At 39.6% G+C, this 72089-nt stretch overlaps 1 pseudogene; it reads right to left on the reverse strand.

Moving 5' to 3' along the window:
* Nucleotides 1-20043: 20043 nt before the first annotated feature.
* LOC104215450 (glucose-6-phosphate/phosphate translocator 2, chloroplastic-like) lies at nucleotides 20044-26570 on the reverse strand (annotated as a pseudogene).
* Nucleotides 26571-72089: the final 45519 nt, after the last annotated feature.

A 72089-nucleotide genomic window follows, 5' to 3' on the forward strand; every position in this document is an offset into this window, starting at 1 on the left:
TTGAGCGATTCAAGTTCACGACGAGGCCCCTCGTTGAACGTTGTCATGGTTCCGGTGAATCCCGAGTTTTCTGATTGAGTATCGACGATCGTTTCTGTTGATCTTTGGTCGAAGCCTGTTCAAGGTTGTCACGTCGAGTTTCCGGTCACTGGTTCATTTGCTCGTAAAGGCTTGTAGGGTGCTCTTTTCTTAATCCTTCTTTCAAAAAGTGTGCTGCAGTAGAGGTGCATTCCTCAAAACCTTAATGTTGTTTCATCTCATTATTTTAGTTTGGTGAAGGATATCGATTAATTTGGTATAGTATGTTATGTTGGTTTGTTTTCATTTGCTGTTTTAGTCTCATTATTTGGTTAAGTGCTTTAACGTGACAGTGAATAATTGTTATTTCAACGCAACCTTGAATCATATCATTAAAAGTTTCGTAGATTATCCGCTAAAAAGGAAAAAGTTTAACCTGGGAGAAGCGGATCTTGAAATTGAAAAACGAGAGGTCAAATTCTTTCTTATGTCTATTATAGTTCGCGTTGGTTTCGCTAATTTCGGACTACTCTCATTTTAATTGATCAGTCGACTCCTTCACAAGTCCAATGGCCCATTAATGGTTCTCAAATCAATTTTGGTTAGGCGTTTGTCCTTTTTTGACTACTATGTTGTAAATTAGTTTTTTTTCATATATGCCTTTGGTATTTGTTTATCCTGTTTGGTATGTCTTTTCTTACCTCAAGTGCCCAGATGGTTAATCGGAGTATTTGTTTTGTCAAACTTTTCCATATTCGCGTGAATGATTGTTAAGTCGGGGAGTGGGGAAAATCAAAGCCTGTTAGTGTTTAAACTTGTTCACATCCTTTAGGAATTGGGCTTGGTCAAATACATGAAACTAGGAGCTTAAGAGGGAATGGGCCTGAAACTTAGTAAAGGTACTCCATAATCTCGAGCCCTTTGCTCACAACCATCGAATTAGGAACTACACATCTAATGAACCTCGTAGTTACTTTAGGCGCAACCTAATCTATTATTATGATTGTGTACATATTCGCGTGACATAATTACGATTCTTTTAAAAATAAATCGAGGTATGCGTTCGCGCAACTTCGACCAAATTTTCTTAAATAAATAAACAAAGCGTTATTAATTATGGACACGTTCGCGTGACATGATTTTTGACGCGCCAAAGGAAAAGAGTATATGTACGCGTAACTCAATTCTTTAATTACGAATAATCAAGTGATTTAAAAGCGGTTAATAGATAAATGCACATAGGTCCTAAAAATGAATATTTAAATAATTTAAGCCAAGTATAAATTGCTAACCGACCGTGCTAGAACCACGGAACTCGGGAGTGCCTAACACCTTCTTCTGGGTTAACAGAATTCCTTATCCGAATTTCTGGTTTGCAGGCTGTAGAACAGAGTCAACTTCCTCGATTCGGGATTTTAAACCGGTGACTTGGGACACCCTAAATTATCCCAAGTGGCGACTCTGAATCTTTTGATAAATAAATCCCGTTTCGATTGTCCTTTAATTAGAAAAACTCCCTTATACCCTTCCGGGGGTGTGTAAAAGGAGGTGTGACAACACATGTAAACCTCAACCCCACACAACATACCGCATATACGATACCATCCTATGATAAATATGAGAACTTCATAATCCACTCAGAGCTACAAGCAACTACGTACTCAACCAGCCAAGAACTTTTCCGTTTGATCCCATCTAGAAGAAAATCACTATACATCCCATGCTCCTCATGCCAGTAGAAAATGTACACCTCCAATCGTGGTAGAAATCATTAAGAACTCTCCAAATCCCCTTTGCACAAAACCAAACCATTAGGACTGACTCCTAACTCAACCAAGCTATGCAAGCCATCGAAACCTAAGAGCATTGCCACGAAACAGTTGTAGAAACCCACTGCATCATAAGCACCTAAGAACCGATCCTATCTATTACCATGCCAATCCAACCTACTATCAAGCTGTCCTAATTCTTTGAGTTCCATATCGAATTACCTTCAAATTTATATGTTTCCTTGCTAGTACACCACTATCCTTAACTAAAACTTTCCCCACAAACTTTAGCATAAAACCACACCACCCTAAGGCTCATAAGTAGTTGAAATCTTCTGAGGTACCCCCAAAAGTAGCACAATCGAGATACCCACTCTGAAGAGACCTTCTGCGAATCTAAAGCGATTACATTCGCCTTCCTGATACTGGTATGTTGAATCCATAATGATATAGAAATGCCACAAGTCCTGACATCCTCCCATATAAATCTCAGTTTCTAGCCAACACACATCCTGAAGATCCCCGAATGTTACATATAAACCTTAAATCCATTAGAACTATTCTCGGAAGTCATCTACTCTGCTCAAATCTCAATTAGGCTTACCAATCGGACTGAACGACCTCTGCCCCATTAGCACTTCAACAACCAAGGAAGTAACCCCACCTTAATGTAACCAGATAAATTCCTTATCCACGCACATTACGTCTTTCACCAACAACGACTGAAATTATTATATATTTCTCATATACCCATAAAGCATAACACAACCCTTATCTGAAATTTCCTTTAATCAAGTCATCATCGATCTCAACCTCTGTAAGCCATAACTTATTCACTAGTATACCTCAAATTGGAGCCAACACAACATATAACCGTGTAATTAACTGATCAATAGCCAACTCCCCCACTTGGCTCAAAGCCATGGATCAAAACACACAAAAACTCACAATTCCCATACTCTATTACTGCCATAATACCATAGTGATATTCAACTAGATCCTCTTGTAAGCTCAAGCAACACAAACCACCTAGTGTTTCAAATCATCTTCAAATCTCGCATTCACCCTCGTAACGGTCAAGCCCATTTTCATAAGAAATCTAAACTCAAATTGGAACACGTATATTTCACTGGTAAAAGAGCACTCCCAACCAAAAAAAAGGATCATACAAATCTTAGAATACCCCGCAGGAGATAATCCACTTGCTTAGCCTCAAACTAGTATCTCTTTATACTCTTCCATAACCATAACTATGACACAGTCACTTAACCCCTGAGTCTGAACTCATAACACCACATGAAGATCTACTCCACTCCACAGGGGTCCTTCAACACACCCATAGCTCGATGCCATAAGCCAACTCAAGAAAGAAGTCAAGCACCCGATAGCCCTTGCTACATCTCCAGCAAACTCTTCTTACCACATCCGAACAATCTGAACATATCTCGCAATCAAATCATACTTACCCCATAGTCATCCAGTCACAAATCCCACCAACAGGGATAGAAACGGACATATAAGTCCCAAACGCACATGCTCACACAATCGAAATCTCAGTACTCAAGCCATAGACAAAACTCGGCCTCAAGTCCTCCAAACTGGCCCATTATCAATATGCCGAGATAACATCTCGTACCTCATCCAGATAATCACAAGCCATCGATGCTCAGCTGATACCGAGTGCTCATGTGCACATACGAATGCGTGGAAGGAATTCAAAGAGTTACACTTAAAGCTGAATCAATGTCACACGATAAGAATTCAAGAATGTGAAGTTTCCTAAGGGTTCTGCAACCTCTCGAAGATAAGTACAGACATCTCCGTACCGATCAGCAAGACTCTACTAAACCCGCTCATGACTCGTGAGACCTATGTAACCTAGGCTCTGATACCAACTTGTCACGACCCAAAACCCAGCCTGGTCCTGATGGCGCCTATCATGGAACTAGGCCAGCCGACACGTTCCCAAACTAATACGGCATTTCATTATGATTTAGATAATAGCCTTTTTCATACTAAAATTTTCAACAAAGGAGTAAGTTCAAAACCAAAATGTGGAAATAAAAGCCCGACCTCGAGTGTTACTAAGTCATGAGCAAACTACAACTGTTCCCAAGTACGACAAAAACTGAAAGTAGTCTGGAAATAAACTACTAATATCTAAGGGGAGATAGGAGGGAGGAGGACAAGGCTGTGATCGCCATGCAGCTATCTTGCCAACTCCGAGATATCCGCGGCGGATGAAGATCAACGCTCGCTAGCACATCCAACAATCCCTAAATTTGCATACAAGGTGCAGGGACTAATGTGAGTACGCCAACTCAGTAAGTAATAAAAGTAAATAAAGATTGAGCAGTAGGAAACACATAAAATCCATATCATGAAAACTCAGTAAGTACAACATGCCTTTAAATCAGTATATGAGTCAAATCATCTTGTTTCAAATCCGGTTTCAGTAAAACCTTTTAAAACATCTTTCAATAGTGTTCGAACAAGTGGTAAAACAGTGAGTAAAATGATGAAAATATAATAGCCCCTCAGGCAAAACATCACTCGTGAATCGCCCCTCGGGCAAACATGAATCATAAACCTTCCCTCGGGTAAACCTCACAGTCACTCATAATCAGCCCCTCGAGCATAACATAAATCAAGAACAGCCCCTTGGGAAAAACATGGATCAAGAACAGACCCTCGGCAACACATCATATCATAAATAGCCCCTCGGGCTAACATCATATCACTCACTCAGGCTACCCGTGCTCATTGGGGGTGTACAGACTCCGGAGGGGTACCTACAGCCCAAGCTCTATAACAAGCCACCTCGTGGGATAATCAAACAGGCCCTCAGCCTCATAACAAGCCACCTCATGACATAATAAATCAAGCCCTCGGCATCATAATCATGAATCAATAACATCATGTTATGGCGTGCAACCTGATCCCATAATATCCTCACAAATCAGGCCCTCAGACTCACTCAGTCATCAACCTCTTAAGCCACTCGGACTATCAGTAAAAACAGGGTGCTCAGCCCAAAACAACATTTTCATATATGTTTCAAAACAGTATAGTAAAAACTAAGTTATGAAATTAATGAGTATAACATCACTAAGTATAGAGTTTCAATTGAAAACAGTAAGAGGATAGTAAGAAAAGGCCCCTCAGGGTGGAAACAACTTTGGCACAAGGCCCAAACATGGCATTCAGCTCAATTTATAAAAAAAAATTTCTAAAACACATAAGTATCATATAGTTTCAACCAAATACGCAACTTATAGTTGCTACGGGATGGACCGAGTCACAATCCCCAACGGTACATGCCCACACGCTCATCATTCAGCATGCGCGTCACCTCAAAATAGTGAAACAATATGAAATATGGGGTTTCATACCCTCAGGACAAGATTTACAATCATTACTTACCTCAACCCGGTTAATCCTCTACTCCACAATGCCCTTTTTTCTTGAACCGGCCTCCAAAAGCCTCGAATCTAGCCACAAACAATTCGATACAATCAACACGAGAAAAATGGACCAATCCCATAAGAAAATACTAAGCTTAAGGCCAAAATTCAAAAAGTCAACTCAAAAGTCGGGCCCCGGGCCCACGTCTTGAAATCCAACCAAAGTCACAAAATCTGACATCCCACTTGATTACGAGACTAACCATACTAGTTTCACTCAATTCTGACTTCGAATCGACTTTCAAATTCCAAAAGTGCATTTTATGAAGTTCCACAATTTCCCCAAATTTTCAACCCAAATCACTATTCAAATGATAAAATCCATGATAGATTCATGTATTTTAGCCAAATCCGAGGTAGAATCACTTACCCCGATGAATTTCTTGAAATACCTTCGAAAAATTTCCAAGATCCGAGCTCTCTAGGTCAAAATATGATATAAAACCCTAAATCTCATATTTATAGTGCACCTCTCGGATTTCCATTTCCCCTGACAGCCAAAAATCACCGCCCCAGCGAACTTCCACCGTTGACCGCGGAATTCCTCCGCTGACCGCGCTTCTGATACAGGCCTTCATATTTTGGCTATATCTTTCACTACAGATGTCTAAAGGATAATTTCTTTACCTTTCTGGAAACTAGACACGAAGAGCTACAATTTTTGTTTTTGAATCATCTCAAAATTTCTTGTATATCAAAAGTTATAGGCTTCCGAAGTCGGACCAACGAACATGCGGATTCTTCCCTGGAGCGCCTTAGTGCCCCAAATTCCGCCCTCAGCGGAATTATTCCGCCCTCAGCAGAAATTCCTTCGCCCTCAGCGAAAATTAAGAACTAGAACCATGCCTGAGTTCCGGTAATGCCCGGACTCGCTCAAAACTCACCCAAAATACACCCGAGGCCTCCGGAACCTCAACCAAATGTGTCATCAATCTAAAATACCATACCAACTCAATCGAGCTCTCGAATCACCTCAAATAATTGCAAAAACATAAATCACACACCAATTCAAGCTTAATGGGCTTGAAACCTCAAACTTTCACAACCGATGCCGAAACCTATCAAACCTCGTCCGAATGACCTTAAATTTTGCACAAATGTCGCAAATGAAATTACCAGCCTAATCCAACTCTCGGGATTATATTACGACTCCGATATCAAATTTTCCACTGCCGACCGGAAATCGCTAAATTCCCAGTTTTGCCAATTCAAGCCTAATTCCACTACTGACCTTCAAATCACAAACTGGACGCGCTCTTAAGTCCAAAATCACCTAACGGAGCTAACATAGTCATTAAAATAAAAATCCGAGGTCAAATACTAAAAAGTCAAAACTTGGTCAAACCTTTCAAATTTAAAGCTTCAAGGTGAGAATCTTTCTTCCATATCTATTCAGATTAACCTGGAAACCAAAATCGACGATTTACATAAGTCATAATACATCATACGAGGCTAGTCATGCCCGAGAACTGGACCAAAATCGACGATTTACATAAGTCATAATACATCATACGAGACTAGTCATGCCCGAGAACTGGCGATCGAAGTGCAAGTACTTAAAACGACCGGTCGGGTCGTTACACTTGGAGAAAAAGAATCTTAATTTATTTGGGTTTTTAATTTTTGTATGTACTTGACTAGTTTTGATAAGTATATAATTATTGGTTAGAGGTTGATAAATTAAAACTTATTTAAGATATTTTCGTAAAATTCTCTTTATTAATTGTATACAAAGTAAGGGAATTGTGCTCCAATGTTCCCATTTTAGGTTTCAATCTTTCCACTTTCTTATGCCTCCAAAGAATTTTAGAGATATAATCTTTCTATCCAGTTAGAATTAGATGCTACAGTTTTATGTTTATGTATATAATTAGAAATTTTTGCTTTACATCATCAATAACTAAGGCTTCAAGCTATTAAATTAAAGAATTATGCTTTAGACACTGTAGAGAAGATCTCAATCATTTTATCCAAAATAATAAATCTAATTAAAATCCATTAAAAGCTTTTAGCCATTAAAATGCTTTAAAGTTTTAAATTAAAAAATCAAATTTTACAAAATTATTATTTGTTTGGATTGAGTATTATTGCAAAGATTAGAAATATTTTTTGGAGTTTATATAACGATTTTGAGGGAATTTGATAAAGATTATAGATAGTTTTGGTTGGAATTTCATACTAAAAGTCGAAGAGGAAGACAAAATACGTACAAAATAATTGTGTGCAAATTGTAGTAAGTTGCATATTTTGTAAAAAATAAAAATTTTATATGCAACATGTAAGTTGTATGTTGTGACAGAATTTTATATATTAAAAAGTTGTGTTGTATATAAGTTGTATGTTTTAGTCGAATTTTCACATATCTCGTAGAAAAAAACTCTAACTACTTTTTAAAATTCAAAATCAAGCTAAAGCGGGTAAATATTATCCTACTTTTGTACCTTTAGGAAAAATCCCTTTTTAACGTCACTTCTGTTCAACCTTATCATAAAGAGGACACTCTGCTAGTTGTTACTCTATTGTTTCACAATCCCCAACCACACACACAAAATATCCTATTTGATTGGACATGAAATTCAAAAAAAAAAATTATTTAAAAAGAATTTACGGCCTTAAACATATCACAATAAATTGAGTTCTTCAACATATCATAGTATTTGTATGACTATAAAAGATTATCATTATGGTAAAATAAAATGTTTAAGCAAAATTATTTTCAAATATAAAGATAATTTATTACCTTCACTTATTAAAAAGCAAACTTGTTTAAATAGGTGAGCGCAAAGTATCATTGCCTTTTTTCTCTAACAATAAACATATAATTATGGAGTAGATTCGAATAAAAAGTATTAGCTACCCCGTAACTAAAGTATCTGCCCCTATCGATCACAAATTAGGGTGATTACATGTGTGTTTGGACTTTGGTATGGAAATATATGTGATTTTTTCACATATTGTTCGGTGCTTATATGAAGAACTTGAAGTCACAGGTGGAGAGAAGAAGATGTACAGGCTAGCTAAGGCAAGAAAAAAGAAGGTCCGCAACATAAATTAAGTGAAGTGCATTAAAGACGAAGATGACAAAGTATTGGTGGAAGATGCAGTTATTAGACATATATGGCACACATACTTCCGGACTCTTGAATAAAGAGAAGGATATAAATATTGTGCTCGATGATTTGGAGCACTCAGAGAGTCGTCGTGATTGTGGGTATTGTAGGTGGGTAAGGGTGGAGGACGTTGCGGGGGCTATGCGCAAGATGAGCAGGGGAAGAACTACCGGGCCGAACGAGACCCCAGTGAAATTTTAGAAGAGTACTGGAAGAGCAAGTTTGGAGTAGCTTACGAGATTGTTTAATTTCATTTTTAGGAAGGCAAGAATGCCCGAGGAGTGATATTCAAAATTGCAACAACTATAGGGGTATCAAGCTGTTAAGCCATACTATGAAAATCTAGGAGAGGGTGGTCGAGATGGGGATAAGGAGGGGTGTGTCTATTTCTGAGAATCGGTTCAGATTCATATCGGGGCACTCAACTACATAAGCCATCCATCTTGTTAGGAGATCGGTGGAACAGTATAGGGAGAGGAAGAAAGAATTACATACAATGTTCATCGGTCTGGAAAAGGCATACAAAATCCCTAGGGAGGTTCTATAGAGATGCTTAGAGGCTAGAGGTATACCTATTGCATTCACTAAGGAAGGATATGTACGATGGAGCAAGACCCGAGTTAGAATGGTAGGAGAGGACTCGGGACACTTTCCCGTAGAGGTGGAGTTGCATCAGGGATCAACACTTACCCCGTTCCTAATTGCCTTGGTGATGGATGAGTTGACACGACATATTCAAGGGGAGGTACCTTGGTGCATGTTATTTGCAGATGACATAGTTCTGATTGATGAGACACGAGGCGGTGTTAATCCTAGGCTGGAGGTCTGGAGGCAGACCCTGGAGTCTAAAGATTTCAAGTTGATCATGACTAAAATATAAAACTTGGAGTGTAAGTTTAGTTATGTGACTCGGGAGGATGACATTGAAGTGAGGTTGGACACACAAGTCACACTCAAGGGAGATAGTTTTAAGTATCTTGGATCTATAATCCAAGGAAATGGAGAGATTGATGAGGATGTCAGACGTCGTATTGGAGCGGGGTGGATGAAATAGAGGCTCGCATCCTAGATCTTGTACGACAAGAATGTGCCACCAAGACTCAAATGTAAATTTTACAGAGTAGTGGTTAGACCGACTATGTTGTATGTAGCGGAGTGCTGGCCAGTCAAGACCTCTTATATTTAGAAGTTAAACGTTGCAAAAATAAGGATGCTGAGATGGATGTGTGGTCATACTAGGAGGGATAGGATTAGCAATGAAGATATCCGAGATAAGGTGTGTGTAGCCTATGTGGTGGACAAGATGCGAAAAGCGGGGCTGAAATGGTTCGGGCATGTGAAGAGGAGAGACACATATGCCCTAGTGGGGAGGTGTGAAAGGTTGGATATGGCGGGTCCTAATAAAGGTAGAGATAGGCCAAAAAAAATATTAGGGAGAGGTGATAAGACATGGCATGGCACATCTTCAGCTTACCGATAACATGACCTTTGATAGGGGATGTGGAGGTCGAGAACTAGCGTTGTAGATTAGTAAGTAGATGAGCCTCTTTCCTTTCCATACTTGTACTTCCGTCCATATCAGTAGTACTAGTGTTATCCTTGTGTTTACTTTTTTAGATTAACATTATTACCTATTGCTTTCTTTGCTTTCTTCTTTATTTTTTCTTGTTGCTACTACTATCTCGCTTTCCATAGTTCTCTATTATAACTGCTTTGAGGTTTTCAAGTGTCAGGTTAAACCTTGTATTATGTTCTATATATACGAGTAGGCATGTGAGAAGAGATAGAATTTTTTTAGTGCAACAAATTTTAAAACTGTGGAGTTGACTATACGACGACCGATGAAACTGATTCACACCTGGTCCCTATATGGTTCCTTGAGAACGTTTGGCAAATCATCAAAATACAAAATAGCATAACTTATCACCCTATGAATACTACAAGTACAGGGGGCCGCTTTTCTATTTATGCTTGAACCTTTCTACTGTGAAAAGTACTAATATTCTTTTTCTATGTGAATTCCTTTAACTTCTTGTCAATATGAATTACATAGGTCAAAAAGGTATGGAGAATTAGTTTCTAAGACAAGATTTTAAACTCCTCTAGTTACATTCATGTATAGGGTAATAATGGGTTTACATTAAATGATTGAATGACATCGTGACATGTGGAACCGAAGACAGGTAGAAAATAAATTATGTAGTAACCAGTACCAGTAACAACAATTGTGATTGACATCGAACTGACCCCGAATGGAATTTGATCAATGTGATCGGAACCAAATTCTTTTTATCTGATAGCATTCAAAGAAGAATATTCCCTAGCATTAAATGGGCAGTCACTGGAGAGAATATTTGCATTCATAGTCTGTCGTTACATATTCATCAATATCTCTATTTACTTTCATTTAAGAGGGGTTTGATACTAGGATCTTGTTTCCCTAGGTATAGCTATAAATAGTAGTCTCAACAACCATTGTAAGGCATGAAAAACTTTGGCAAAACTTAAACAATATTCTATTCTCAAGCTAAATAAAATACTTTACTTTCTGCTTACATTGCTCATATTTCTATCCTCGGAGGCATTGCTTCCGGTGCCAGGCTTGTCATTTCTTTCTATTCTAATCGCTAAGTCTTTCTTTTAATCTAATTTATTTTTTATTTTGGATTAAATCAGTTTGCTTGTCTATAAATCACGTAATAAATTCAACTGTACCGTTTTACGGGCAAAGAGTTTGACGCCCACCATGGGGCTTAGACTATTGTGTATTAGGTTGATGCTTGCGTTTATTACTAGCTTGTTTGATTCTTTGTTTCTTAGCAAAAATAAAAAATGACAGCTAACGATGTCAACGTCGCTCACAACGTTGAGGGACATGAGGACCCACCTCAACACCAGGATTTAATTAGTGACACCCTCAACGAGGGGGACGATGCAACCCTGGTTCGAAGATGATAGTACCCATGACATGTGCGTAAGACAACTCCCGATGACGCAGAAGACGAACTCGTTGCAGAAATAGTAAGGATCTTGAAAGAGCAATAGAAGGTCATCATGGGCCATCTCTCAAGGCAGGACCAGGTCATGACAGAATTGAAGCAAGCATTATCAGGTGCTTCCAACAATGCAAATGGAAGAGGTCCGTCTCCGCCTGGCGTTCCTGCAAATCAGACGGCTCAAAGAGTTGATAAAAATACCCCTAGGGGTGAGGTCGGCTTTGACGGTGCCGGGGGACCGGTAGCGGATCCGGTAATGATAATGACAATGATCCCTTCAAAACCGAACTCTTGAGATTTATGAGGGAGATGAATGAGTGGATGGACTAGAACACGAATGATTTTCACGCTCGATGGACCAGATTCTAAGCGCACCACCAGTTTTGAAGGGTCCGAATTCAAAAAAATATACTTAATTACCATTCAAACCGAGCGCAACACCAGAGTTAATTCTGAAAAGGTTCAGGATGCTGTACATCCCAAAATACGATAGGACCTCAGATCCTCGGGAGCACATCACAACTTATACAACGGCTGTGAGGGGAACGATTTGGCTCGACATGAGATCGAATTGGTTCATACTGAAAAAGTTTGGAGAAACCCTCACGAAGGGGGACTTGACATGGTATTCACTTTTACCCGAGCATTCAATTGACACTTTTGAAATACTTGTAGATTCATTCATTAAGGCCCATGCCGGGGCAAGAAAGGTTCAAGCCAAGACGACGAACATATTCAAAATCACACAGGTGAGTTCAAATTATTGCGGAAGTTCGTTATTAGATTTCAGAAAGAGTGGATGTTGCTAAAGGTCGTACTAGAGGAATGGGCAGTAGATGCATTTACTAAGGGATTAAAACCAAGGAGCTCTAATGCCTCCCAAAAATTGAAGGAAAGCCTGCTCGAATTCCAAGACATGACATGGGCGGATGTCCATAACCGCTATAAATCGGAGATAAGTATAGAAGATGATCATCTCGATTTCCCGACATCAACTAAGAGGAGGACAGAGATAAGAACTGAGATAAGATTAAGGATGATATTGATGCACATCGACGATTTCTAAAGGTTGCTTTTTGCCTTACGAGAGAGCTAAGGGACGGGGCAGTAAAGGGTTCCGGTTCTCAAATAGATTCGCCCCCGAAAGAAGAACTTACTGCGTCTGAAACAACAAGTCATTATAAGAAAAAGAGGTATCAGGGATCTAGGATTCCACTTACCCCAGGTTGTCGGATTATAATTGCAAAATCGGCGTAGTGGAGTTGGTATCAGCGATGAGGAATATCAAAGAAGAATGATTCCTGAAGCCAATCAGATTTGATCCCAGCCATAGGGATCCCAACCTATGGTGCGAATATTATGGTACTTAAGGCCACAAAACTAGGGATTGTTTGCATCTACGCGAGGAGGTGGCAACGCTGTTAACGTCCATTTCAGGAAGTTCTTGAGCCAAGAAAAAATACGATCGCAGCTGGGAAAATGCAAAACCCTTGAAGATAGGGGAAGACCCTTTTCGATTGGCTATCAATATGATTTTCGGAGGGAAGGAAATCAATAGCATAACCTTTTTGGCAGCAAAGAAAACAAAGGTATCAGTGACAGATAACAAGAGACTCCACGAAGACGACATCACTTTCACGGAGGAGGACCCCGATGGACTTCTAGATTTCAAGATTAAACGTGTTTTGGTTGAACTAGGGAGATCATCCAACATAATTAAATGGAGAGTGCTGGAACAATCCAAATTAACGGGAAGTATCATTCTGGCAACAAAGCTCCTCACCGGGTTCAACTTGGTAATTATGACAACCCGAGGAGAGATATTGCTGCCCACGAATGTCGAAGGGACCACGAAGACCACCTTATTTGAAGTGGTGGACAGTGACATAGGCTACAACATAATTCTCGATAGACCATGGTTACATGAGATGACCTCAAAGAGGATCAACCAGATACGAGGAGATCAACCGGCAGCAAGAGAACTGAATGCAATGTTGACTCCCGATAGTAAAGGGAAGGATCCCAGCAAATAACAATTATAAGAACCGACGCCTTCCCCCGTGTCAAGTGAAGATGATAAGGGCGAGGAGTCATCGGAATCCCACCATGTACCAAGATACTTTCAGGTACCGAAAGTGACCGACACGACTAAATCCACAACAGAAGAACTCGAACAAGTGGCCTTGTTTGAGGAATTCGTAGAGAGAAAGTTTCACTTGGGAACATGACTCAATCCCAAACTCAGGTTAGGATTTATTAATTTCCTTAAAGCTAATGTTGATTTTCTTGCATGGTCACACTCGGATATGATAGGTATCCCACTAGATGTGGCCGTGCACGAGCTAAGCCTGTACCAGAGCATCCCTCTGGTGAGGTAAAAGAAATGCCCAATAGCCGAGGTCAGAAACAAGTTCGTTAAGGAAGAGGTAACTCGACTACTTGACATCGGTGCAATCTAGGAGGTAAAGTATCCCTAATGGTTAGTTAATATAGTTGTGGTTCCGAAAAAGAATAACAAGTTTCGAATGTGCGTAGATTATGAAGACTTGAATAAGGTGTCCCCTAAAGACTCATTCCTGTTGCCAAACATTTATCAAATGATTGATACAACAGCTGGGCACAAGTTAACGAGTTTCCTCAATACCTATTACGGGTACAATCATATCAAGAGGAACCCGGGGGATCAGGAAAACTTCATTCATAATGAACTTTGGCACACATTGTTGCAATATGATGCCCTTTAGACTTAAAAATGCTGAAGCCACTTATCAGAGGCTCGTGAACAAGATGTTCTAGATGCAAATAGGTAAAATGATAGAAGTGTATATATATGACATGTTGGTCAAGTCTTTGAATACAGGTGATAATTTAAAACAACTCCAAGAAACCATTGATATCTTGAGGAAACACAACATGAAGCTCAACCCAAAAAAATGCGCGTTCATGGTTGGCTCCGGTAAGTTCTTGGGTTTCTTGGTTTCACAAAGGGGGATCGAGGTAAATCCCGATAAGACCAAAGACATCGAAGACATCCTGGACCAGCTGACATGCATAAAAGAAGTCCAAAGGCTAACCGGAAGATTGGCCGCTGTAAACAGGTTCATCTTTCGATCCTCGAAAAATATCATCAATTCCTCTCTCTTCTAAAGAAAAAGAACAATTTTGAATGGGCTTTGGAATGTCAGCAGGCATTGAAAGACCTGAAATATTATCTATCAAGCCCCCTGCTATTATCGAAACTAGGGGAAGGTGAACAACTGCTAATATACTTAGCTATCTCTGAGGTAGAAGTAAGTGCCGTTTTAGTCTAGGAGGATGAAGGTACGCAATTTCCTTTCTATTATGTTAGAAAAATATTTCAGGAGCGGAGACTCGTTATCCGCACCACAAAAAAATGGCCTTAGCTCCCATAGTCGCCTCTCAAAATCTTAGGCCTTATTTTCAGTGCCACCTGATAGTTGTTGTGACGACCTTCCACTTACGAAATGTTCTTCACAAGCTTGAGTTGTCAGTCTGATTGGCCAAAAGGGTAGTCGAAATTAGTGAGTTCGATATTGAATACAAGCCTAGGACTGCAATCAAATCACAAGTTTTGGCCGACTTTGTGGCCGATTTTAGTCCTGGGTTATTGCCCTTGGCTGCTAAAGAAGCGGTGCTGGCATCAGAAACGACATCAGGAGTTTGGAATTTTTTCACGGATGGAACTTCCAATATGAAAAGGGTCCGGAATCGGGGTCGTCCTAATAATGCCTTCAGGGGAAACCTTGAGGCAGACCATAAAAATTGTTTCGTTAACTAACAATGAAGTCGAGTATAAAGCTTTGGTTGCAGGTGAACTGGCCCAAGGACTTGGCTCCGAGGTCATAGAAATCAAATGTGATTCCTGCAACTGGTAGTAGACAAAGTGTACATGATTTTCTACATGAAGGAGGAACGCATGCAACAGTACGTGATTAAAGTTCAAACTTTGCTTGCATGATTCAAGGAGTGGTCGATCACGCACATCTCGAGAGAAAGAAAACGTAGAAGCAGATGCATTGGGTAATTTTGGGTCGTCCACGAAAATGAAAGGATATGACTCCGGTGTCGTTCAACTTATGAATTCGATACTTGATGTGGACTACTATTGTGAAGTAAATACAACCAACCTGGTTTGGGACTGGAGGAATAAGTTCATCAATTATCTTCGGCATGGAAAGCTGCCCGAAGGCCTCCCGAGCACTACACACCAAAGCGAGTCAGTACAGCCGCCTAGGTGGAAAATTATATATGAGATCATTCCAAGGTCCGTTGGCCCGATGTTTAGGAGCCTTGGAGGCGGACTACGTTGATGAGAGAGGTCCATGAAGGAATTTTTCGGAACTGTTCTGGTGCAGATTTGTTCGTGCTAAAGCTAGTTAGGGAAGGATACAACTGGCCCCGGATGGAACAAGATGCAAAGTCGTTCATTCAGAAATGCGACAAATGTCACTGCCATGCATAATTGGTACACTAACCACCAGAACTCTTGCATTCGGTACTATCACCATAGCTATTTATGAAATGGGGGATGGATATAATTGGGTCGCTGCCACCGAGTCCCGGAAAGGTAAGATTCCTTTTAATTTTAACCGATTACTTCATTAAATGGGTTGAAGTAGGTCCTTGCCAAAAGATCAGTGAGCGCGAAGTGATCAACTTCTTTTGGGAATACATAATTTGCCAATTCAGAATACTAATGGAGATTGCCTGTGATAACATAAGAGGGCCCTCTATTATGAAATCCTTATAGTAAAGGGTTGGTTCTGGAAGAATTTATGCTCGGAACAAAAAGCTATCGGAAGAAAATACACCCGAAGCCTTATCTAATTTGAAACTTTACGCAATACTTAAGATAAAGTTTTCTTTATTTATCAAAATTCCAAACGACTTAAGTACAAAAGTATAAAGGAAAATAACAAAAGAAAAGAGGAAAAATCTAAACATCATCGCCAAAAAAACTCGGGGGGAGAGAGGCATCTACGCTCCCGAGAAAAGTGGGTAGATCTGCCTCCGGTGTGGGACCTAGACCTTCATCATTATTCTCTTCAAGTTCCTACTTAGGTCTCGAATACTTGGAACTTGTACTTGAAGAGTCAATTGCGTCAGGCTTAGTTGGGAGATGCTCTCCCGCAGTTAACTCCAATGCTTGGGCTATGGAGATTTCGTCATCAATACCAACGATGCTCACTTTGGAATCCTCCAAGGTTTTTCTCCTTATATGATACATAGTGTACGTCATTTCAAATACGAGGGAATATTCTTGGAACTGGATTATTGACTTAAGCTTATCAACCTCGGCCTGGAGACCATCCCGCTCGGATATGTGAACCCTGTTTTGATCCATGATCTTCTTAAACCTATCTTCCATCTGGGCCTGCTTCTCCTCGGCGGTAGCAGCCTCTTCGCTTTTAGAGCTCAAGGCTGCCTCCAAGTTATTTATTTGCTCAACATAGGCAGACTCGCACTCGGCAGCAGCAAGAGCAGCATCTTGAAGCTCAGCCCATCTAGCCTAAGTTTCTTGAAGTCGTGCATGTACCTGAGTGGCTTCTTGGCTGTGGGCCATCACTTTCTGCTCACTGTGCTGCAACCAGGCCTTAAGCTTGGCCGCTTCAGTAGCCTTTGCCTCTAGCACTGGGAGGCACATGTCAAGTTAATTCCTTTTGACCAACAACTAATCCCGGTCGGACATAAGTCCCTCCTTATAAAGGATCAATCTCTGAAGGCCCTCGAAGGCAAATAAGTTGGCCTACAAAACATATATCCAAGTCAGAAAACCCATAATAATAGATAAACAAAGATCAAGCAACAAGAGAACAAGTACGGTACCGCTGCTGCATTGTGCATGACATTGTTCAACATGAACTTCCCATAAAGGAGTGTATTTTATTCTTATCTTTCTCTGAAGCCAACAGCTTCAGGTAGTTGGCAAGCTCCACCAGCCTGGACAACAGGTTTGAAACTGAGAGAGTGACACTCCTCTTTTCTCGGGGATTAGGAGAAGGGGTGAGTAATTGTACCCCAAATTACCGTGGTCAGGGGACTGGGTAGAGAAGCACCCTTCTCTCGGGCATCTGTGGCCGACAGAGAGGATGCAATGGATGCTGGTAGCGTAGGAGCAACTGGTGTAGAGGGGCGTCATGTTGTTTGTATTGTAGGCTGAGAAATAGGTGCAACAGGAGCAATGCTAATTATCGATTGCTCATTAACCAAATTGAAAAAAGGCCCGGGCCCCAAACTCCTTGGACTAGGAACAACAACGGAATAGGACAACGGAAGTTGGCATTATCTACCAGATCCATCTCGCCCCACAGTGCTTGGGCCTCTTCATCGGTCAGTTCTAAAAGCTCTCCTGGTTGAGCATTCGGTTGAGCATTCAGTTGAGCTGATGAAGATCGTTGTCTCCATTGAAGGGAAGCCTCTTCATCACTAGCTTCCCTGTAATCTTTAATGACGATTGCGGCCGGCTAAGGTGTGCCCTCCTTTACTTTCTTATTTTTATCCCCAACCGAGAAAGAGAGTCGCCTTATTGGTCGCTTGTTCTCTGGCTGGGGACTTTGAGAGGAAGTGCCCCCACCGGAAGCAATCCCGTGGGCACTGCTCCGAGTGAGAGCATCTTGCAGCAATCTCGCAGCCTCCTCAGAATTAGCTAAAACCTCGACTTTAGGGCAGATAATAGAGCCTTGCGAGAATCCTGAATCAAACAAAAATATATGGTTAGCAAATTTACTTATGTACATACAAAGGAGGAAAGTAGAAAGAATCTGTTTATCGTAGTTCTTGGCCTTCCATCCATATTTTGGGGCCATCTCTGTCCACGGTAGGTTTCTAGGTTTGTAATGTCCAGAATCTTCTGAATCCATTGGTCTGGGCCTTCAACCCTTGGTGGTGTTCACTTAGTAGCTCAAATAACGAAGACAAAAGGGTCAAGAATGATGAGGAGCAGACTTTTTACAAAGGAAAAAGATTAAGAAATTATAAACTTACGTGAACGACTCCATGATTCAGGAAAGGATGGAGTTGTGGTCAGAATGATATCCTTATTAGCAATGATGAAAAACCTCTCCATCGACCCACGATCATTGTCATCATCCACGTTGGTAAGTAGGGCGTGGTGACCACATTTGCTTAAATTTGTTACTCTCCTACTAAACATTTTGGGGGATTAGAGGTTCATCATATGTGCTAGGATTAGGGTTTTCCACATCTCTGTGCACAGCCGGCGTCGACAGGCTACCGTTCGCCACACAGAAGGGCCTACTTATGCCAAGTAGACCTGTTACCGATGGTACCACTCCAAGATCATGGGGTCAAGTCCCCCGCTCAAAGAAAATGTTCCCAAAGTAAAGGGGTACGTATAGACACACGTAAAATCCTTCTTAGTGAAGGTAACCTGCTCTACCAGGTCAGGAGCAATGATATTAAGGTCTGGGTAGTTATAGTCCTCCTTCACACTAGGAATACTGGAAGGATGAATAGAATAACGATACCTCTAACAACCCAAGTCCGTGGATGCACAGAGGGAAACTTATCTTGGAAGTCATTAATAGTGCTCAAGTGTTTTGGTATGATGGTGCTTACCATAGCAGGATCAACATCGACATCAACCTCTTTATCTTTGCTTCTCTTCGGGCCTCCACCGAAGAAAAGACCAGAGTTCTTAAATGATTCAGTGAAAGAAGCCATAATAGCAAGAACACGGCGAAGTTTTTGAAGAAAATCGGAAAGAGATGAAAGAAAAAGAAGGTTAAGTGCAAAAAAGGTAAGAAACTTATGAAAATTTTAGAAGTGAAATAGGTAAGATGATGAGTATAAGTATAGATATATATGGAAAAAATCATGCTCATGATTACCTCGAGAACCGGCAAAAATATTGTTAAATCATGGGGCAAAACGTGTTTAGGGTATTAAATGCCAGAAGACGTGCGTCCTTTAAAGCGTCAGAGACTGTTCAGAAGGTTTTCAGAAGATTTCTAGCCAAGAAAGGGATCTTCACCAACTTCCTGGTGACTATGCCACCGGAAAGTAGGGGGACTATCTGTATAGGGTAAAATTAGTTTACATTCAATGAACAATTGGCAACATGACACGTGGAACCGAAGACATGTAGAAAGTAAATTGTGTATTAACCAGTACTGGGAACAACAGTTGTGATTGACATCGGACTAACCCCGAAGGGAATATGATCAACGTGGTTGGGATCAAATGCTTGCCATCGGATAGCATTCAATGAAGAATATTCCCTGGTATTAAATGGACAGCCGTTGCAGAGAATATCATTCATGGCCTGCTGTTACATATTCATTAATATTCGCCTTTATTGTCATTTAAAAGGGGCTTAATCGTAGGACCTTGTTTCCTTAGGTATAACTATAAATAGTAGACTCAATAACCATGGTAAGACACGAAATCTTTAGCAAAACTTATGATGCATTATATATATTCTCAAGCTAAATAAAATAACTTTATTTTTTGTTTTACATTGCTCTTATTTATGTCCTCGGATGGCATTGCTCTCTGAGTCAGGCTTGCCATTTCTTTCGATTCTAATCGCTAAGTCTTACTTTTAATCTAATTTATTTATCATTTCGGATCAAATCAGTTCGCTTGTCTATAAAGCACGTAACAAATTCAACCGTACTGTTTTACAGGTAAATAATTCCAAATATGAAATAGAGCTAACTGAATATTTAGAATTTATAATCATTGAACACTTCATACAATATATTCTCATATTATCTACAGTAGAAATGTTGATAGAAATTTTTGGATGAGAGTTGCAGCTTGGATGAGGCAGCATTTTGGTTTTCTTGACGTTTCCAGTCATTTGCTAGGAAGAAAAAATAATAGTCACTAAGATATATGATCTTATCTCATCTACAACAACTGTTAGTCTAGTGCTGTCTTTTTTTTACTTCCACCTTTCTTTTCATTTACCTCGCCAAACTTCACTTACTGCTTAGCCTGCAATAATAAAACAAGAAAAACAAATTTAGCTCTAATTTTTATAAGTGAATCAAAGGTTTCTCTTGAGTGGTCACAATCCTTCTAGTTGTCTAAGCATGGTGTGCAGTGATAACTCTAGGATGAAGTAACAAGTTGTCCATATGCTAGATTGATCAGTTGATGGATCTTTATTGGTCCCCAAGTAAATATGAAAAGAAACTGACACTGACAATATCAAATAATATAACTACTTTTGAAATCTATTTACCTGTGAGTAGAGGAAAGTTCCACAGATTGCAATGGCAGCACCAAGGGCATTAAATGGTTGTATTGGAATTTGGAAGATGATGATGGATGAGACTATGACAGAAATTCTCTTCATAGTGTTACCAATGCTAAATGTGAGTGGAGAGATCTCATTTAGGGACATGTAAGAGACTTGATTGTACAAAGTGATAGAACACACTTTGGGCCACTACCCACCTAACAAAAAAAAATAGCAATCAAACAGACATCAGTTTACAGAATCTTTCAAATATTCGGTTTACAGTATTTTTTAAGCTCTTGTGAGTTTTTTGGACCACTTTTACTATGCAAACAAAAGGGGATTCTTGGCGTAATTGGTAAAGTTGTTGCCATGTAACTAGAAGGTTACAGGTTCAAGCTGTGGAAATAACCTCTTGCAGAATTACAGGGTAAGACTGCGTACAATAGACTCTTGCGATCCGATCCTTTTCCGGACCCTATGCATAGTGAAAGCTTAGTGGATCAGACTGCCTTTTTTTTATTATGCAAACCAGAACCACACATATGAGCCTGATTCCAAAGGGAAACATGTGAGATGACATACACTGCTTCAAACCAACTGAAAGTGATTTGGGATCTTTCATTCAATTAAGTACCTTTACATGACATTTGTATTATTTTTTTAACGTCAATTGTGGAGATTTACAAATATAACCAAAGTGATGTTTTCTCTAAAAACTATGTACATACCATATGAAATTTGGGCCAATTTGGGAGACTGCTTTCTGCCATCCAAGTGCCCATACTTGTGGACCCTCAACAACAATAGCAAAAGGAGTCAGAATCAAAAGAGACATCATTGAAAGACATGCATAGTAATTCATCCCTCCAACTGACTTCCCCTTCATCCCTTTCTTTGAGAATATGTTTCTGAATACAAATGCCAAGTTTGATATCAGTGCCCCCATAAAACCTGCATGTTATCAAGATTAAAAATTACAGAATTCTAAAATTAATGGCAGATATAATGCAGCCTAAAATCTAGATTGTAATTAAGGGGGTGGTCAAAAAGGTGAAACATGCATTTTCTTGTTCACCTGTTAGATTGAAGTTGAGCTCAGTAATGGCAGCAAGTGCACAACCACCAATAATAGGCATAAGTTAAAGGTACACTGGCAATGGGAAAGTTTCACCCAAAAGTAAACTTGAAACAAAAACACTGAAAGCAGGCTCTCCACTCTTAATTATGTGAGTAAAGGAAACTGCAACTTTTGACATGCTCACTGTTGTAGCCACATGCCCAATTGTGTGTGCCACAGCAACCTAAAAACAATACAAGAAACATTTAGAACCTGAGTTTCAATGTCCAAATATGAACTTTTGAAGATTCATAATTTACTTATAGGAAACAAGGCTTTCAAAAAATCAAAGTCAGTCTTTGGAGTTTCAGCAATTCTAGTAGCCCAAGAAACCAACATCATTAGAGAGCCAGCAGCCAGAGAAAGAGTGGAAGTAAGCCATGGAAATGGGAATGCATTCAACACCTTCTTGTTGTAAATGTTGAATACTACATTCAAAGCCCACCAAGTTGCAAAATAGAGTCCAATCTTGAGCTTCTGAGCAGCAGCAGCCTGAGCTTCTTGCCCAAACTCAATGCTGATTGGTATCGACTGCGGCCGACTAGCTTCATATGCATTTCATTGGACTAAAGGGTCTCTAGATTTGGACTCCTTTGATTCATCAATATGCCCAAATCCACTTACTGCTGAAATATAGAGAGGCTTTCTTGACAAGATGTTGGACTTGTCACATTTTCTAAAGGTGATGTTGTTGAACGAACATGATGAAACATGAGGTTTAGAACCCCAGGAATTTTGTTGCAAGGGATCAAAAGTTGTGGAAACTGCATAAGATTGCCCACCAGAGAAGGCCATTGCTGTTAATAATTGAATTATAGTACTAAAGCAACTGACTTACTACTACAATGGAAAGAACACTAGTAAGGCTAGTAGTAGTAGTAGTTGCAACAATATATCTTTAGTTATAAACTTATAGTGCAATATTCTGTGTAGAGAGATTCAAATTGAGGACTTGAATTTATAGTATTTCTTAAAGGTGATGGCAGGGGTCTGTTTGGTTGTTTTTTTTTTGTCGTTGGTGGGGGGGGGGGGGGGGGGGGTTGCTTCAAGGTGTGGACCTCTCGAGGTTGTGAAAGGCTATTTGTAAATGTGCTGCCCATATACATATTGCGAAAGACAGGTAAATATCAAGAGTCACAAATGGTGAGTTTCTTGGATCTAATGTCACCTGAACTCGTACACAAATTGATTTTGGTACCTTGGCTGTTTCTTGTTGCAAAGGAGAGTGGAGTGGTGGTAAAAATCTAATGGAGGTACAATGCAATGTTTCTTGGAATATTCACATGTCACTTGAATTGTACACAAATTGAATTTCGAATTTTTACTTTATTATTTGCTTTTTTTTTTGCATCTAATTTAAGCGTTTTTTATGTTTGTGCTTCTCTTTTTCTTTCCCGGCTTAACACTACTAGAAATCCAGTAAATAACGACCAGAAAAACCAACCAACGTCGGTCGGTTATGGCTAATTACCGACCAAAACCCGTCCAAATACGCTTGGTCGCTATTTTGATGGTCGTTTTAATATACCAACTAAAGTTGGTCGATAATTACCGACCAAGGTTGGTCGGTATGTTAAAACAACCATCTGAAGAATTTAAAACAATTACCAACCAACTTTGGTCAGAAACATATTTTAATAATTTAATTTTACTGACCAAAATTGGTCGGTGTATTTAAATTATATTTTTTTATTAATTATTAAATTTAAAAAATTACCGATCAAAGTTACTCGGTAAATAAATATATATATTTTTTTAAAAAAATTAAAATTTAACAATACCGACCAAAGTTGGTCGGTAATGTTGAATTCTGGGAATTCCTTATTCATTAACCGACCAACTTTTGTCGGTAGTTGGTCGGTAATTTGCAGAAAAATATATTTTTTATTAAAAATCGACCAACTTTGGTCGGTTTTCTGGGTTTTAAATTTGGCATAAAGTGCTTGTTTTGGCAGCTACACCACCTGCCAGCATATCAATACACCTAATAGCAACATAAAACAACAACAACAACAACAACAACAATCAATCAATCAATCAATCAATAAATACATTAAAACTAACAAATTAAAGTTCAATTGAACATAAAAATCCAAAACCAGGTTAAAACTTATTACAACTAGTTCAAAACGGGTTCTATTTGTCTAGTTCAAAGTATATAAAAATCAAGGAGTGTTTTGTACAACATCATCATCACCGTCTGATGAACTTTCATCTATAAGACGGGATCGAGAAGGGTCTTGTGGAGGACGGGAAGAACGATCACGGGGAGGATGAGAGGAATGATCACGTGCAAGTCGAGCCTCTGGCGATGACTCACGAGATCGGGGCAACGGAAAATCTCCAGTAGATAGGAGAGTTCTGATCTGAGCTTGCATGCTAAGGAATTGAGCATCTCTAACCCTTTCTCTTTACTTGGCCGCTTCTAGCTCGGATGTGAGCTTTGTCACAATCTCCCGCATAGTGGAGAGGCTCTCCCCATTAAGTTGTGCGCCTTGCAAGGAAGTCCCTATTCATTGCATTCCACACTTATAGCGATGGAACGTTTTAGTAGGAAGCTCGTATACCTTCCCCTATTTTGGACCGCCAACAGACTCCATCCATATTCTTTCAGCATCCTCGTCCGAAGGTTGGGTTGGCTCGCCCGATTTACCCTGAGTGCGGATAAATTCCTCCACGTTAGTTTGGTAGCGACCCTATACGAAAATTTAAATTGATTTAGTATTTCAAAATTTATATAAAAGTAAATTAAAATACTTAAATAAAAGTAAAGTCTTACATATACAGTCGAGGCTCGGTCCTCGACCCACCTTTCTTGATCTGTCTCTTTCTTCTTCCTTACAATATGAGTCTCCTTGAATAACTCATCATAGTTCATTGGATGCCCCAACTTTTTTTCCTGAAAATAAATTAATTTAGTTAATAAACAGAATAGATATACTTTCAAAATTAAAATAATTTAAGCAATTACATACCAATCTTCTTTTTATTGTCCTTAGGCTGATCGCATCTCCAGTGTGCAAGGAGCTTCCCTTCTCAGATGTACGAACTTTCTTTTCTTTTTCCCTCTTCTCTAAGAACTTTGCGGTAAGTCATTTTGCTTGGTAAATCATCCAATAAATTTTGAAGTAACAAGTCATGCTTCTTGTTCTTCTTTCTAGCATTGGAGAAAGCATCCGACAATCGCTAGCGAGCTTTATGATGAAAATTTGCAGCCACTTCCGCGTTATAGCGGTGTTCCCATACACACTTGCTCTGTATTTCAAAAGTTAATTATAATATGGAAATATCATAAATATAAATTATTAAACTTATTAAAAGAACATTTATACCTTAAATTGATTGAAAATTTGCTCCTTCAGCGAGAATGGAAAATCAGTCCAAGTCGCATAAGGGTCATCATAAAGCTTTCTAATGGTTTTGGTGATTATCCTCGTAGTCTTATTACTCGGGATAAACCTTCAATTTAACAATAAAAACACATAAATATCTTAGTAAAATCGTTATAAAACAATAAACGCAAAAATAATAAATAACTCTTACCCATCACCCTTAGGGACTATGATGATCATGCTATATTAATCATAATGCACTTACTCATCACCATCATCATCATCGTCCAAAGCATGTGTATTAGAGGCATGTGTGGATGGTGTAGGGGGGTCAGAGTTACTATCTCGCAGGCGAAGTCCTGAAATAGATGGAGTCGTTGATGAAGATAGCTGCGATCCCTGTGACTGCGACATATCTGGATGGATCCCAAGTGGCTATGATACTGATGGCTGTGACCCGAGTGGTTGTAACTCGAGTGGCTGTGACATGGATGGATACGATCCATGTGGATGTGATATGTAGGAATGTGATATAGATGGTTGCGATCTACGTAGTCGTGAGGCAGCTGGACTATATATCAAACGTATAGTCCTATGACCCTGTGATGAAAGACCTGGTGTTTGGTTGAAGGTGTAAGGCTCGTTATGCTGTGGCAGCTCAGTATAGCTGTGTGGTGGAGGATAAGACATAAGCCTCTCTGTAGAGGGTGGAAAAGAGAGAGTATTATTATCCACCCTCTTCTTTCCCTTCCTAGCCTTTTCTCGACCCCGAGAACCAGTAGGGTCATTGTTACCTTGACTTTTGCCTTCCATCTACATAATATAATGCATATTTAGATTGAAACATATAAGAAACTAGCTATAAAACGAGAGTGCTTTAAAAACCCAACTTTTTAAAGCTCAAAAACGTATTGTTCCTCGTCCGAGAATTCTTCGTCCTCACTTGTTTGAGCTTCATCAGTTTATTCTTCATCCTCATTTTCTATAATTGTTACTTCATTTATATCAACTTCTTCCAATATGCATTCAGGATGTCCCAAATCATTTTCTAACTGAACGTCCACTATTTGGTGAACACTGGAGATATCGTTTTTACATGCAACATCTAACACATTCTCGACTTCCACCCTACCTACAGACTTAGTTTTTATTACAAACCAACAATCGGACTTATTCCGCCGCAATAGATAAGTAGCATAATACACTTGCCTAATATTATGTGCAATTATGAAAGGATCAAAGCGATCATACTCTCTCGTATGATTAACCTCAATTATGTTGTATTGGTTGTGTACTCTTGTACCTCTTGTTGGATTTGGGTCAAACCACATGCATCTAAAGAGTATCAATTTCTTATATGGCCAACCTGTATATTCTAGTTCTATTATTTTTTTGAGCATACCATAATATTCAATATCTTCAACTTGATTGCCATCACCACCTTGAACCCACACCTTGATGTTGTTGCTATTTTTATTTTTAGAGCAATCCTCTGTATGAAACTTATAACCATTCACTACGTACTTAGACATTGTTGTGACCTAAAGCCCCAGTCCCCAAGATATATCTATCAAAAATTAATTTACACCATTATTTGGATCATTTACCTACATAGTGTTAAAATATTCATAAGTTAGCATAACTTACAAATATTATTTACCTATATATTGTTATAACATTATCAGGATAAACTTACCAATTGTTTGAACCACGTATCAAATCTCGTATACACAGCATCTGGCCAAATTGACCCACGAAGTGACTGTGACACATCAGATATTTTTAGTAGTTGCATCATGTCACGACCCTAAATCCGGACCCGGTCGTGATGGCGTCTCTCGTGAAGACAAGGCTTGCCAACTATTCCCAATTCAATGTTAAATCGTTAAACAGTAAGAAAAACAGTCTAAATCATGATTTAATAATACTAAATAGCAGATAATATCATAATTATGCGGAAGGACAACCCAACACAGCCCGATACCGGGGTGTCACTAGTCAAGAGCATCTATAAAACCTAATACAAGTCTAAAGAGTCTACGAACTATTACAAATGTCTGATAAGAGATAGAAAAGATAAAGAGGGAGAAACACGGGACTGCAGACGTCAATCAGCTGCCTCGTGGACTCCGATATCTACCGGGAGCTCTCAACTCGAACTAGCAGGATCCGCAATGCCTGAATATGCACACAGGGGTGCAGGGACTAAAGTGAGTACTCCAACTCAGTGAGTAACAAATGTAAATAAGGACTGAAAGTAAGAAATCACGCAAAGCACAAAGCATTCTATAATGAAGCCGTAAAACCATTTAAAATCAGTAAATCAGTGAAAGATAGATAAAATCCTTTAACTCAATTTTTTTCAATAATTAAGCAGGTAATTGATAGTCAATTATGAAAATTAAACACATAAATGCTCGCCCCTCGGGCACAATATCAACAAATCTGCCCCGCGGGCAACATCTTAGAACAGTACCAGCCCCTCGGGCAGTCACCTAGAACAATACCAGCCCCCCAGGCTCAATCTCACATCACAATGGGTACCCGCGCACACTGGGGGTGTACAGACTCCTGGAGGGGCCCCTTACGACCTAAGCGCAATATCAAGCCACCTCGTGGTATCATCACTTGGCCCTCAGCCTCATATCAATCAAGCCACCTCGTGGCGTACGTATCTCAGGACCTCGGCATTATAATCAGTATCAAATGTTTCCTCACAACATAGGCCCTCGGCCTTACTCAATCAAAATCCTCACAAGCCACTCGGGCAGTAGTAAAACATGTTTCTCAGCCCAAAATATTATTTAAGTGTTAAAACAAAGTAAACATGGATGAGTACGAAAACAAAGAAATATAATATGACTGAGTTCAAGTATAAAGTCAAAACAGTGAGGAAATACTAGTAAAAATCCCCGAAGGGTTCAAATAGTTGGCACAAGGCCCAAATATGGCATTCATCCCAAATAATAATGATAGCAAATAGATTTCAGTCAAATACGCGGTAAAATAATCATTCGGGACGGACTCAGTCACAATCCCTAAATAGTGCACGACCCCACACTCGTCATCAAGCGTGTGCCTCACCTCAATATTGCACTACGATGTGCAATCCTGTGTTTCAAACCCTCAGAACATCATTTACAATCATTACTCACCTCGATCCGGTCAAATCTCTAGCTCACGATGCCTTTGCCCCTCGAATCGGCCTCCACTCGCGTCGAATCTATCCAAAATCAGGATGAGGACGTCAAAATATGCTAAGGGAACGAAGCCCAAGCAAAAATAATCAGAATACGATACAAAACTCGAAATTACCAAAACCCGACCCCTGGGCCCACATCTTGGAATTCAATAATTTTTACATCAATAGATTCCTTATCTTCCAACGAGTTTATACATATCAAAAGTTCAGAAATCCGACCACAAATGGTCCATCAAATCCTCGATCATAGATCTCCAATTCTAAACCCTAGATTTCCCTGAATTTCACCCTTAATTTCCATAATTTCCAGTTTTAATCCATGAAATAGTAGCATAGGAATGAGTTTTAAGTCCAAATTCCTTACCTCAATGAATTTCCCTTACAATCCCTCTTTCAAATCGCCCAAAAAGCTCCATAGCAGAAGTAGAAATGGTGAAAATAACTCAAAATCGCGAATGAAATAACTTATATGTTCTGCCCAGACATTTCCGCATCTGCGGTACCGCATTTACGGTTCTACGTCCGCTTCTGCGGAACCTCTTAAGTTCTCAGCCATCTGTATCTGCGGTTCCTCGCCCGCATCTGTGATATCGCAGATGCGATTCTCCTAGACGCTTCTGCGGTCCCAGTCAAACATACTTCTGGTCGCTTCTGCGGCCCCTCTCTCACATATGCGTCACCGCACCTGCGGTCCCCAATCCACAGGTGCGAAAATACCTGAAACAACAATTCAGCAGCTACAACAAAAATCCAACTTCTCCGTTAACCATCCGAAATCACCCCGAGGCCCCCGGGACCTCAACCAAAAGCACAAACATATCTTAATACCTTATTCAAACTTGTTCCAATCATCAAATCACCCAAAACACATCGGATTCAAGCCAAACTTTCTAAAATCTTCCAAATTCCGCTTTTGATAAAAAACCCAACCAAACCACGTCCGAATGACCTAAACATTTGCACACACATCCCAAATGACCCAACGAAACTATTGCAACTCTTGGAATTCCATTCCGACCTTTATATCAAAATCTTGCCTATCAACCGGAAATCGCCAAAATATCAACTTCGCCAATTCAAGCCTAAATCAAGTCTGAACCTCCAAAACCCATTCCGATCACACTCCTAAGTCCCAAATCACCTCCGAAGCTAACTGAACTATCAGAATCCACATCCGAGTCATCTAACACATAAGTCAACATCTGGTTGGCTTTTCCAACTTAAACTTCCTCAAAAGAGACTAAGTGTCTCAAACCTTACCAAAATCATTCCGTATTCGATCTGACCAACCCGATACCACTAAACACAGATAACGGATCATACAGAAGCAAAATGGGGGAAACAGAGCGGTAACTCATGAGACAACTGGTCGGGTCATCACATCCTCCCCAACATAAACAAACGTTCGTCCTCGAACGAGTCAAGAAACATACCTGAAGCCTCAAACAGGTGAGGATATCTGCTCCACATCTCTCGCTCGGTCTCCCAGGTAGCCTCCTCCATGGGCTGACCTATCCACTGCACTTTCACCGAAGCTATATCCTTTGACCTCAACTTTCGAACTTGACGACCCAAAATAGCTACTGGCTCTACATCATTAGTCAAATCATCATCCAACTAAATCATGCTGAAATCAAAAACATGAGACAAATCTCCAATATACTTCCGGAGCATAGAAACATGAAATATCGGATGCACATTCGACAAGCTGGGTGGTAAAGCAAGCTCATAAGCCACGTCCCCAATCCTACGAAGCACCTCAAAAGTCCCAATGAACCGAGGACTCAACTTCCCTTTCTTCCCACATCTCATAACACCCTTCATGGGCGAAACCTTCAACATAACCTTCTCACCAACCATGTAGGACACATCTCGGACCTTCCTGTTAGCATAACTATTTTGTCTCGATTGCACGGTACGAAGCCTCTCCTGAATCACCTTTTCTAAAGCATACTGCACCAAGTCTGTCCCCAATAGCCTAGCCTCACCGGGCTCGAACCAACCAACTGGAGATCTACACCGCCTCCTATAAAAAGCCTCATATGGAGCCATCTGAATACTCGATTGGTAGTTGTTGTTATAAGCAAACTCTACAAGTGGTAAAAACTGATCCTATGACCCTCCGAAATCAATAACACAAGCACGCAACATGTCCTTCAATATCTAAATAGTGTGCTCGGACTGCCCGTCCGTCTGAGGGTGGAAAGTTGTGCTCAACTCGATATGAGTACCCAACTCTCGCTGCATAGACCTCCAAAACTGCGATGTAAACTGAGTGCCTCTATCTGAAATGATGGAAACTGGGACATCATGCAAACGAACAATCTCTAGGATATAGATCTCTACCAACCGCTCTGAAGAATAGGTAGAACACACAGGAAAGAAGTGCGCGGACTTGGTCAGCCGGTCCACAATCACCCAAATAGCATCGAACTTCTTCAAAGTCAATGGAAGTCCAGCTACAAAGTCCATAGTGATCCTCTCCCAGTTCCACTCGGGAATATCCATCTGCTGAAGCAAGCTACCCGGTCTCTGATGCTCGTATTTCACCTATTGACAATTGAGACACTGAGCTACAAATTCCACAATGTCTTTCTTCATTCTTCTCCACTAATAGTGCTACCTCAAATCCTGATATATCTTCGCGGCACCCAGATGAATGGAATACCGCAAGCTATGGGCCTCCTCCAGAATCAACTCCCGAAGCCTATCCATATTGGGTACACATATCCGGCCCTGCATCCTCAACACCCCATCATCACCAATGGTCACATCTCTAGCATTATTATGCTGAACTCTGTCCTTCAGGACAAGCAAATACGGATCATAATATTGGCGCTTTCTGATGCGATCATATAAGGAAGACCGAGAAACCACACAAGCCAATACCCGACTGGTCTCCGAAATATCTAACCTCACGAACCGATTGGCCAAGGCCTGAACATCAACTACAAGAGGTCTCTCCCTAACTGGAATATATGCCAAACTCCCCATACTCATTGCCTTTCGGCTCAAAGCATCGAACACCACCTTGGCCTTTCCCGGATGGTACAATATAGTGATATCATAATCCTTAAGCAACTCCAACTATCTCCGCTGCCTCAAATTAAGATCCTTTTGCTTGAACAAATGCTGAAGACTACGATGATCAGTGACCACCTCACAAGATACGCCATACAAGTAATGCCTCCAAATCTTCAATGCATGAACTAAGGCATGCAACTCCAAATCATGAACAGGGTAGTTCTTCTCATGGGGCTTCAAATAACGAGAAGCATAAGCAATAACTCTACCCTCCTACATCAACACACAACCAATCCCAACTCTCGGAGCATCACAATACACGGTATATGAACCTGAATCTGATGGCAAAACCAACAGTGGAGCTGTGGTTAAAGCTGTCTTGAGATTCTGAAAGCTCTTCTCACACTCGTCCGACCATACAAATGAAGCACCCTTCTGCGTCAACTTGGTCAAGGGCAATGCGATAGATGAGAATCCATGAACAAAACGACGATAATAACCCGCCAAACCAAGAAAAATGTGAATCTCTGTGGCTAAGGACTGTCTGGGCCAACTCTGAACCGCCTCTATCTTCTTTGTATCAACCTGAATACCCTCGCTGGACAACCTATGCCCCAAGAAAGCCACTGAACTGAGCCAAAACTCACACTTGGAGAATTTTGCATAAAGCTTCTCCTCCCTCAATCTCTGCAACACAACTCTCAAATGCTCCACGTGCTCCTCCTGACTACGCGAATACACCAGAATATCATCAATGAAGACTATGACAAATGAATCAAGATAAGGCCAAAATACACTGTTCATCAAATGCATGAACGCTGCTAGGGCATTGGTCAACCCAAAAGATATCAGCAAGAACGCATAAAGACCATATCGGGTCCTGAAAGCTGTCTTAAGAATATCCGAGTCCCTATTCTTCAACTAGTGATAACCTGAACGGAGATCAATCTTGGAGAACACTCTCGTCCCCTGAAGCTGGTCGAATAAATCATCAATGTGAGGCAAAGAATACTTGTTCTTAATTGTTACTTTGTTCAACTGCCTATAATCAATGCACATCCTCATAGTGCCATCCTTCTTCTTCACAAATAGAACCAGCGCACCCCAAGGTAACACACTAGGCCGAATGAACCCCTTATCAAGGAGTTCCTGAAGCTGCTCCTTTAATTCTTTCAACTCCGCTGGTGACATATGATATGGCGGAATAGAAATGGGCTGAGTGCTCGGCACCAGGTCAATACCAAAATCAATATCCCTGTCCGATGGCATGCCCGACAGGTCGACAGGAAATACATTGGGAAAATCCCTCACAACTGGAACATAATCAATACTGGGAGTCTCAGCACCGACATCCCTCACAAACGCTAGATACGAAAGATAACCCTTTCAAACCATATGTTGGGCCTTCAAGAAAGAGATCACTCTACTAGGAACATAATCAGTCACACCTCGCCACTCGATCTGTGGCACACCCGGCATAGCCAATATGACTGTCTTAGCATGATAGTCTAGAATAGCACGACACATAGATAACCAATCCATACCCAAAATGACATCGAAATCCACCATGCTCAATAACAATAGTTCCACTCGGGTCTCCAGACCCCCAATAGTCACCACACACGACTGGTACACACGGTCTACAACAACAGTATCACCCACCGGGGTAGATACATGAACAGGTAAAGCAAGAAACTCACGGGGCATACCCAAATAACGAGCAAAGTATGAGGACACATAAGAAAAGGTGGAACCGGGATCAAATAATACATAGGCATCTCTATAGTAGACTGAAACAATACCTGTAATAACAACATCTGAAGCAATAGCATCGGGTCTGCCTAGAAGAGCATAAAAATGGCATGACCACCACCTGATCGACCTCCCCCTCTAGGGAGACCCCTAGCTGACTGACCTCCACCTCTAGCTTGCTGGCCGGGGTGGTGGTGAAGTGACTGGCGCTGAAGCCGATGACTGATTCACCAGCACGCCTCAAACTGGAACCAACATAGCACATAACCATGTAATCGACTAATTAATAGAGGACTCCACCACTTAGCTCGAAGCCATAGACCAAAACATACACAATAACTCATAACACATGTAGTTTATTACTGCCATAATACTATAGTGAGATTAAACTCAATCTTTCATAAGCTCGTAGAACACAGACCATCTGGTACTTTATATCTTCTGCAAATCTCACATTCATTCTCGTAGTAGTCAAGCCTACTCTCTTGAGCAACCCAAATTTAAATTGTAAAACATATATTTCCCTGGTAAGAGAGATCTTCCAATAAATGACACTAGGGATTACGCAAACTTCAGAATAATCTGCAGGAGATAACCCCACTTGCTTTGCCTCAAACTAACATTTCTGTATACCTTCTTCCGTCATAAAGATTACGCAGTCACTTAAACTTCCTGAGTCTGAACTCAGATCGCAACATGAAATTTACTCCACTCCCAACTAGGAAACATGGATAGATTCTTCACACACTCATAACTCGGGGCTATACCTCAAATCAAGATGAAAATCGAGCACCTAACAGTCCTTTTATCCTCCAGCAGACCCTTCTCATCGCTTTTAAATCACATGAATATATCTTGCAGTCACATCACACTCATCACGTAACTATCCAGTCATCACCTCCCTTAATAGGGACACATCAGTATATATGGATCCAGAAACACGCACTCACGAAATCAACAGCTCAGGGCTCAAGCTATAGGCAAAAATCCGGCTCAAGTTCTCCAGACTGACCCAACATCAACGTACAGAGATCACATATCGCCCCTTGATCGGGGAATCACAAGCCATCGATGCATATCGGATGCTAAGAACTCATGTGCGCATACGAACACGTGGCAGGAATTCAAAGAGTTACATTTCAAGCTGAATCAAGGACGCACGATAAGAATTTCAAGAATATGAAGTTTTTCCTAAAGGTTCTACAACCTCTCGAGGATAAATACAGACGTCTCCATACCGATCCACGAGACTCTTCTAAACCTGCTCATGACTCGTGAGACCTATGTAACCTAGGCTCTGATACCAACTTGTCACAACCCTAAACCCAGACCTGGTCGTGATGGCACCTCTCGTGAAGACAAGGCCAGTCAACTATTCCCAATTCGATGTTACACAGTTAAACAGCAAGAAAAACAATATAAATGATGATTTAATAATGTTAAGTAGCAAATAATATCATAATTATGTGGAAGGACAACCCAACACAATCCGATATCAGGGTGTCACTAGTCACGAGCATCTATATAATCTAATACAAGTCTGAAGAGTCTACGAACTATTACAAATGTCTGATAAGAGATAGAAAAGATAAAGAGGGAGAAACACGGGACTGCGGACGTCAAGCAGCTACCTCGTGAACTCTGATATCTGCCGAGAGCTCTCAACTCGTACTAGAAAGATCCGCAACGCCTGAATCTGTACATATGGGTGCAGGGTGTAAAGTGAGTACTCCAACTCAGTGAGTAACAAATGTAAATAAGGACTGAAATCAAGAAATCACGCAAGGCACAAAGCATTCTATAATGACGCAGTAAAACCATTTAAAATCAGTAAATCAGTGAAAGATAGGTAAAATCCTTTAACTCAAATGCAGTTTCATGAAAAGCCTTTTTCAATAATTAAGCAGGTAATTGACAGTCAATTATGAAAAGTAACGACATAAAGGCTCACCCCTCGGGCACAGTATTAACAAATCCGCCTCGCGGGCAATATTTCAGAACACTACCAGCCCCTCGGGCAGTCACCTAGAACAATACCAGCCCCTCGGGCTTGATCTCACATCAGAATAGGTACCCGTGGTCACTGGGGGTGTACAAACTCTTGGAGGGGACCTTTACGGCCCAAGCGCAATATCAAGCCACCTCGTGGCATCATCACTAGGCCCCCGACCTCATATCAATCAAGCCACCTTGTGGCGTACGTATCTCAGAACCTCGGCCTCATAATCAATATCGATTGTTTCCTCAAAACATAGGCCCTCGGCCTTACTCAGTCAAAATCCTCACAAGCCACTCGGGAAGCAGTAAAACATGTTTCTCAGCCCAAAATATCATTTAAAAGATCATTTAAGTGTTAAAACAGAGTAAACATGGCTGAGTACAAAAACAATGAAATATAACTTGACTGAGTTCAAGTATAAAGTCAAAACAGTGAGCAAATACTAGTAAAAATCCCCGAATGGTTCAAATAGTTGACCCAAGGCCCAAATATGGCATTCAACCCAAATAATGATGATAGCAAATAGATTTCAATCAAATACGCGGTAAAATAATCATTCGGGACGGACTAAGTCACAATCTCCAAATAGTACACGACCCACGCTCGTCATCAAGCAAGTGCCTCACCTTAATATTGCACTACGATGTGCAATCCGAGGTTTCAAACCCTCAGAACATCATTTACAATCATTACTCACCTCGAACCGGTCAAATCTCTAGCTCGCGACGCCTTTGCCCCTCAAATCAGCCTCCACTCGCGTCGAATCTATCCAAAATCAGGACGAGGGCGTCAAAATATGCTAAGGGAACGAAGCCCAAGCAAAAATAAACAGAATACGACACAAATCCCGAAATTATCAAAACCCGACCCCCAGGTCCACATCTCGAAATTCGATAATTTTTACATCAATAGATTCCTTATCTCCCTACGAGTTTATACATATCAAAATTTTAGAAATCTGACCTCAAATGGTCCATCAAATCCTTGATCATAGGTCTCCAATTCTAAACCCTAGTTTTCCCCAAATTTCACCCTTAATTTCCATAATTTCTAGTTTTAATCCGTGAAATAGTAGCATAGAAATGAGTTTTAAGTCCAAATGTTTTACCTCAATGAATTTCCCTTGAAATCCCTCTTTCAAATCGCCCAAAAAGCTCCAAAGCCGAAGTAGAAATGGTGAAAATTACTCAAAATCGCGAATGAAATAACTTATATGTTCTGCCCAGATATTTTCGCATCTGCGATACTTCAACCGCATCTGTAGTACCGCATTTGTGGTTCTACATCCGCTTCTGCGGAACCACTTAAGTTTCCTGTCATTCGCATCTGCGGTTCCTTGCCTGTATCTGCCACATCGCAGATGCGATTCTCCTAGACGCTTCTGCAGTCTGAGTCAAACATACCTCTGGTTGCTTCTGCGGCCCCTCTCTCACATATGCGGCGCCGCACCTATGGTCCCCAATCCGCAGGTGCGAAAATACCAGAAGCAGCAATTCAACAGTTGCAACAAAAATCCAACTTCTCCATTAACCATCTGAAATCACCTGGGGCCTCTGGGACCTCAACCAAAAGCACAAACATATCCTAATACCTTATTCAAACTTGTTCCAATCATCAAATCACCCCAAACAACATCAAATCACCCAAAACACATCGGATTCAAGCCAAACTTTCTAAAATCTTCAAAATTCTGCTTTTGATCTAAAACCCAACCAAACCACGTCGAATGACCTAAATATTTTCACACACATCCCAAATGACCCAACAAAACTTCTGCAACTCTTATAATTCCATTCCGACCCCTATATCAAAATCTCGCCTATCAACCGGAAATCGCCAAAATATCAACTTCGCCAATTCAAGCCTAAATCAACTCTGAACCTCCAAAACCAATTCCAATCAAACTCCTAAGTCCTAAATCACCTCCCAAAGCTAACCGAACCATCGAAATCCACATCCGAGCCCTCTAACACATAAGTCAACATCCGGTTGACTTTTCCAACTTAAACTTCCTCCAAAGAGACTAAGTGTCTCAAACCTTACCAAAATCATTTCGGATTCGATCCGACCAACCTGATACCACTAAATATGGATAACAAAGTATAAAGAAGCAGAATGGGGGAAACGGAGCGGTAACTCATGAGACGACTGGCCAGGTCGTCCCATATCAAGATGTAATTATCACACCTCCTTTTTTCACCTCCCAGGGAAGGGTGTATATAAGGGAGTTTTTTCCAACTTAAAGTGACAATCGAAACGGGATTATTTTATTTAAAATTAGAATCGCCACTTGGGATAATTTATGGTGTCCCAAGTCACCGGTTCCAATCCCGAATCGAGGAAAAGAATGACTCTGTTTAACAGTCCACAAACCAGAAATTCGGGTATGGAATTCTGTTAACCTGGGAGAAGGTGTTAAGCATTCCCGAGTTCCGTGGTTCTAGCACAATCGCTCAACTATTATATTTGGCATATTTACTGATTTTAATACATGTTTTAGCTTATGATACAATTTTAAATAATTAATCGTTTTTAATCATTTTTAAGGAAGATTGCAACGTCATTTAAAATACGTCTTGAACCACGTCACATAAATGCACCCGCGGTCCACGACACATTTTATTTAACGTTGTTGGGATTTGAATTTGGGTCACATAAATGCGCACCCGAGTTTAGGGAGGTAAATTATTAAAAGGACATGCTTAAAGCAACTACGCGTTTGCAATTTTGCGAGGGCCATAGGCTAGGTGATTGGATGGCACACCTCAAATTTATTAAAGGAAAAACATTCAACTAAGAACTACGGATATTTATATTCAAAACTAATTAGGGATTAAGTATCACAACTACGTCATGGGAACCATACCCGTAATTGCGATGAAGTAATCTCTACAGCAGTTCAAAAGAACAATAATTGAGTCAATTCCTAGCAACCTTTCGACAGCAGACGGAGATCTATGAAGCTGCTCCTTTGATAATAAAAGGAGATCATGTTGTCAAAGTTATTAAGCCTATTTATAGAAGGGACAGTGAATGAAAAAAAACAATCTTCAACTCTTTTTGTCGTATCTCATCAAAGACCATCTTCAAACAACGTTACGAAACAGAAGAGAATTCGACGAATGAACTAATTTAACAATAAGCCAAATTCTAAATAGATGTTTTATTACTCTGCTTTATACTTAGAATCAAGGAAAGCTACGAATAATCATGAGCAAACACACTATAGATTCTACAATTAACACCAAATTCAAAAAAAACTCACAGGAGAACAAACAGTCACAAAAGCAATTTTGTATTTATCGCCACTATTAGCAAGTATATTATGGAGAATGGAGAGATGTTGAACCTCAACAGCAATAAAATCAGCAGCTACGAAGATCTTGGCTCCTAAATTTGAGCGACAAAATAGCAACAAAAATCTAACGAGAACCGCGACTGGAACGGCGGGCTACAACAAATCCGAACCAAATCCAGCACCTCAATCGCTCAAAAATTGAATACTCTCCATTTATTTTATGTGATGTTTGTAATATGTTATACTAAAACATTATCTTAACCTGGACTCTAATATAGAAAATGGTTGCTTCGTCTAAGTTGTTGTAAACGGACTAGAAAATGCGAGATAAAGCATCAAGTTTGTTGCTCCTTTTGGGTTGGATTTGGGGTGATTTTAGGCGGATCTGGGCTAAAGTTTATGGGTGTCACTGACGGTGAGGAAGAAGATCAGAATAGATGGGGACGCCGGCATATCACTGTTGCTCTTAATCTCACCTCTCTGTTCGTGTGTGTGTTTTGGAATGAGGGGTCTGTTGGTTTTTTTTTTCAATGAAGAAGAAGCTCATGGTGTGTGTTCTTGTCGCTGATGATGATCAATAACGGCTGAGCTTAAGGTGTGATTTTTTTTGGGAATTGCAGCTGGTCAGGGGTGTGTGTGATGGAGACGAGCTACATGGGGTGGGGTCTTGTGAAAAACGACGCTTCAGATCTCCTCTTTTAGCGTTATTTTTTTTCTTTTGATTTTTTTAAGCATTAGTTTATAGGTAGGGTATAGGTTTAGGTGTATTTTTGTGTATTTTTCCCATTAATCCCTAGGTCTTTTGTGTTAAGTCCTTAGGGTCCTCTTTATTTGTTTTTTTGTTCCAAAGAATATCCCAGAAGGGTCCCTAGGCTTAATGGACTAATCCGAATTGGGCCAAGAATTGGGTTCTAAAACTCTTAAAATTATGATCCAACACCTTAATTGACTCATTTTAAAGTAAGATAAAAATACTACCCCATGCAAAAACTAACATGAAACTATTATATATTTTTTATTATATAAAGATGAAAATATGGTTCTATTTTTGTATTTATTATTTTTTTTTGAAAGATACGTACTAAAATATTTTTTTGTAATTTTCATTTTTCTTGCAATAAAATAAAGTAAAAGAGTAAAAATGAGTTGAAATAGATATATTAGGCCTAAATTAAATATTTTACGATAAAATATAAAAAAACTTGGGGAGGGTCAAAAATCACATGTCTATAGCTGCCCCTCTTTGACTGGAAACGCGAAGCGTTTTCGGACAAAGAACGACTAGACAGGTATTTTTACCCGACCCTTATTTTAAGAAACAAAAACTAAGAGAAAAGGGGATGTGACCGAGCCATGGTATCTGAGCTGCCTACATATCCTTGGCTATAAAGGAATTAGGCCACGCGTAGTTTAGAGATGAATGAGATGACGGAGTACCGAGGTGAGGAGCCGATCGAGGTGCCGTTCCGTCGAGGTTCCGGTCCGCGGTCCTATTATTACATCAAAAATCAAATGAAAAAGGCTAACTAAACCTGTCAACTACGAGTTACAAGATTCCTATCTATAAGTCTTCTGAAGCTTGATCTTGAGTCTTGAATGGTTCTTCATGCAGACTTTAGATTTGAACCTTGGCGCTTGTTAGCTGCAGGTGCTAGCTCGTTCTTCTTCAGCTTTCCGGATCAAAACCGGGCATGCAGTGCTTGTGACCTCAACCATGTCTTGAGAAGCTCATATCTTTCATCAACTTCTGCATTTGGATTAACTTCTTGCCTTTCTCTTTTTCTTTATTGTGACTAACTTTTGTTGATCACCTCGAACTGCTGACTCGCATTCTTGCTGCGAGCTTCTTTTGCTGTTGACTTGAATTGTAATCTGAGATGCTTTCCCTTTTCTTCAGGTGGATGCCTGATTGCCAAAACTTGAACTGTATTATCATGCTTCTCCAGGTGGGCGCCTGACTACTGAACTTGAATTATATTCCCATACTTTCCAAGCGGGCTCCTGATTGCTAAACTTGAATGTATTCCCTGCTCTCCAGGCGGGCTCCTAACTTCAACAAAATAGACAAAAACAAAGAAAATTTTCTGCCCCCATTTGGGTATCTAGGCACGTATGTAAGTGTAAAACGAATCACATTACCAAATATCAATAAGAACTTGAAAGCTAAAACTTGAATTGTACTCCCTTGTTCTCTAGGTGGGCTCCTGATTGCTGAACTTGAATGTATTCCCTGCTCTCCAGGCGGGCTCCTGACTGCTGACTTGAAATGTATTCCCTGCTCTCTAGGCGGGCTCCTGACTGCTGACTTGAAATGTATTCCCTGCTCTCCAGGCGGGCTCTTGATTGCTGACTTGAAATATATTCCCTGCTCTCCAGGCGAGCTCCTGATTGCTGAACTTGAAATGTATTCCATGCTCTTGAAAACGTGGCCTTAAAACTCCTAGCCAAATGATGGCCTTAAAATCTAAATTATATCTTCTAAAGGTGTGACTCCTGCTAAATCTTGTTATCTAAGAAGGTCTTAAAACTACATCCCATTATCCAGGGGGGTCCTGAAAGTCAAACATTAAGTCTTATCTTAAGAGTGACAACTTTTACGGTTGAATTATACTACCTTACAGTAGAACTTACACTAAATGTTTTTATCTAATTGGAGTCTTAAAGCTAAGTCCCATTATTCAGGAGGGTCCTGGAAACTCCTAATTGAATCTTATCTCGAACATGCAAACTTCTAAACCTGCTTATATTCCTTTGGGATACATTTATGCTAGATTACGCTATTTCTGAACTTTACGCTAGGTCCTATTTTCCAGGAGGGTCCTGAAAATCAAAAATCAATCCTGTTTGGTGACTGCTTTTCTCCACGGGGGTTTCTCCGAAACAACCAGAATTTCCTGCCCCTGTTTTGATCAAAGAAAATTTTGTCAGTTTAAAATGTGGTGGTTGGTTTGTGGCCTTGACTTTGAGGGCGATTGCTCCTTCACTTCCCATGATAACTGATTTTCACTCGAGGACCTTGCTTGCTTATGGACTAACCATTTTCTCTGTCATCCTTATCACAGAAAATACCCCTTCTCCGTTCAGACCCAATTCCCTTTATCTGTTGCATTGCTCATGAACTGACATTTACCAACCTTTGTGTTTCACCGAAAATACCTCTGATCCGTCCACCTAACAACCTCCATTTTTTGCATCATGCTCTTGTGTTGATATGAATTCCAAAGCACATTAATTGCCATCCACTTAGTGCGCATGTTGTTCCTTCCTGACTTAAATCACTGGCCTTGGCCTTGAAGTCTATTATTCCCTCACTTGTCACGATAACTTTGATTTCTGCTTGGAATACCTTGCTTATCACTGGTTAAATACTTTCTTTGTTGATCTCATCACAGAGAATACCTTTGACCCGTTCACCCAACATCCTCTATCTATTGCACTGTTCACGAATTTAAATATACCAAACCTTTGTATTTCTCATGGACTCCAAATCATGTTGATTGCTACCAACTCAGTGCGCTTGTTGTTCTTTCCTAACTTATGCCACTTTGATGTGCTGGCCAGGTCCCGTTTTGTGCAATTGGAAAGCTGGTGGCAAATCTTTAAGTCATTTCTCACTTATTCTGACCAAACGGACTCAGGAAGAAAAAGTAAACAAGACAAAAGGAACAGAGTAAAGCACAAAGGAAAGAGATGATTCCTAACAAGAAAACTACAAAGTAGAAACCTATCAGATGTGGATACCAACTCTAATGACCATGACATGCACATGTTGATTAAGTGGCCTAATCTGTCAAACAAGTCTGATGTTCAATTTTTGTTATACCCCTAAACCGTGAAACTGTACTTTAATGCTCTTATTATCCAATCTTATTCACAATCCTTATTCGACTTGTAGTGCCCGAAGGGTTTTCACCAAAAAGCCTCTCTCATTCTGTTCTTTCTCTCAAATTACCGTCGCCTTACGGTGCCCGCGAGGGTTTTCACCAATAAGACTCTCTTATTTTTGGATTTCTCTCAGCTCCCATCTCCCTACGGTGCCCGTGAGAGTTTTCACCAATAAGACTCTCTCATTTTCATTATTTTTTTGCTTGGACCAGAGTGTTGCCCCTGATATGAATTACCTCTCCTTGCTAGACTTGACATCTCTCGAAGACTGATCAAAGGGTCTTTCTTTGGACCGTAACGTGGACTTTTAGATAGGGTTAAAAAGAAAGGATATCAAAGGCTCAAAACAATTCACATGAGTTCAAAATTACAACTTTCAGAATCAGATTTCTTACAATAACCACAACTTCTGCCCCAGTTTCTTGCTTGGGAACTTTTGGATTTTTATTTTGATGAGACTGAACCATGAGGCTACCTACGTATCCTTAAAAGGAATCAGGTCAAACGTAGTTCATGACATAAGAATTACTTTGTTGTTGTGATTTTCTCTTTTCTCTTTCCTTTATTTATTTTTTTTTTTTTGCTTTCTTTTTCTCTTTTTGTTGTTTTTCTTCTTCTTTTTTCTTTTCATTCTTTTCTTTCTCTTTGTTTTTTTCCTTTTTTTTCTTTTTTTTCGATTTTCATTTTTCTTCTCTCCTTTTTAGTTCTTTTCTTTTCTCCTTTTCCTTTACTTATCTTTCACGCTTGTGCTTCTGATCTTTGCTACTAATTCCGAAAGAGGGGTATGAAAGAAAATAAACAAGGCTTAAAGGGGTAACGAATTATAAGGTGTTTAGATAGCAGAACAAAATGCCTTCGTCATTCCAATCTTCAAAACGTGCCAAGTACAAACAACACAATTAAAAAAACCAAGGAAAACATTCGTAACATCTTTTGATTGCACCAGACTTGATGACCATATCCACACATTCGCCTTCTGTATCTGTTACATACAAAGCACCATTGGACAACACTCTCACACTCACTACCAGGAACGGCCCTCTACAAATTTGGGGCAAACTTGCCGTTATCTTCACCCGATGCACCATGATGCATTTCAATAGTGTAACTTTATGTTCTATCTGCCCCAGTTTCATACAATGCCCCAGTTTTATAGTTCTTTTCTTGAACTATAAAAGAAAAGGGAGCTAAATGAAAATGACTAGAAATTATAGAAAACAAAAAATTGCATTAGACAGATAGTGAATGGGTTTGAACAACAAAACAAACAAATTAAACTGGGGTCACAAACCTAGACAACACTAGACGGGCTACTATGACTAAACAAACTAGGCAAAATAAAAGGATAGAAGGGTTTGAGTCACAAGACAATATACGGATTACAACCCTGAAATAACCTGGATAGCAGAAATAACAACAAAATAAACCACCAAAAACTCTTCCCTGGCTAACCAAGAAAAGAGCTTCTTTCCAATCGTCAAACTCAACATCTTAGCCACTGACTTCTGCATCAACAATACTAGGACCTTCACACGTCTCCATCACATTGTTCTTAACAGATTGCCTTTGGGTTCCCTTTGCCTGCTCATTCTTAGGATCAACCTCTGATAGCGCTAAAAGCTTAGTAGCACGTGGACCTCCGAGGCTCCCAGAAGAATTCTCACATTCCTTTTCAAAATAAACCATACCCACCATATGCGTCTCATTATGCACAGGCGATGGACTTTGGCTAGTGTCTGCTGCATCTGGATTTTGCACGACAATGTCGCCTGCATCAATAAGCTTCTGAATCGCATTCTTCAGATTCCAACACTTCTCTATGTCATGCCCCGGGGCATCTGAGCAATAGGCGCACCTTTTAGAAAAATCAAACTTCTTTGGAACAGGGTTTGGCATTTTTATCTGGGTCGGCTTCAACATGTCCAATTTCCTTAGCCTCTGGAACAGACTGGCATATGACACTCCCAATGGAGTGAATGTTTTCTTCTTCTGTAACCTCTCGTTCTTAAAGGCTTGTCTGGGCAGAAAACCTGATCCAGGGGGTTTTCGATAGGCTCGTGGGGGTAGATAGGCATTTTATGGAGCTGGGTACTGGGAGAGTGATGTACGACTTTGGGAGTTCTGTGGAGAGAAGTGGCATTGGGGAGGATCATCTGGTGCATAAGGATATCCACAGGGACAATATCGAGGCTGGAAGTGTTGATCGGGAAAGCCCATTGGATCATCTTTTCTGTTTCTCTTTCTTCTACCCAAGCTTACTGGGATGTTCTGAATGTTTTTCGAACAACTCATGATTTTGCCTGACTTGATTCCCTCTTCTACTAGCTCCCCTATTTTTAACACATCTTTGAAAGGCTTTCCCAAGGCCAGGATCAAATGACCGAAGTAGGTGGTCCCTTGGGCTTGTAGGGAAAGCTCAACCATTTCTTCTTCACCAATCGGGGTATTGACTCGAGCAACTTGCTGTTACAACCCATATCCATATGTGTTAGTTCATGCCATATATTAGTTAACATAAATCCAAGAATGAATTATCTTTTAGATGATAAGAAGTCAATCCTATTGGTCTTAAGTGATACAAGAGTGTATAAGGGCGATTAACCAGTATTAGAAGTTAAACGAATTAAGGATGTTGTAACTCGTATTTTCAGGTCATCTAGCGGTGCTTAATACACTCAAGAGGTCATTTATTAAGGTATTTTAATCATATAATATCTGTATCATAATTCTTGAAGTCAAACGAGTTATGAAACAAAAGTCGACAAAAGTTGTCGCAACTTAGGTTCATAATTTTACTTAAACATTGGGTCAAATGTTTCTAATCTTTTCTCTTAATTTACAAGGAATTACGGGGTGATCTACCAACAAAATTAAATATCTAGGATTCTAGTTTCCAACTCATTAAACCGTTCATCGATACGATCTCGGAGTAGAGAGATATTCGTATTTTCGCGAGACTGCGCCAAGCACCTCTCTATGGGGCCCACTAAGTCGGTTTAAGATATTTGGACCTATATAGGATGACTCCAACCCGTTTTAAGTCATTTATTTTCACTATTTTCAGACCTTAGAACCCTAGGAACATCCTCTCAAGGTTCTCTCAAGATTCAAGACCCAAAAAAGGGCAAACAACACAAATCAAGTGTCGGGAATTCCGTGGCGCTAGTAAGTCTCTTGTTCTTCTTGTTGTTGCTCATTTTTGTGTCGTTCCAGCTCGTGTGGGAGGTTGTTTTAAAGGGTTTATGTTCTGTAAATACTCCCTCATGTTCTTAATATCAATCCTAGGTGATTTCAAGCCTTCTAAAGTGATTCTAGTGCCGAAAAACACTAATTGATCGCTAGTTTCGCTTTTTTGTTGTTGTGGCAGCATTGGAGGGATATTTCATGGAAATTTAAGGTCAAATTGGAGTTGTTATTTCTGTATAAAGGTAAGGAACCTCTTACTCTATATGTATTTAAGATTATCCAAGTTGCAGCTAAGCCATTGAAGCTAGAACTTGTGAAATATATATCGAAAGGCTTGGAAGTAATGTTATTGTTTTGTGGACTGTTTTGCGTTGTTGTTGGGCTGCGTATTTTACTACTATCTTGTGGAGTTTTGGAGGAGGAAGGGTGTGGAGAAACACCATATATATGTAGGGTTATGGGCTGATAGTTATTCGTAACATTTCCAGGTTGTTTGACACGACTACGGTGGTCGTCGTATGTATGGAGTGATTAGGCTGTGTGTGGACTATTTTGGGAGGCTCAATATGTTTATTATTGATGTTGTTTGGGCTGTTTGGTGATTGTTTTGAATGGTGTGAGGTCATATATATAGGGGAGGTGCTGTCCGTTTCATCGTAAAATAGGTTGTGGTCGATACATAATAGTTATGACGCTTAAATGATAACGATAGTATCGTTTCTCTTATTGTAGACTAAGGAGTTTTGACAATTGCATAGCTTGAGATTGGGGCAGTATATACAAGGTATGTGAGGCTATCCCTTTCCTTCTTTTGCACGACTCCGATTGCACATAATGTAATGAACGATCTTCCAAGATACTCTACTCTTAGAAGCTAGCAGTACTTACATTGTTTTCCCTCTTATGGAACGATTGATGTTAATGTTGCTTCTCTTAGTCTTATGTTATCAATGTTGTTGGTACTTCCTGATTCTTATAAGGTTCATAGTGAAGAGTTAGTCCTAATAACGTGTACAGAGGATACCGACCTTACGTCACTCCGAAAGGTTTAGAATGTGATTCCATGAGTCGAGCATGCATTATATATATGTATCTATTTTACTCTACCGAGCCACGCTATAGTTGGCCGGGTACGGCACCTATTGTGCAACCACTGATCAGTTGGGTTTTACCGAGCTCCACGTGGCCGGGTACGATTCTACCGAGCCTATTATGGCCGGGTACGATATGATGATGATGATGCCCACAGAGGCGAATGCTTTAAAGGTTTATGTATTTATACATATGTATCATGCATTTCATGTAAGTAGCCCTCAGAGGTACTAAGATGTTACAGGTTGTATATTCTCTATCCTTGCTTACATTACTGATCGTATTTATGGTTCCTTGCCTTACATACTCAGTACTTTATTCGTACTGACGTCCTTTTATTTGTGGACGCTGCATGTCGTGCTGCAGGTCCTGATAGACAGGCAGGTGCAGCTCCCCCACCACAGTAGACTGTCCAGTTCAGCGGTGATTGGCGAGATCCCTTCTCCGGACTTGCCTTGGTCTTGGTATGCAATTTTTGTTATAGACATTATGGGTATGTCGGGGCCCTGTTCCGGCTATGTTGCAACACTTATGTTCTTTTAGAGGCTCATAGACAGGTGTCGGCTCATGTATAGTTTGGTATGCCTTGTCGGCTAGTTTTTGTTGTATAGTCTTTCATAGTAGCGTGGTAGCTCATACCTTATATGTAGTTTCTTGATTGTCTGGTCATCCCCTGCTATGTATGTTCATGCCGTCATATTTTATTGCTGGTTGTCCATGATCTAGGTCTACCATTTATATTGATCTCGTCAGCCTTAAAAGATAATAATGAAGGTTAGATGAAATGTACGTTGGTGCTCGGCAAGTGTGGTCGGGTGCTAGTCATGGCCCTTCAGTTTGGGTCGTGACAAACTTGGTATCAGAGCAAGTCTGTCCTAGGGGTTGTCTATGAGCCGTGTCTAGTAGAGTCTTGATTATGGATGTGTAGCGCGCCACATTTATAATCAGGAGGCTACATGACATCTAGGGTTGTTACCTTCTTCCTGAATCTAGATCGTGCGTAGAGTTGAGTCGTAAGTGTTCGTCTCTAATATTCACCTTGTTTTTTCAGTGATGCCTTTGACTAGGAAGCAAACGATTAGTAGACGGCTTGATACAGCAGCGGGAGAGGGTACCAGTCAGGTGCCCTATGTCAGAGCAGGACAAAGTGAGGCTCAGAGTGAGATGCCCTCTCATACCTCATCTACTCCATCTTCTCCAAAGGATATTAGAAGGCACCCAGTGCCTCCAGTTCCTCCGTCTGGAACTCCAGACCAGGATATGCGGAGTGCTTTGCAGTTATTGACTAGCTTGGTAGCTGCTCAGGCTTAGAGGCAGAATACAGGTGCTGCTGAGAAACCAGTTAGTACAAGAGTTTGTGATTTTATTAATTTAGACCCTCCAGTGTTTACCGGATCAGACCCCAAGGAGGACCCACAGACTTTTATTGACCAGGTTCATCGTACACTTCGGGTTATGCATGTTAGTGATACAGAGGCAGTAGAGTTGGCTTCTTATCGGCTACGGGATTTAGCGGTTCTCTGGTATGATAGTTGGGAGAGATCCAGGGGTCCGAACCCTCCTCCAGCTGTGTGGAAGGAATTTTCTGAGGCCTTTCTTCGTCACTACTTGCCAGTTGAGATACGACGAGCTAGAGCTGATAAGTTCTTGAACCTTAGACAAGGTAATATGAGTGTACGAGAGTACAGTATGCAGTTTGATTCTTTGGCAAGGTATGCTCCCCATATGGTGGCCGAGATGAGTGATAGGGTGCATATGTTCGTGAATGGGTTGGGACCACATCTGATAAATGAGTGTACGACAGCCTCCTTGGTGGAGGGCATGGATATTTCCCGTATTCAAGCTTATGCCCAGACCCTAGAGGATCGTAAGCGCCAGCAGAGGGCAGTTAGGGAGCAGGATAGAGGCCAGCATAAGAGGGCGAGATTTGCAGGGTATTCTGATGACTTCAGAGGCCGCATCAGGCCACAGTTTTCGAGGAGTTCGGCGCCACCTGTAGCTAGTGCTCCTCCACAGTTTCAGAGGCCTCGATATGATCGATCCTATTCTGGTCCAGGTCAGAGTTCGCGGGCATCTGGCTCGCAACATCACAGGGATACTAGTCAGATGAGACCCCCAACACCACATTGTGATCAGTGCGGCAAGGCCCACTTTGGACTGTGTCGTCGAGGTTCTGATGCATGCTATTCGTGCGGGCAGCCTGGCCATATGATGCGGGATTGTCCTAATAGAGGAGGTGATGGTATGGCTCAGCCGACTGGATCTGTGTCTGGTTCTTCCTCATCAGTTCGACCTCCAACACGGGGTTTTCAGCAGTCGACAGGTCGTGGTAGGGGTAGAGGTGCAGTGCCGAGTTCGAGTGGTGCTCAAAATCGAACCTATGCTCTAGTAGGTCGACAGGATCTCGAGTCGTCTCCAGATGTTGTTACAGGTATTATATCTGTATTTTCTTATGATGTATATGCGCTGATTGATCCGGGATCTACATTATCATATGTTACACCCTTTGTGGCTAATAAGTTTGGCATTGAACCTGAATTGATAAGTAAACCCCTCGCGGTATCTACTCCGATAGGAGATTCTGTGATTGCTAGAAGGGTATATAGAGGTTGCACTGTGATGATTTGTAGTCGTCAAACCTCGGCAAATTTATTTGAGTTAGAAATGGTTGATTTTGATGTGATAATGGGAATGGACTGGTTGGCCTCATGCTATGCAAATGTTGACTGTCGTACGAAGATGGTTAGGTTCCAATTTCCGGGTGAACCCGTCATTGAATGGAAAGGGAACATTGCTACACCGAAAGGTAGGTTTATTTCCTATCTTAAGGCAAGGAAAATGATCTCAAAAGGTTACATTTATCATCTCGTTCGCGTTAGGGATGCGGAGGCGAAACCGCCTACTTTACAATCAATCCCTGTGGTCAACGAATTCCCAGATGTTTTCCCAGATGAACTCCCGGGCCTTCCTCCTGAAAGGGAGATTGAGTTTAGCATTGATGTGTTGCCTGACACTCAACCGATCTCTATTCCTCCATACAGAATGGCCCCGGCAGAGTTGCGAGAGTTGAAGGTGCAGTTGAAGGACTTGCTAGATAAGGGCTTTATTAGGCCTAGCACTTCACCTTGGGGTGCACCAGTCCTATTCGTGCGGAAGAAAGATGGGTCGTTACGGATGTGTATCGACTATCGACAGTTGAATAAGTCTACTATAAAGAACAAGTATCCACTTCCAAGAATTGATGACCTGTTTGACCAACTCCAGGGTGCCAAGTATTTCTCTAAGATTGATTTACGTTCAGGGTATCATCAGGTGAGGGTTAGGGAGAAAGATATTCCAAAGACGGCCTTCCGGACAAGATATGGGCACTTTGAGTTCTTGGTGATGTCGTTCGGGCTAACAAATGCCCCAGCAGCTTTTATGGATCTCATGAATACTATATTCAGGCCCTATCTTGATGTGTTCGTGATTGTATTCATTGATGACATTCTAGTGTATTCTCGTTCGGAGGCGGAACATGCGGGCCACTTGCGGATAGTATTACAGACGCTTCAGGATCGTAAGTTATATGCTAAGCTCTCCAAATGTGAATTCTGGCTGAACTCAGTAGCATTCCTTGGCCATGTGATATCTGATGAGGGTATTAGTGTCGACACTCAGAAGATCGATGCAGTAAAGAATTGGCCGAGACCTACAACACCATCAGAAGTCCGCAGCTTCCTAGGGCTAGCAGGATATTATAGGCGGTTTGTAGAAGGATTTTCCTCTATATCATCACCATTGACTAAGTTAACACAAAAAGCTACCAAATTCCAGTGGTCTGACACTTGTGAACGTAGTTTTCAGGAGCTGAAGAATCGATTGACATCTGCACCAGTGCTCACTCTTCCTGAAGGAACAGAAGGTTATGTGGTATATTGTGATGCCTCAGGTATAGGTTTGGGGTGCGTATTGATGCAGCGTGGGAATGTGATTGCTTATGCATCAAGACAATTGAAGAAGCATGAAAAGAATTATCCAACCCATGATTTGGAATTGGCTGCAGTAATATATGCTTTGAAGATATGGCGGCACTACTTATACGGCATCCATGTTGACATCTACACAGATCACAAGAGTTTACAATACATCTTCAAGCAGAAAGAGTTGAATTTGAGGCAGCGTAGGTGGCTTGAATTATTGAAAGACTACGACGTCGAGATATTGTATCATCCCGGTAAAGCCAATGTTGTGGCAGATGCTCTCAGCCGTAAATCAATGGGAAGCTTAGTACATATTGAGGCAGGTAGATGGGGGTTGATTAAAGAGCTTCATCAGCTAGCCAATATGAGAATCAGATTGTTAGACTCTGATGATGGAGGTGTTACTGTACAGAATACATCAGAATCATCTTTGGTAGCAGAGGTAAAAGCACGACAATATGAAGATCCTATCTTAGTACAATTAAGAGAAAGCATTCAACAGTGTAAAAGTATGGCTTTTGGGATCGGAAAAGATGGGGCACTGAGATACCAGAGCCGATTGTGTGTGCCTAATGTGGCAGGGTTGCGAGAGAAGATTATGAATGAGATTCATCAATCCCGATATTCCATCCATCCCGGCTCGACAAAGATGTATCATGATGTCAAGGAGCAATATTGGTGGGATAATATGAAGAAGTCTATTGCAGAATTTGTAGCCCAGTGTCCCAATTGTCAACAAGTAAAGATAGAACATCAGAAACCCGGTGGATTGCTTCAAAATATAGAGATTCCGACCTGGAAGTGGGAGGTGATTAATATGGACTTCATTATTGGATTACCTCGCTCTTATCATAAGTTTGACTCCATCTGGGTGATAATTGATCGACTTACAAAATGTGCCCATTTTCTGCCAGTGAAGACAACTTACACGGCTGAAGATTATGCAAAGTTGTATATCAAGGAGATTGTTAGGCTTCATGGTGTGCCCATATCTATTATATCAGACCGAGGAGCTCAATTTACGGCTAACTTTTGGAGGTCTTTCCAGAAGGGTTTAGGCACACAAGTAAATCTCAGCACTGCATTTCATCCGCAGACTGACGGACAGGCTGAACGTACCATTCAGACACTGGAAGATATGCTACGAGCATGTGTTCTAGATTTTAAGGGGAATTGGGATGATCATCTTCCACTCATAGAATTCGCCTATAACAATAGCTACCATTCCAGTATTAAAATGGCCCCATACGAGGCACTATACGGGAGGAGATGTAGATCACCAGTTGGATGGTTCGAAGTCGGTGAAACAGAATTATATGGGCCAGAATTTGATTCACCAAGCTATTGAGAAGGTGAAAGTGATACAGGAGCGATTGAGGACGGCACAAAGCAGGCAAAAATCTTATTCTGATGTCCGACATCGTGATCTAGAGTTTGAGGTTGGTGATTGGGTTTTCCTGAGGATCTCACCAATGAAGGGTATTATGCGTTTTGGGAAGAAAGGTAAGCTGAGTCCAAGGTATATCGGGCCGTATAAAATTCTTCGACGGATTGGACAGGTTGCTTATGAGTTAGAATTGCCATCCGAATTGGAATTTGTCCACCCGGTATTCCATGTATCTATGTTGAGAAAATGTATTGGAGACCCTTCTCGAGTCGTCCCTATCAAAGATGTACAAGTTACAGAGGACCTATCATATGAAGAAGTGCCAGTGGCGATATTAGATCGGCAAGTCCGCAAGCTGAGAACAAAAGATGTAGCTTCCGTCAAAGTATTGTGGAGGAACAAAAATATGGAAGAAATGACATGGGAAGCAGAAGAGGAGATGAAGTCTAAATACCCTTACTTATTCCAGAATGAAGATAACAAGGATGCTGGTGGAAGACAGGATACATTGGAAGGTGAAACGGCTCTATGAGGTAAGCAATAATTTGAGAATACTCCTCCTTAATACAAAATGGTGATATGTAGATAATGTAAATACGCATAATGCTTTGTGTAGCCTTGTGAAGCCATATGTTGGGCTTAATTACATGCAAGTTTTGCTAGTGACCATTTTATAGGGGAAAATTGATCGGAAATTTCCATTGGAATCCACGATGATTTAAACTCCCCATAAACCCTTACATTCGAGGACGAATGTTCCTAAGGGGGGAGGGTGTTACAACCCATATCCACATGTGTTAGTTCATGCCATATATTAGTTAACATAAATCCAAGAAGGAATTATCTTTGAGATGATAAGAAGTCAATCCTATTGGTCTTAAGTGATACAAGAGTGTATAAGGGTGATTAACCAGTATTAGAAGTTAAACGAATCAAGGATGTTGTAACTCGTATTTTCAGGTAATCTAGCGGTGCTTAATACACTCAAGAGGTCATTTATTAAGGTATTTTAATCATATAATATCCGTATCATAAGTCTTGAAGTCAAACGAGTTATGAAACAAAAGTCGACAAAAGTTGTCGCAACTTAGGTTCATAATTTTACTTAAACATTGGGTCAAATGTTTCTAATCTTTTCTCATAATTTACAAGGAATTACGGGGTGATCTACCAACAAAATAAAATATCTAGGAGTCTAGTTTCCAACTCATTAAACCGTTCATCGATACGATCTCGAAGTAGAGAGATATTCTCATTTTCGCGAGACTGCGCCAAGCACCTCTCTATGGGGCCCACTAAGTCGGTTTAAGATATTTGGACCTATATAGGATGACTCCAACCCGTTTTAAGTCATTTCTTTTCACTATTTTCAGACCTTAGAACCCTAGGAACATCCTCTCAAGGTTCTCTCAAGATTCAAGACCCAAAAAAGGGCAAACAACACAAATCAAGTGTCGGGAATTCCGTGGCGCTAGTAAGTCTCTTGTTCTTCTTGTTGTTGCTCATTTTTGTGTCGTTCCAGCTCGTGTGGGAGGTTGTTTTAAAGGGTTTATGTTCTGTAAATACTCCCTCATGTTCTTAATATCAATCCTAGGTGATTTCAAGCCTTCTAAAGTGATTCTAGTGCCGAAAAACACTAATTGATCGCTAGTTTCGCTTTTTTGTTGTTGTGGCAGCATTGGAGGGATATTTCATGGAAATTTAAGGTCAAATTGGAGTTGTTATTTCTGTATAAAGGTAAGGAACCTCTTACTCTATATGTATTTAAGATTATCCAAGTTGCAGCTAAGCCATTGAAGCTAGAACTTGTGAAATATATATCGAAAGGCTTGGAAGTAATGTTATTGTTTTGTGGACTGTTTTGCGTTGTTGTTGGGCTGCGTATTTTACTACTATCTTGTGGAGTTTTGGAGGAGGAAGGGTGTGGAGAAACACCATATATATGTAGGGTTATGGGCTGATAGTTATTCGTAACATTTCCAGGTTGTTTGACACGACTACGGTGGTCGTCGTATGTATGGAGTGATTAGGCTGTGTGTGGACTATTTTGGGAGGCTCAATATGTTTATTATTGATGTTGTTTGGGCTGTTTGGTGATTGTTTTGAATGGTGTGAGGTCATATATATAGGGGAGGTGCTGTCCGTTTCATCGTAAAATAGGTTGTGGTCGATACATAATAGTTATGACGCTTAAATGATAACGATAGTATCGTTTCTCTTATTGTAGACTAAGGAGTTTTGACAATTGCATAGCTTGAGATTGGGGCAGTATATACAAGGTATGTGAGGCTATCCCTTTCCTTCTTTTGCACGACTCCGATTGCACATAATGTAATGAACGATCTTCCAAGATACTCTACTCTTAGAAGCTAGCAGTACTTACATTGTTTTCCCTCTTATGGAACGATTGATGTTAATGTTGCTTCTCTTAGTCTTATGTTATCAATGTTGTTGGTACTTCCTGATTCTTATAAGGTTCATAGTGAAGAGTTAGTCCTAATAACGTGTACAGAGGATACCGACCTTACGTCACTCCGAAAGGTTTAGAATGTGATTCCATGAGTCGAGCATGCATTATATATATGTATCTATTTTACTCTACCGAGCCACGCTATAGTTGGCCGGGTACGGCACCTATTGTGCAACCACTGATCAGTTGGGTTTTACCGAGCTCCACGTGGCCGGGTACGATTCTACCGAGCCTATTATGGCCGGGTACGATATGATGATGATGATGCCCACAGAGGCGAATGCTTTAAAGGTTTATGTATTTATACATATGTATCATGCATTTCATGTAAGTAGCCCTCAGAGGTACTAAGATGTTACAGGTTGTATATTCTCTATCCTTGCTTACATTACTGATCGTATTTATGGTTCCTTGCCTTACATACTCAGTACTTTATTCGTACTGACGTCCTTTTATTTGTGGACGCTGCATGTCGTGCTGCAGGTCCTGATAGACAGGCAGGTGCAGCTCCCCCACCACAGTAGACTGTCCAGTTCAGCGGTGATTGGCGAGATCCCTTCTCCGGACTTGCCTTGGTCTTGGTATGCAATTTTTGTTATAGACATTATGGGTATGTCGGGGCCCTGTTCCGGCTATGTTGCAACACTTATGTTCTTTTAGAGGCTCATAGATAGGTGTCGGCTCATGTATAGTTTGGTATGCCTTGTCGGCTAGTTTTTGTTGTATAGTCTTTCATAGTAGCGTGGTAGCTCATACCTTATATGTAGTTTCTTGATTGTCTGGTCATCCCCTGCTATGTATGTTCATGCCGTCATATTTTATTGCTGGTTGTCCATGATCTAGGTCTACCATTTATATTGATCTCGTCAGCCTTAAAAGATAATAATGAAGGTTAGATGAAATGTACGTTGGTGCTCGGCAAGTGTGGTCGGGTGCTAGTCATGGCCCTTCAGTTTGGGTCGTGACACTTGCTCTCTCCATCTGATCACAAACTCTCTAAAGCTTTCCTCCAGCTTCTTTTCCATTTTAGATAGGGAGGAGCGGTCTGGGGTAACACCTGATCTGTATTGAAAGTATCGAACAAAATCTTGAGCCATGTCACCCAATGTAGGCCACTTACCAACATCTTGACGATTATGCCATTCCAAAGCTACCCCGGTCAGGCTCTCACTGAAGTACGCCATCAACAAATCATCTTTCTTGCCAACACTTCTCATTTCACTGCAATAATCCCCTTCCTTGTTTGTTCTTTAAGGATTGTTCTATGCCTTTCAACCTCCTGGGTATCCCATCTCGCCCTTTTTTTCCTACGAACTCTTCATTTACAACATGAGGCTCATCCCGCGGACCCTGCTTGTATGAGTTGGGAACCTTGTGGGTAACCTCTAAGGGGTAATATTGGGCATCATGAGCTTTGAGTGGGTGTTCATTATTGGGGATGGTGGATAAGACCGGAGGGCAATTTTTGGGAAAGGTAATTGGAAGATAAGTGATGGAGCTAATAGGGTGGTTGGGAAAGCCATGATAAACGGGTGGATCTAGAGAGTATGAGGGATCATCTGGCAATATGACCGGTGTTTGGGTAAGGGTAGCATTTAGGAAGCTAGGTGGTGGAAGGGGTGGTGCCTTCCCAGTCATCCAGGCCTGATACATGTCCGCCATGTGTTGTCTTAACATCTTCACCTCTTCAACCAACCCATTGTCATGTTCAACCAATTGCTTTTGGGCACCTGTATCAACCAACTCAGTTTTGTTGTTTTCTGCCATTGCCTTTTGACTTTATGTTGTAGAGAAGAGTTACCACTTTAAAAAAAATCACAAACCAACCACCCTTCTGCTATGAATATAACAAAATGAAGTCATCACGTTAGCGTTAGGGCATTTAACATAAGATAATCTCACTTTACGTGCAATGCACCTAGCTACAGTTATCGGTTTTAAAATGACTTCGAGGGTACAACGGTCAGTTGGTATCATCCCAATTTATTCATTTCAATCCTTTCTTTTCTTTTTTTTTTCTAGCAATTCTTAGATCGCTCATTTTCCTTCCCCTTTTTCTTTCTGATTATCGCTCTTTTTTTTCCTTCTCATTTCTCACATCCCATGACTTCCCCCCCCCCCCCTTTTTCCTTTTTTTTCTTTTTTTTTTCTTTTTTTCCTTTTAATAATAAAAAAATGAATCGATCGAACCTTATGTAGGTTGCCGATGTATCATGACCCCGCATGAATCAGATCTTTGCGTAGTTCTGGCAGATCGGGAATAAATGAAACAAATTGACGTTCTCTGTTTTTTTTTTCTTTTTCTTTTCTTTTTACCTTAATGACTACTCTGCTGAGAAAAGAGAAATAAATGAAGCAAATCTTTTTTTTTTTTTGAATTTTCTAAACTTAATGTTCTATAACTTATTTTAAACTCAAGCTTAACAGATTTTTTTCTTTTCTTTGAAAAAATACTCTGTTAAGGAAAAACTCTAGAAGAGAAATATATTTTTTGATTCCTTTTTTTAGGAAGAAAATCTAAAGAGTGAACCACAGAAAAATATTTAGAATTTTCATTTGATATTCTGATGCAAGGTTTCGAAACAAGCAATGAAAAAGATAAAACAAAATGTTTTTGGATTTCAATTTTGATTGTCTAAAGAAGAATTTCTAATGATAAACAAATGATAAAGTATATTTTGTTTTCTATGTACAATATCCTAAAGTTCTAATGTTTTTTCATTTTTCACTAATTTTCCCAAGAAACACCTCAAAAGAAAATCTTTTGGATTTTGGAATTAATACGATTTTAAAGAAGTACTAAAAGAAAATTCTTTTTTTTTTGAATTTGGTCCTAATATAGTAGAGAAAATATAAAAACAATTCATTTTAAGTCCCAGATATTAATTGCCTAAAGGAAAAACAATCTCAAAGGAGAATTTTTTTTTATTTCTTATAGCAAAAACGCAAAATTTCTTCTCTTTTTTTTTCTGGATTTTCGACTTGTAACACATTTCCACATACAAAATAAGAAATACAATAAAAAAAGACTCGGCAAACTTAACCTGACTATTACAATTCTACATCACCTAAAAGACTAAATACTACTATACATGACTAGAAAATAAAACAAAAATAATTGACTCAAAAACATAAAATGGCTCCTCGAGCAGCTCCTGAATGCAGTGATCCTGGGGTATCTGTCATGCTCAAACTCCAGTAAGTAGATCCACACCTGTATGAGAAAACTTAAACTAGCACTATGTGAGACAATAACATTCCCTAAGAAACATGCAAGACATGATTGAGGCTATTTTTGTAAAATGGCTTATTTGGCCAAAAGGTGGCTAGAAGTACAAAATTTGGCTATGACCCCGCAAAGCCAAGGACCTAAGATTTACTAGGAAGATCGGACCCTATGTGGGTTGCCTACGTATCATGTCCCGAAAGACGAGAATCAGGTATGCGTAGTTTGGGGCAGATAGGATACGGGCGAGAAATAAAAACAACAACTAATTTAGAGAAAATATTTTTTTTTTCTCTCTTCTTTTTTTTTTTTTTGAAAAATGATGAAACATGTAAACTCTTTTTTTTTATTTTCTTTTTCCCCTTTTTTGATTTTTGATTTTTGAAAAATGATGAAAAAGTACAAAAATCTTTTGAATTTTCCAAGCTCTCTTTTTTTTCTCTTAACAAAATGTAACAGAAAACATAAGGCCCCACTCGCTTTATCTTCACACTTCACCCTCTTTTTTTTTTCTTCTTTCTTTTTTCATTGTTTTTTTTCATTTACCCTCAGCTATCATTGGTCCGCCAAATGACCCTTTTACCCTTGAATAAATGCAACATGTAGCACATAAGATGCATTAGGATGGTCTTTTTTTTGGGGTATACCTGTCCCAGACGGACCCAACCCCTGTGTTGAGTCCACTAAGTCAAGTGCACATGATGAAACAAGCGTTCCTACTAGGGATCCAGCATGAAGCTGAGTTATTCTAGGTTCAAGACCTGGGTATTTGTTCTAGACTTGTATACTCGAGCGGACAACTCGAGCCGAGGAGGGGGCTACGTACCGAGAACTAAAAGGACATCCAGCTTAGTAACTTGTCTGAGCCTCTTTCTTATTTTAAGATATGACACTAACAGAATAAGGAGTCTCGACCAACGAGCACATCCTCGAAGATGAGAAAAGAAGGGTTTCATAGCAATTTAAATACAGTTCAGGATAATATCAAAACGGTGAAATCAACATTTAGCACATTAGGCCCAAACATGTAATAAAATCGGATAATAAATATAGCCAAATACAACAATTATTCTAAGCTCGAATTCTGAACCCTGAACCAGAAATTCTGGGTTCGATCCCCAGCAAAGTCGCCAGAGCCGTCACACCTCCTTTTTTCACCTCCCGGGGAAGGGTGTATATAAGGGAGTTTTTTCCAACTTAAAGTGACAATCGAAACGGGATTATTTTATTTAAAATCAGAGTCGCCACTTGGGATAATTTATGGTGTCCCAAGGAACCGGTTCCAATCCCGAATCGAGGAAAAGATTGACTCTGTTTAACAATCCGCGAACTAAAAATCCGGGTAAGGAATTCTGTTAACCCGGGAGAAGGTGTTAGACATTCCCAAGTTTTGTGGTTCTAGTACGGTCGCTCAACTTTTATATTTGGCATATTTACTGATTTTAATACATGTTTTAGCTTATGATACAATTTTAAATAATTAATCGCTTTTAATAATTTTTAAGGAAGATTGCAACGTCATTTAAAATACGTCTTGAACCACGTCACATAAATGCACCCGAGATCCACGACACATTTTATTTAATGTTGTTGGGATTTGGATTTGGGTCACATAAATGCTCACCCGAGTTTAGGAAAGTAAATTATTAAAAGGACCTGCTTAAAGCAACTACGCTTTTGCAATTTTGCGAGGGCCATAGGCTAGGTGATTAGATGGCACACCTCAAATTTATTAAAGGAAAAGCATTCAACTAAGAACTACGAATATTTATATTCAAAACTAATTAGAGATTAAGTATCACAACTACGTCATGGGAACCATACCCGTAATTGCGATGAAGTAATCTCTACAGCAGCTCAAAAGAACAATAATTGAGTCAATTCCTAGCAACCTTTCTACAACGGACGGAGATCTATGAAGCTGCTCCTTTGATAATAAAAGAAGATCATGTTGTCAAAGTTCTTAAGCCTATTTATAGAAGGGACAGTGAATGAAAAAAAAACAATCTTCAACTCTTTTTGCCGTATCTCATCAAAGACCATCTTCAAACAACGTTACGAAACAGAAGAGAATTCGACGAATGAACTAATTTAACAATAAGACAAATTCTAAATAGATGTTTTATTACTCTGCTTTATACTTAGAATCAAGGAAAGCTACGAATATTCATGAGCAAACACACTATAGATTCTACAATTAACACCAAATTCAAAAAAAACTCACAGGAGAACAAACAGTCACAAAAGCAATTTTGTATTTATCGCCACTATTAGCAAGTATATTATGGAGAAGGGAGAGATGTTGAACCTCAACAGCAATAAAATCAGCAGCTACGCAGATCTTGGCTCCTAAATTTGAGCGACAAAATAGCAACAAAAATCTAACGAGAACCGCGACTGGAACGGTGGGCTACAGCAAATCCGATCCAAATCCGGCACCTCAATCGCTCAAAAATTGAATACTCTCCATTTATTTTATGTGAGATTGTAATATGTTATACCAAAACATTATCTTAACCTTGACTCTAATATAGAAAATGGTTGCTTCGTCTAAGTTGTTGTAAACGGACTAGAAAATGCGAGATGAAGCATAAAGTTTGTTGCTCCTTTTGGGTTGGATTGGGGGTGATTTCAGGCTGATCTGGGCTAAAGTTTATGGGTGTCACTGACGGTGAGGAAGAAAATCAGAAGAGATGGGGATGCCGGCATGTCACTGTTGCTCTTAATCTCACCTCTCTGTTCGTGTGTGTGTTTTGGAATGAGGGGTCTGTTGGTTTTTCGTTTCAATGAAGAAGAAGCTCATGGTGTATGTTCTTGTCGCTGATGATGATCAAAAACGGCTGAGCTTAAGGTGTGATTTTTTTTTTGGTAATTGCAGCTGGTCAGGGGTGTGTGTGAAGGAGACGAGCTACATGGGTGGGGTCCTCTGAAAAACGGCGCTTCAGATCTCCTCTTTTAGCGTTATTTTTTTCTTTTGATTTTTTTAAGCATTAATTTATAGGTAGAGTCTAGGTTTAGGTGTATTTTGTGTATTTTGCCCATTAGTCCCTAGGTCTTTTGTGTTAAGTCCTTAGGGTCTTCATTATTTTTATTTTTTTGTTCCAAAGAAGAGTCCAGAAGGGTCCCTAGGCTTAATGGACTAATCCGAATTGGGCCAAGAATTGGGTTCTAAAACTCTTAAAATTATGATCCAACACCTTAATTGACTCATTTTATAGTAAGATAAAAATACTACCCCATGCAAAAACTAACATGAAACTATTATATATTTTTTATTATTTAAAAATGAAAATATGGTTCTATTTTTGTATTTATTATTATTTTTTTTTGAAAGATACATACTAAAATATTTTTTGTAATTTTTATTTTTCTTGTAATAAAATAAAGTAAAAGAGTAAAAATGAGTTGAAATAGCTATATTAGGCCTAAATTAAATATTTTACGATAAAATATAAAAAATCTTGGGGAGGGTCAAAAATCACATGTCTACAGTAATCACAGTAAATTTTATATTTTGATAACTAATAAATCAATACTTACACGAGAAATGGTACAACTTTGGGACAATTTAGCAACACATAAAGTGTAGCTGACTTGCACTCCATATTACTCAAACTTCTCTTTCTAACATCCTTAGAACATCGACCTAGTTGATTGAATATGGACATTGGTGGATATAATGGATCATTCACACATTCAACCGTGTACCTATTGAGCCTATTCCTAGAACATGGAACGTTACTCTCAAAATAATAAGAGCAAAAATGAGCAGTTTCCTTTGCAAGATAAGCTTCACATATAGATCCTTCAATCATATTCCTCTGCTTAACAAATTATTTGCATTTGCCAATTGTCCTACATAATGTCATGTTAGCCAACAACATTCAAATAAATTATAAAATTACATCAAACTTATAATATTACCTCTCAAAGGGATACATCCATCTGCATTGAACAGGCCCTCCAAGTTGTGCCTCGTGTACAAGGTGGATTGGAAGGTGTTCCATCACATAAAAAAACTATATGGAAATATTTTTTTCATCTTTCTAGAAGTTACACGAATGTTCTGATCCATCTGGAGAAGGTTTTCTTCCCTTAATGTGGTAGAACACAAGTTTTTGAAAAACAAACTAATCTCTGTGATGGGTTTCCGGATTCTTTCAGGCAAACCACAAAATGCAATAGGCACTAAGGTCTCTAGAAAATATGACAGTCATGACTTTTCAAATGGCTCAACTTCCCTACTTCCATATCTATTTTTTTTCAAGATTCGACGCATAACCCTCAAGCATTTTTAATTTCGTAACCCAATCACAAATTTGTCATCTTTCCTCTAAAGTGAATGTGTAACTTGCTTTAGGCTTGAACACCTTATCATTGTTTGCTGTCACTTCAATGTGCCATCTCATATGAGGAGCAGAACTCATCGACACATATAACCTCTTTAACCAGGTATAAGAGGTAAATAATGCATCGCCTTGATAGCGATCATATTTCCGCTGGAAAGCCTCTTGAAACAAGGCTTTTCGCAAAATTTACAACTGTCTAAAGTTGCATCATCTTTATAATATAACATGCAACCCTCTTCACAACAATCAATTCTCATTGGCGAAAGTCCTAACTTAGAAACCAATCTCTTTGCCTTATAGAAATCACCGGGTAAGTTGATATTAGGGTCAACTAGTTCACTCATAAGGTCAATGAAAGAGTCCATGGCTGCTTGAGAAATATTCCAATCAAATTTGGTACTTAGTAATCTAACTGCAACAGACAGCTCAGAGTGCGGACTTCCTTCACGTAGTGGACGGCTAGCTTCTTCTAACTGTTCATAAAAAACGTTTGTCATCATTAGGAGTTTGTTCAATATTTTTATTGGGCTCACCCCCGAAGTGCATCCCAAAAGCATCCGCAACCATATCTTGAATTCTAGAATCAAGATTTGTATTCTCCATCGACCTACTACTTTCACCAACAACCATGTTATGAAATATCTCACGGCTACCATCGATATCTCCATGATTAGTCCACATAAAGTAATTCTCTATAAACCCCTTCCTATAAAGATGAAGCTTAACTACCTCCGATTTTTCAAACTCCACACAGCCACACCTGACACAAGGGCACCTAATTACTCCTTCACTTTGGCATGGTGGAAGTGACGTTGCATGTCTAATAAAGTCATCAACCCCTTCTACAAAATCCTCCCGCAATCCCCGCCGATTAGGATAATTCCTATTGTACATCCAAGTACGATGTTCCATCTATACAAATAAAATAAGAACAAATTAATTTAGTTAATTCATATCCTACTTTTTTTTAGTTATTTCATATCCTAAAAGTTCCAATTCATATCTTAAAAGTTCAATTTATATCTTAAAAGTTCAATTCATATCCTAAAATTTCAATTTATAAACTAAAAGTCCAATTCATATCCTAAAAGTTCAACTCATATCCTAAAAGTTCAATTCATATCCTAAAATTTTAATTTATAAACTTAAAGTTCAATTTATAAACTAAAAGTCCAATTCATATGCTAAAAGTTCAATTTATAAACTAAATTTCAATTTATAAACTAAAAGTCCAATTCATATCCTAAAAGTTCAATTCATAAACTAAAAATCAATTCATATCCAAAAGGTCCAATTCATATCCTAAAAGTTCAATTCATATCCTAAAATTTCAATTTATAAACTAAAAGTTCAATTCATATCCAAAAGGTCCAATTCAAATCCTAAAAGTTCAATTCATATCCTAAAAGTTCAATGCATATCATAAAAGTTCAATTTGAATCACAAGAACAAATTCTAAACCCTAGATTCTAACTACACTATTCAAGACAATACAAAGTTAATAATTCAATTCTAACTAAACTATTCAAGACTAATTAAACTAATTAGTTAATAAAACTAATTAACAAAACTAATTAAAACAAGACCTAAACCCTAGTCCTAAATAAAGTACAATATTCAAATAATTGAAACAATAAAATACAATGTTCAAATAATTGAAACAAAACCTAAAAATAACAAAGAAATGGGTTGTAATTCAAACCTAGAATTTTTAGGTGGAGAAGGAGAAGGGAGTCAGTGACAGTGGCCAGCGACAGCGACGGCGACGGCAAGCGACGGGCGGCGGCAATGCGGGATGGGAAATGGGATTTGTGTGAGGGAAATAGAGAAGGAGAGGGAAAGATATTGAGAGAGGAGTTAGGGAAATTTTGGGGAAGAAAGTAAGAGAAATGGGGGAAGTCCGTTATTTCATTCTGAATTTCAGAATTACCGACCAACATTGGTCGGTACATTAAGTTTTGACCATTTGACCAAATACCGACCAACTTTGGTCGATTTTTAAAAAAAAAAACTAAATTCTTTTTTTTTTGTTTTTATTTCTTAAAATATTATAAGCTGTAAAAAATTATTATAAACCATAAAAAAATTATTATTAACTGTAAATATTTATTTTATTTAACTATACAATTATTATAAATAATTATAAACTATAAGCATAATCTTTACAAAAAATTATATTAACTAGGTAATTACTTTTAATAGATTATAATAGCATCTATGTAAGTAAAGTTTCTAAGTTATATTTAAGTATATGAGTAATTTCACACACACACACATACTATATTGTAATTGATGATCAATATTATACATTATTACATACGAATAATTAATCAACTGATAAACCAATATAATATTATTCTATTTTAGGTCGAGACATTTTATTTTTTTATATATTAATCGATATAGGTCAAAAGGTTTTGTTTTTAATATTCATCGATGTATCTGAATAAGTTATAAGTCGATGAATCAATTTACAAGCCTATCAATACTTAAAAGAACCCGACCCTGTGTTCCTAGCGCTTCGTGTTCTTATATATTTACGGCTATCAGTAACGACCCGACCGGTCGTTTTGAATAAGTACAACCTCGTTTCCCCATATACTGCTAAATTCATGCTTCACGGTTCTTATGTAACTTGCTGGGGGAAATTGGTTCGGGTTCGGAAAGGTTTTTGAAAGGAATTGAGACACTTAGTCTCCAAGAAGAGAGCTTAAGTTGAATTAAATTGACCGGAAGGTGAAATATGAGTAAACAAATACGGAATGGATTTTTGATGATTCCAATAGCTCCGTATGGTGATTTTGGATTTAGGAGCGTGCCTGGAAAATTATTTGGAAGTTTGTAGTTCAATTAGGCTTGAAATGGCGAAAAAGGGAAGTCGCAATTTGGAAGTTTGACCGAGGGATTGACTTTTTGATATCGAGATCAAAATCCGACTTAAGAAGTTGAAATAGCTCCCCTATGTCATTTATGACTTGTGTGCAAAATTTGGGGTCAATCGGACTTCATTTGATATATTTCAGCGTTGTTTGTGGAATTTGAAAGTTCCTTAGTCCTTAGGCTTGAATCCGAGGTGGATTCGGTGTTTTGGTTTTGTTTGGAGTAATTCAAAGGCTTGACTAAATTTTGATGATGTTATGGGATGTGTTGGTACATTCGGTTGAAGTCCTGGGGGCCTCAGGTGTGTTTCGAGTGAGTTTTGAGCGAGTCCGGACATTCCAGAACTTAGAAAATGGATGGGGGCAGAAGTTTTAGCGCTAGGCGCGGTGGTTTTAGTGTGGCCGCGAAAAATGGTCTGCGGTCATGAAGAATCCGCAGGTCGTTGGTCCAACTTCAGAAGTTCATATCTTTTGATATACAAGGAATTGCGAGATGATTCAAAAATGAAAGTTGTAGATCTTTGAATCTAGTTTTCAGAAACATATTATAATAGCCATTTGGACATCTGTAGCAAAGGTTATGGCCAAAACACTAAAGCCTGTCACTACAGAGGAAAACCTGTGCGGCCACAGTCGTTTTTGTGCGGACTGCACTGGTTTTGTGCAGACCGCGGTCGTTTTTATGTGGTCCGCAGAGGTGGAATTCATTGGGGTACTCTATAAATACGGGGTTTTAGGTTTTATTTAACATTTTGACCTAGGGAACTCGGATTTTGGCGATTTTTCGAAGGTTTTTCAAGAAATTCATCGGGGTAAGTGATTCTAACTCAGATTTGGCTAGAGTACATGAATCTATCATTGAACCCATCATTTAATTCGTGATTTGAGATGGAATTTGGGAAGAAAATTGTGAAATCTTTCAAAAATGTAAAATGATGTTTTGAAGGACCAAATGGTATCGGAATTGGATAATTTTTATATGGGTGAACTCGTATCGGAATGGGTATTCGGTTTTGTAAATTTTTATCCGATTCCGAGACGTGGGCCCAAGGGGCATTTTGGTCATTTTACCTAATTTCGCGTATTAGCTTAGAATTTAATTGTAGAATGAGTTACTTGAAGTGTTATTTATGTTATGCAATTTAATTGGATAGATTTGGGCCATTTAGAGTCGGATACGTGTGGCAAGAACGTGGTTTCAGATTGATTATTGAGCCAGATCGAGGTAAGTGTTTGGTCTAACCTTAGCTTGAGGGATTAGGAGTTGTGTCCTATTGGCTATTTGTTTCTTGTTGAGTACGACGTATAGGCATGGTGACGAGTATCTATACATTGGTGTCAAGCATCACCGTGAGTCTTATATTGTGATTTTCATGATTTCGTTGTATTATTCATCCCTTGGTGAAGAGTTCTAATTGTTGTATAAAGTTTGTGGAAAGAATTGTGACCTATAAATATTGAGGAGCTTTGGCTCAAGTTGTATAGTGAAATTGTGAAAGTATAAGTGACAATTGAAACTCTAGAGCATTGGCTCGAGTTGTGAAGTGAATTGTGAAGTAAGAGTGAGGAAAAGAAGAGACCATTATGTTGCCCCCTTGCCGGGCTATTGTTGAATTGTGGTTCCCTAGCATTGTGTTCTTAATTGATATTACAGATGCTTAGGTTGAGGATTCTTTGTGTTGGGTAGGGATTATGGGTATAGCTGAGGTAGTTAGATGTTGGAATGAGGTTGGTTATAGCTGAGGTAGTTAGGTGCGGTAACGAGTTTGGTTATAGCTGAGGTAGTTAGGTGTGGTGACGAGTTTGGTTATAGCTGAGGTAGTTAGGTGTGGTGATGAGTTTGGTTATAGCTGAGGTAGTTAGGTGTGGTGACGAGTTTGGTTATAGCTGAGGTGGTTAGATGTTGTAACGAGTTTGGTTATAGATGAGGTAGTTAGGTGTGGTATCAAGTTTGGTTATAGCTGTTTCTCCCTTGCCGGGACGTGCTTGCTTATGCTGTCGAATCCTTTTTCGGGATAGTGTAAACCTTATTGATCTCTTGTCGGGACTCTCGTTATAATTGTAAATATTATATGTGGACCGGGTTGCACGCCGCAATAATATTATATGTGGATCGGGTTGCACACTGCAACAATATTATTTGGATCGAGTTGCACGCCGCAACAATATTATATGATTTGGATCAGGTTGCACGCCGCAACAATATTATATGGATCGGGTTGCACACCGCAACAATATTATTTGGATCGGGTTGCACGCCGCAACAATATAATATTATTTGGATCGGGTTGCATGCCGCAACAATGTTATATGATTGGGATCGGGTTGCATGCCGCAACAAGAAGGAATAAAAGTGAATATTGATTCTTACGGTGAGAACGAGAGTAAAAGCATGAAGGGTGATGTCGTGCACTTTCTGTTTGCTGTGTTACTTGTTATTAACTCAATTGATTTCTCAACTAAAGTTTTCTTAAACCGTTTGAGGTTGTACTTTACTTAAAAAGGAATTTCTACTATGTTTTGATTTATTGATTTCTCGTATTAAAGGTAATGATTCATTCGATATTGTAATTTAATTGAAAAGGGTATTTTCTTTATCAAATAATTTCTAAGAATAACTTCATCTTTTCTTGTTGATTTCCTAATTGAATTGGAAGTTGTACTCTACTTTATATCAAGTAAATGAGGCTCTTTGAACATTCTTAATTGTATTGGGTTATGGACCCTATGAATTGAGTAACATGAGAAGGCTGTTGCAAAATGTGAGACAGAAACATGTGGGCACAAGGTGCCAGGAAAAAAATGATGATTTTTATTAATGACAGATTATGATATAAGCACGAGGTTTCGGAGAAAATATTATGGTTTTATTTAATGGCACGTGAGTTGTCCGTGCGGTTGTGATATAATTATGGGCACGAGGTGCCGAGAAATTATGAAAGTGAGCGGAGACCTATATTATTTATGATTATGAAATGAGGCGTCACAAGGTGACCTTCACTGGGAAGAATTATATTCAAAAGATGCTTATTTGAAGGAAATATATTTATCGAAAAGCATATTACCTTAGAGATAATACTTGAAGGATTTATAGGCGAAAGTTTTATATTTGAAGGACTTGATTAACTGATTGCACTTGTATTTATAATTTGTTGAGGAACAATTATGGTATTCTTGTTGCCTGTTTTTTTATATATCACTGGTTGATCATTGTTGTTATCATTGTTATCTGCTTCTTATTATTTTGTATGATATATTGCATAGGTTTATTTGGTAATTTGTTCCTAGCCTCGTCACTACTTCGCCGAGGTTAGGCTAGACACTTACCAGCACATGGGGTCGGTTGTGATGATACTACACTCTGCACTTTTTGTGCAGATCCCAGTGTTGTAGACTTCGGGCCGCAGTGAGATGGTTGTTTCTTGTTCATCAGGTGACCCGAGGTAGTTCTGGAGGCGTCCGCAGGCCTTGGCGTCTCCTTCTATCTACTATTCCTATTTCTTTCATGTATTTCCAGAGACAATGTTGTAATTCTTTGAGACCTTTATTTGTATTACTCCTAGACAATTTGTGAAGTTGTGACACCAGTCTTGGGTAGATTTGTTACAGATTGGTATTAGCAGTATTATTAAATCATTACAATGCAGACTTCCGCTTATTCAATTCTATTATTATCTAATTGTTGGCTCTTAACCGTTATTGGATTAAGAATGGAAATAAGGTTGATAGTTCAGTTGGTTGGCTTGCCTACATTTCACTAGTAGGCGCCATCACGACTCCCGAGGGCAAAAAATCCGGATCGTGACAAGTTGGTATCAGAGCCCTAGGTTACATAGGTCTCACACTTCACAGACAAGGTTTAGTAGAGTCTTGCGGATCGGTACGGAGACATCTGTACTTATCTTCAAGAGGCTGCAGAACCCTTTAGGAAATTCCACATTCTTGAATTCTTTATCGTGCGATATTGATTCAGCTTGAAGCGTATATCTTATGTTCTTTTACATCTACTGATGTATGGAATTGCGCACTAAGCCAATGGTTTGTGATACCGTAAAAGGGTTATAAGAAAGCCAGGGTTGCTCAACCATTATTACCACGTGTCGTTCAGGATCAAGGATATGGAAGTGCAAAGAGATCTCTCAATTGTGCGCACGGGGATGCATCAGATTTTGACATATGTTTGATAAGTACAATCTGAAGAAGGTTTAATTGGTTGCCTAATCATCACAGGTGGAAGTAGATCTAAAAATAGTTGGTCGTATTAGAGACTATGTGTTTCATATGAGATTTCTATTTAACGAATGGTATTTACAGCAAGCCGATACACTGGAGGAAGTGAGTTTAATTGTCATGAGGATGACAAGTGCCAAGTAAATGGCTTAAGGTGTCTTATTCCTGTCGTACGAGCTGTGAAGGTTAGTATTGTGGATCGTCGGAACTGTGTCCTATGATTTCGCACCAAGTGAGGGGAGTCCACTATCAATGATCAAATTGCGGGGTGTGTTATACCAATTTTGGCCTGAGATGTATTTATGTGGTATTGAAAGGTTTTTCAAAACTTGTATATGATCAAGATCCTAGATTTGAACGGGGTGATGATGAGACTTGAGATGTTCCTGCATCCTTAATAATTCTACATTTCAGTATCAGCGGGGTCATGGAAACATATTCAGTATACTCGTAGTGCTTAAGTTAATTGCAACACTCGCGTGGGGAAGTCATCTTTTAATGTACCAGTGGCATGTATTTTCCTGCAATGATTATTTAAGTTATCCGGTACAAACAGTATGAGCAGTCGAACTGCGGATGGGTTGTTATGAATATGTTGATACTAGGAACATCTTGAGAAATTGTCCTAGACTTAGGAGAAAGTTGTTCCATCAGAGCACACGTGCCACGTACTCCATTACAGTTACTACTCTTCACTACCAATTAGGGGTGGAGGAAAAGCGGGTAGATAGTGCCTAAGAGGTGGAGGCCCGACCCATTGATATATTTGGTATGGTATAACTGAGGTCTCTACACCAGATGGTGTCGTTACAAGTACGATCACTAGTTATTATAAAGTAACAACTTCATTAACTTGATTCAGTTCTGAGTATCGAGGCAAGTACTCCTAATATGTTCCCTCATGAGTGAGCTTTGTAATCCTAAAATTTACGTATGCAAATGCTTCTGTTGGGAGATTATATGGAGATAGCTATGTCTATCATTATGTGTTGGTCACTAAAAATAGTTGTGAGCCCAAAAGTTACTTTTGTTAATCATTTTGGTAAGTTTGATGTAGTTTCTAAATAATTAATTTCAATTGTGAATTATATGCCCTACCGGTATGAGGGTTCATTATAGCGTGATTTTGTTTGACGGAAATTATTTGAAAGAAGGAAGAAAGGAAATGGAAAATTTTAGTTGGCACAATGTGCAAAATACTTGTGATTCAGAGTTGAGGACGAGGTCCTCACATTTTTATATGATATGAAATATTTAACCCAGCTACGATGGATGTTACATAAGGAAGAGGTCCTTGTGGTGAGAAATTTATGTGTTTAAATTCTCCCTTGTGAAATTTAAAATTTGTACTATAGCACTTATAGGGAGTCATGCCTATGAGGCTTATTTGAAATTTCTTATAGAATATCTCTGTGCATAATTTGCCAAATTATATTGCAATTATTGAGTTTTAGCCTACAAGATGAGTGCCTAGGTGGCGTTAAATATGACTCGTTAATTTGGGTAAGTTATTAGGAGGCCTTCATGCCTCGTTGTTAGTAAAAGGAGGTTTGAAACAAGATTTTGTTGACATGAGGTTAATTGGCGATTTTGTAACCGATTATGTACAACTATTAAGACCAGAGATGTGGTTTTGGTCATACATATGACGTGGTTCATGTCAAGATATCATTCTGATAATGCAGTGCTTGTAATGCGGAGATTAGTATTATTGATATATACATTGTGGTGCATTGTTGAGTTCTGGATGTGTTGTTAGGAGTTGTTTTGGTGTTACTCTGACAGGTGGATAGTCCCAATTGCAGGGGAGACTCTACCGAAATTTCTGAAAAATTTGGGAGTTAGAAAATTTTGGGATATTAAGATGTGCAAAGAAAGAGATAAGTTACGTTATATGTTTGAGGGCAGACTCTACTTCTCATTGAGGATGAATAACCCTAAGTGGGGAGAATGTACACCACGGAGATTCTCAAAGTATTTAAGCGCTATTAAAAGTTCATGTGTGCATAGGCACGGGTTTCTATATACAATCGAGACTAATACCGTGTGTTGATGTGAAAATTGGACCAATTTGAAAATGTTCGGAGCGTAAGAAATTTGGTCTTAAAGATTACAAATATGGATAAAGGAAATAATCTCAATTGAAATGGTGTTGTTGGGCTTATTTCGAATGTGGTAATATGGGATCAACCACGAGTACATGTGTAAAAGTAGAAACATCAAAGTTGAAAGCTCAGAATAATCTTAGTACATTCGAGAACGAATGTTCGTTTAAGAGGTGGAGAATGTAATGACCCGACCGATCATTTTGAATAAGTACAACCTCGTTTCCCCATATACTGCTAAATTCATGCTTCACGGTTCTTATGTAACTTGTCGGGGGAAATTGGTTCGGGTTCGGAAAGGTTTTTGAAAGGAATTGAGACACTTAGTCTCCAAGAAGAGAGCTTAAGTTGAATTAAATATACCAGAAGGTGAAATATGAGTAAACGAATCCAGAACGGATTTTTGATGATTCCAATAACTCCGTATGGTGATTTTGGATTTAGGAGCGTGCCTGGAAAATTATTTGGAAGTTTGTAGTTCAATTAGGCTTGAATGGCGAAAACGGGAAGTCATAATTTGGAAGTTTGACCGAGGGGTTGACTTTTTGGTATCGAGATCAAAATCTAACTCAAGAAGTTGAAATAGCTCCATTATTTCATTTATGACTCGTGTGCAAAATTTGGGATCAATCGGACTTGATTTGATAGATTTCGGCGTTGTTTGTGGAATTTGAAAGTTCCTTAGTCCTTAGGCTTGAATCCGAGGTGGATTCAGTGTTTTGGTTTTGTTTGGAGTAATTAGAAGGCTCGACTAAATTTTGATGATGTTATGGGATGTGTTGGTACATTCAGTTGAGGTCTCGGGGGCCTCGGGTGTGTTTCGAGTGAGTTTTGAGCGAGTCCGGACATTCCGGAACTTAGAAAATGGATGGGGGCAGAAGTTTTAGCGCTGGGCCCGGTGGTTTTAGTGCGGCTGTGGAAAATGGTCCGCGGTCATGAAGAATCCGCAGGTCGTTGGTCCCACTTCGGAAGCTCATATTCTTTGATCTACAAGGAATTAGGAGA

Source organism: Nicotiana sylvestris, chromosome 5 (genome assembly GCF_000393655.2).
Source record: "Nicotiana sylvestris chromosome 5, ASM39365v2, whole genome shotgun sequence".
NCBI classification, from domain to species: Eukaryota; Viridiplantae; Streptophyta; class Magnoliopsida; order Solanales; family Solanaceae; genus Nicotiana; species Nicotiana sylvestris.